The sequence below is a fragment of the Glycine soja genome, chromosome 8 (assembly GCF_004193775.1).
Source record: "Glycine soja cultivar W05 chromosome 8, ASM419377v2, whole genome shotgun sequence".
Classification (NCBI taxonomy): Eukaryota; Viridiplantae; Streptophyta; class Magnoliopsida; order Fabales; family Fabaceae; genus Glycine; species Glycine soja.
In genome coordinates this window covers 40178230-40250318 of record NC_041009.1, presented here as the reverse complement: position 1 = coordinate 40250318, position 72089 = coordinate 40178230, and the positions used below count along the sequence as shown (strand labels likewise).

Here is a 72089-nt window from a genome sequence, read left to right as displayed (position 1 = left end):
TTTAATGGCAATCGATAGTCAATATTGTTCATACTATATGTATATTACGCAAATCAAAAGAAAAAGGTGTTGTATATGCTTCAAGATTTCGTATTCATATTGTTTTCAACGTCCAGGCAATGAATATGCATCAAAAGAATGACAATTGATATGCATCAAGATTTCATATTGCTTTTTTTTTAGTACTGTATATGCAAATCAAAATAAAAAACTCTTTTTTTTTCTGTTTCTTCAACTTGTTTTTTTACAACGTCCATTATTATTATTATTATTTTCTTGTGTTATTATTAAAATGTTAATTATTAATGTGTTATTATTATGTTTTTGACAGCGTGTTATTATTATTATTATTGTGTTTTTGACAATGATCATGAACCCATTGTTCAAACACAAGAGCAGGAACGAGAAGATGCTAATATATGGAGGACTAATATAGGTTCAGATATGTGGATAAATGCTAATAATTAGGCGAACATGAAGTGAGAATCACTTTGTTATTATTTTTTTAGGCAATAATGACTTTGTTATTAAAAGGTTTAAAATTTCTATCGTTTTTATTTTCTTTATTCAAACATTATAATTTATTTATCATCTTTTTCATTCACTTTTGTAACTTCCGTTATTTTTTTGTTTAAAATGTATTAATCTTTCAAAATCTTAAAAATCCATAAAGTACTTTGAAATCTTAAAAATCTGTGTTAGAAATCCATTAAAATCTTGGGTTAAGAATCCTGATTGTAAAAAGTCTTTTAAAAAAAATCTTTTAAAATCCCACAAAATCAATACAATCCCACATAATCTTTTAAAATCTTCAAGATTATTTTTGTCAAAATATTCTCTCAAAATCCCAATCCAATACACCCCCCTAAATGTTTGTGAAAGTACAATAAATCAACTCCCAAAGTGAGGATATAAAAGTTTAGCACAAGTTGCAATAGTTTTGCAAAGCAAAGAATAAGTTAATTTGAGCATTTAGATTAAAAGGTTTGGTCCAAAATATATTTGTTAACTTCTTAATTTGATCTTCTCTTCATGTATGTATATAGGCATTAGAAAAGATGTTTCCGTTATGAGAAAGAGCCCTTGAGTTTCTTCGCTTTTTGAGACTTCATTTAATGCATGGGAAGCTTGACACATTACCTGCTTTTCACATCTATACTTTTGCGGAGGAGAAAGAAGAAGTAGGTGTCCTTTATTTCCTAAAATATGCTCACACTCTCTAAAAGCTTGTTAAGCTTTTTTGCTTACTTTTACTTATGTCATTTCCTTGTACAAATCCTCAACGTGTAGCATGCTTTTGATCAAAGGTTGTACTTACACTAAAAAAACCTTTCTTTTCGTTAAATTATTGAAATTCAAATCTTAGAGAATATTCAAAAACAATATAAGAAGAGTTAACCTTAACATTCAAGCTACATAGGAAATGGGTCTCACCCATTGAATCATCCAAAAATAAAACCTAAAATTGTGAAATTCACAAATGCTGCCTTATCTATTAGGGACAACGAAATGGGTCCGACCCATTGAATCACCCAGTTTAACTTGCTAAATTTGACGGGTTGGATTGCGGATAGAAATATCAACTACCAACCCACTTAACCTCATTTGTTTTTATCCCTTAAAAATGACTCATGGTTGGATGTGATTCAACCACACAAACTAATTGGATCATGGTGAATTAATAAATGCTCTTTCTTGAAAGACACATTTTTAAACTTAGATTTGATTATTATTTTCGATATAATCAAATCTAAGTTTTCTTATATCTACTTTTAGTTTATTCATTACTAGACTGACCTTATAGCTTCACCCGTTCACCACTATTATTTATATTTATATTTATTGGAACATAAAAAAGGGAAGAACGATTCCCAAAATAATTGGGCAGAGCAGGAAGGGGGGGGCTGAAGAAAGAACAGAGGAGACGAGGAGCAAACCACACACAAGTGTGGTGTGTGGTGGTGGCGCGCCACTCACTGCCCCCATTTTCTATCTTCAATTTCTGCACTCAACAATTTCACAAGTAACGTAAAAACCCAACACTTTCAACTCACTCTCCTCTCAAATGCACGATGGAGGAACAACAGCGGCAACAACAAAAACCAAAGAGTCCTCTCCCCATTGACTGGAGCCGGCAGTTCCAAAGTGACTCGCCGCCGCGCGACTACGACATCCTGCCGGCCTCCTCCTCCGCCGATCAGGACGACCTCTCCGCTATTCCCGATCACAAGCTCAGGGAGTCGATTCAGAGCAAGAAGAGAACCCTCGACGTTACCGGCAAGAATTTGCCCGACAAAGGCACCAAGCTTCGCGCTACCATCGACCGCTACCAGCAGGAACTTACCCACCGGGAGCAACAACAGCGTCTTCGCCAGGTTCTGCTTTTCTTTTATTCTTTCTTTCTTTTCTTTTTTTGTGACATTGTGTTTGATTGAGCCATTCATTTTCTAGGTTTTTGAATTTTTTTCGTTGTTGGTGTAATTTGTGTTATTTGTTGCTTTTGGTTTAGTTGCTTATGTTTTGTTTGATTTTTCATTTTCCTTTGTAGAACAGGAAGATGACAAGGACCGGAAGCCGCAACCCGGACAAGCTTCAAGCACAGATGCTGTTACTGAGGGTATGTTTTTTTTTTTTTTTTTAAATTATAATATGTAGTGATTCCTGTTATGGGTCAACATTGGAGTATGTAGGGTTCTATTTGTTTGCATGGTAATGGTAGGATTAGATGGGCAACAAAGGTATGGATGGGTTGAAACTTGAAAGTCAAGCTTCTTGCTAGTAGGGATTCTAGTGATATTTTGTGACTGCTCCAAGAAAGTGGCTATTGAAACTGATCTATAAGTGAATTTTAGTGCCAATGCTCTTGTGGTGTAATGGCAATGGTGTTGCATTTGGGACCTGTTTATTAATGATTTTCTATTGAAAAGATGGGAGAATATCTTGGTTATAGTCTACTAAGTGTCATTTTTGGAAAAAAGTTTTTTTTTGTCCTTACGAGATTATAGATATCATTGGAAACCTGATGTTTTGGAATGGTATATCTGTAAAGCATAGTTTTCAATTGCGTGGTATAGTGTGATTGCATCACAGAGTTGCTCTTTGGTACTATGGAACTCAAATAATGTACTTTACATCTATCCCTGACCTCTGCAGTCATTTCTCACTTTTTAGCTTCTCTTGCTCTCTAACTTGTATCTAAAATTTCACAATAGCGGCCAACCCACTATTCACTATCCAGCTATAGCAGTTTTAAGGTCATCTGCTCCACGCTGTTATCCAGGATTGATACCCATGTTGTAAAGCAGGCCACAAGATATGATTAAAATATGTGTTTGTTGCATACTAAGAAACTGATTGTTTTTGTAGGTGTGTCTAATGACTTGAGAGAAGAGAATTTGTTGTCTCAAGCTCAGTCACAATCCACTTTTACATCTTGCTTTGTTAAACAAATGGAAGATAATGTAAGGTCCTTTGCATCATTTGTAAATTACTCAATTTTTTCCTTTCAAACTTGCCTGATGTATTACCTTATCTGACTTTAACCTTTTAAGCAGACTAATTGTACAGCTTCTGATGCATTTAGAAAAGAGATGTCACTTTTCAAACATAGTGACTACCAGAAAATACAAGACAAGGGTGAGCCTAGAAGAAGAAAGAGACATCGATCATCATCAAGACAACTGCAGTTTCAATGCCCCAGTAAACTTTCCAAACGTAATACTTTTAGTGATGGTAAAACTTGCAGAGCAACTTCCAGTTTTGGTCTGCGGAATAATGGGAGAAATCTGCCAAGATGCTACCCAAAAGTGTAATAGAAAATGTCTTGTGGTTTTTCATTCGAATTCATTTTAGAATGGTAATATTATTGGGTGATTTTGATGTTGACGTATTTAGTCACTTCATTTAGTCATTTTGCCATCGTCAGTTTACTTGAAATGTATATTTTGCCATTCATAAAACCGATGTAGTGCATATTTGACAGTGTCAATTAGATAAGAATATACCAGGGTATTCGTTGTTTCATGAGGTTGTGTATCCTTTTATATTTGGTATGGTGTCTATGGATATTTGAGGGTACACAATAAAAGCTAGTCCATTTCCTCCAAAAGCACAAAGGGGTAGTTATCTCCTTACTTTATTTTTCACTTCCCCCACCTGATTCCAATGAAATTTCCATGGTACTTTGATCGGGGATTTGAATTGTAATCTTTTAATATAAAATATTAGGGGCTGAGAGGAATTCTCTCATGCTATTCCTAGTATTCTATAGAGTTCAAGTGCCATATTGATTTATGAACATTCTAAGTATTTCTGAGATATTTTTCTGTCTTAGAAAGGGATTAATGTATGATGTTTCATGCTTAAATTAGTACATCTATGATTTTCAAAATAAGATAAGAATGTTAAGTGTTCTATGTATTGCAATTATGTTCCACTCCTGTTTGTTATAAGTTTGTGTTCAAAGGTCATCACATCAGCATCGCTTTCTACCGAAAATTAATTATTCATATGATTTTCTCTTCTGCATGACTGCACCCTTTTCTGCTTATGCTGAAGATGGTGGCAGATATAGCTTGTTAGTTTTGGCTCTAGCTATAGGTTTTCTGAATGAATAAATTCATGTTGTTGGATTCTTATTTTCTCTTTACAGGCATGGTAGGAAGGATGCTTTTCAGGCAATTCAATTAGATGGCTCTAGGTCCAGGAAGGTGTGTCTATTTTTTCTTATTTATCCATTCATATTATATTGTTCGCTCATGACATTTAGCATACAGGTCTCAAATCCCAATTTAATCAGTAATTTGTTGATGATCTGACACATCTTTAGCTTCACTGAGTACTTACAAATTACATGTTTTAAACAGGGTCTGCCCATTGTTCTGGATGTTGATGACGATGATGGCGGCAACAACAACGACGAATACGACGACGATGAAGCTCATATTGTGGAGAAAACAGAAAACAAATTTCCTGAATAGTAAGTGAATTTGATTGCTTTTATTTGTTTATTTATTCATTTCATCTTTTGCAATATGCGCACAAAATCCTTTGTATTATTTGATTTGTGTCTGTTTCTTTTCAGCCTGAAAGAAGCTAAGATCTATTTTCCATCAAGGTAATTCTAAAGAATTATACAGTAACATGGTCATTCAACTATAATTTTGTCTTTTTTACTTTGCATGACTTGTTGACTTAACTTTGTGATGGCTCAGAGATGATCCAGAGTGCGTTGAAATTTGTTTCACAGACACAAATTGCCTTGCCCCGGAAGGCTATTTAACATCAACTATTATGAACTTCTACATTCAGTAAGTCAAATTAGCCTTCTCTAGTTTCCCCTTTGCAGGTCCTTTTAAGAATTTTTCTTTTTGTGATGGAGAGAAAAATGCACAAATATACTATCTTTCTTCCTTTGTTACCCTTAGCTCATTGTATTTAATTTGTAAGGAATATAGATGGAAAAAATGTAAATCAATGCATGCTTTATTGGTAAGACATTGAAGAGGATTGAACTTTTTTGGTTCTTTCTTAAAAAATTATAGGGGATCGTCTAAGTTTATTTAATAATTTCTGCATAATTTATTTAGTCTCTTCATGTTTTAATTTTGACAAACACCCATCTTTGTCCTCTAATGAGATAAGAAACTTCGCATTGGCCCTCCATTTATCGAGGACATCAAATTGGTCCTTTGATGATTAATGCCAATAAGTTTTGTCCTTCAAGGACCAATGTGATGGCATTTTAAGGCCCATTCGAATGGGAAAAATATCACATACATTTCACATCTTTTCTTATATTTGGAGATCCAATGTGATCATGCATATTGCAGGACCAACACAGGCTCTTAAATTTCAAATGTTGTGTAAATATATAATATTTAATAGGATGTTAAATAATTTAAATTTTATTAATATGATCGTATATTCCCTTTCTTTTATAACTTTCTGATCTAATGGAACTAACCCCTCTAAGTGGTCGAAACATGGGTTGATGTACTATTCATAACTCAATATTTGTAATAATAATAACCTGGGAATTTGATGTTTTCATGGCTTTTGACCAACCAAATTGGAGTAATGTATACTGATAAGGGCATTGTCAAAGTATCAAGTCAAGCCAAGAAATTAAAGTTGATGCTAGGTTTGCAAAAGTAGAAGATACTAAGTTTTGGTCATTTATTTAAAATGAAGTAAATTTAAAACTTGTACTTAGCTTTTTAAAAATATGAAGCTTGAGTTTGACTTGTTTGGTTCATTTATACATTGATTATTTTCTTTCCCTTAATCAAAACTTGAGTTTGAGCTTGAGTTACTCGTATACACTACTCATATACACTTACACCTAATGGGTCAAGGGTGGGTCGTGTTCAAAGCAATCTTAAAAAACAGGTTTAATCCAATCCAATCCGTTTTTTGGTAGATTGGGTTAGCCCATTTGACATCCGTACTTACTGCAAACCTAGTGAACTTTTGTGTAGGCCTTGACGGTTTTTTGTCTACTTGGATAAAATGTTTAGTAATAGTCCTTGGATATATTTTCCATGTTTAGTTTCTGAATTCTCTACTTATGGCATTTTCAATTGGCTAGATATTTGCAGCAACAAGCATTGTTGACAAATAGATCGTTATCTGCCTACCATTTTTTCAATACATATTTCTACAAGAAGCTTAAAGAAGCTGTTTCCTACAAGGTGCTTAATTGTCTTCCTGCTAATTCATTGCTGTATTTATGTGCATGCACAGAGATTATTTTCCTCAGTAAGCATACTCTTAATCATTATGATATAATGCATCATTGATTGTTCCATTTAAAATATTGAAAAATGTTTTCTGCTTGACTGGTTTAAGTACTGGTTAATCAGTTATTGGTACTTTTTCTTGAGTTATTGAATGTGTTTTTCTTGATAATTTTGAAGGTATATTTTGAGATTTAGGTAACTGATCAGCAATGCATAAAATGTGAATTGCTGACCCAATAACACTCCTTTGGTAACAAAAACTAGTAATTTATACAAATGTGCAATCATTTTGTAGTTTTCTAGAAACTTTCCTCATGTTGCTTTTTTGTGCTGTAGGCAAGGTTGTCAAACTCATGGGTTCCATGCAAAGTAGTGGAGTGTAGACTCGAGTCATAGACTCTTAAGAGTTTACCTAATACAAATAATATTAGAAACCTAATCATAGTATCAAAACATGAAAGTAGTGCCATAAAATAATGAATATTCAACATTGTTAAAGTCAAATTGGTTCATTTTTCACACACAATATGGAAGTTTCTGTTAGAGATTGGTGCCTTGTTTACACACCACTCTGCAGATTGTCCGAGCCGGATCATGCATGCCACTGTGCAGTCATCACAAGTCTTTGCGAGCTTGTTAGAGGCTTGTCACACATCAGTCAGGCTGGTTAGAGTCTCATCACAGTTCACAGTCTTGTTAATTTTGGCTCAGACTTGTAATTTTGTTCAAGTCTGACCGAGTTTACCCTAGTTTATGCAAAAATGGTTTGGTGGCAAACTTTTTACCCTGGGAATCGTATAAGTTTACGAGTCAATTTGTGAGTTTGATAACCATGGCTGTAGGTAGGTACATAGGACAACTGCCCTTCTTATAGATTAAGGCACGTTAAATCGATTAGTACCTATACACTTGGGAAACCCTCCCTTAAAAGCTAGTTGTTAAAGAGGGGAGAGTCAAGCCACTTAAGTACTTCACCGAGCATTCCATACTACTTGATGTGGAACTTAGGCACCCCATAATACCCAAGTCCTTATCGTAGCAGAAAATAATATGAGAATCTGTTAGGGTGATTTTCTATTTGTTTTAAAGATGCTTTTGTTTTTAATGTTAATTTCTATCCTCGCCTTCCTCACTTTCCCGTCACTTTCTACTTTTTTCGGTATATGCTCTAATTTATTATTTATTGTAATATCTAGCAAAGTGATAGAGAGATCTTTGCAAAGTTCCGAAGATGGTGGAAAGGTGTAAATATTTTTCAGAAGGCTTATGTTTTGATTCCAATACACGAGGAGTAAGTTTTCTTGTTAGCATTGAACTATTGTTTGTAAATGATAATTCTTGTAAATGGTGAGAAGTTCTTTTTTGTGCTTTCCTTTGAATTAGGTCATTATCTGAAGAAACTACTATTCACTTGACAAAAGGGACTGTTGTGAAGAATCATTTATCAATGTTTAGATATTTGAGCTAAAATGTTACCTCCTTATTTCATGTGAACTAAATGAGCACACTTGATTATAAGTAGTGGGACTATTATTCAAGAAAGGACAATTATTGTTGGAGGTATACACAATCGGTTGTAGACAGAAGGTTCACCTTAGGATATTGTATGCTTTTTGGGAGGGAAATTTTGGTGACATAGAGGAATAAGATGTAAATTGTAGTTTCTAGGTCAAGTGCCAAGTAGAGTTTTGAGCTATGGTTCATGGAGTTTGAGGTGTTATGGATGGAGGTTATACTCGTTGACCTTAAAGTAAAGGATCCTATGAGGTTATTTTGTGATAATAACTGTACTATTAGTATCACACACAACCCATTACAACATGATAAAACCAAACACAAATAAACTAGCACTTCATCAAGGAGAAATTAGATATTGGACCATAACTATTGCATACATCTTGGGACTTCAATTGGCAAATGTATTCATGAAGCATTGTTGTTAAATAGCGGCCATGGCGGAATGGCATGACGGATTTTCTGCCAACTGCCATAGGCAATTTGTGAAGGGAGGCCTGCCATGGTGGTGCTAGAAGGCACAATGGGGTTCTTTATATGACGTAAACTTGGCCTTCCACTCGACTATCCACCATTGATAACAGTCACGAAGGGACTTCCCATGGTATGGTTTTGAGATCTTACAAGCTAAGAACGATAGATATCCATTCACTAGCTTGAGGGAAGTGTTGGCAAGGATTGTGGGATTCCAATTAGTTACCTTAATTATAGTAATTAGGATTAGGAATTGATTAGCTTTATTTTGTATTTTTGGTTTCCCGATTATTTATTATCACACCTTGATTTAATATCTCTATTTCTGCAATTACTCGCCACTTTAAACATTCAGAAGAAGGTAACTCACTGTCCTATTTGTGTATGTGGATGATATCGTTATATTAGGTGATGAGTTGATTGAGAAACTACACTTAAATTTGAAATAAATGGTATTAGTTAAAGTACTTGCTTGGGATTGAAGTTGCCTACTTCAAGAAAGTTATCCTTATTTCTCTAAGGAAATTATCTTTGATAGCATGTAAGGCTACTGGTGTACTCATTGAGTAAAACCACTGAATGAGGAGTGATGAAGAGAGTGTCAAGGTTGATAGAACTCACCATTAATGGTTAGTAGTGAAATCATTTGCCTGGGACATACCTGACCAGATCTAGCGAATGATATCAGTATTGTTAGCTAATGTTATAAAGCCACACCTGAAAGAGGATTGCTATTTAGGAAGGTGGAAAACTAGAAATCTCTCCATGGAAGTGTACACAAGTGCAAATTATGCATGTTCAATTATTAATAGGTCAGCATTTGATTATTGTATGGTTCTGAGTAGAAACCTAGTAACATGGAGGAGTAAGAGACATAATGTGGTTGCTGGGTCAAGTCCAAAGGCTGAATTCTGAGCCGTGGCACAATGAGTTTGAGTTGTTATGGATGATCATTTTAGATAACCTTAATGTAAAATATGAGGCACCTATGAAACAATTTTGCAACATCAAATTGGTGATTAGCATTTGTACATATCATAACCTAATTTAGCATGTCAAGACAAAACAGGTTTGAGATAGAGTGGCACTTTATCAGGGAGAAATTGGACAGAGAATTCATAACCATAGCATATGATCGATCGGGATATCAATTGGCAGACATGGACTACCCATAGAGTGGTTTTGGGATCTTACTAGCATGGACTGAGAATGATTGATGCCCATTCACTAGCTTGAGGGAGAGTATTAAATATAATTATAAACTGTACTATTTTAGGACATATTATTCCTTTTATTTCGTTTTTTTAACAAATTTGTCTCTTTTTTCTGATACATTTATTTTCTGCATTTTAGCTCTATCCTAGGCAAGTAGTTATTAGCATAAGTGTAGATAATGCAAGTCTGTTTGTATGATTGTTATTCAGAAAATTGATACTGAAAACCTTTCTTTCATTCAGATATTTGATTTTAATTTATCTTTTGGGCAATTCTTTTTCTTTTCTTGTTTGTTTGTTTACTTTTGTGGATGCTCCAAGGGATTTTCATGCTTTATTGGTTTTCTTTGGTATATATATATTCTAAGCATCTCTTCTTATGCCTTAATATTATTTATAAGAAATATTGCTACTGTTATACTCATTTGTCTATGCTTTATTCTAGCATGCACTTCCTGCCCAAATTTTGCATTTGACTGGAGCGTATTGTTAGATATATATCTTACCTGCCCCTCTACTCAGTTCTGGGTTTATTACGCATGTTTCATGTATCCAGCCTTCATTGGAGCTTGATCATTATTTGCATCCCAGACAAAGAAGATGAATCGGGGCCAATCATACTTCATTTGGATTCTTTGGGTCTTCACTCTAGTAAATCAGTTTTTGATAATATTAAAAGGTGAGATTAAAGAAGTGCTTTCATCCATACAATTTCAAACACCACATCTTGCCACTTCACTACTATTTTGTGCTATAATTTTTTTTATGTTGGTTGTGAGGATTGGCAAGATTTATATTTTTTATGCTAAAATTCTGATGAGGTCTTTTTGTAGGCAACAAATATGATTATATGATCAAGTGTTTTTGTAAGCTGCGAAGTTGATGAAATTGTCATATTTGGAGAAAAAATCATGTGTTTTGATTTACCATTTGCTAATGGAAATAAAAGTTTTCACAACACTCTAAATTCTATTTCAAAATCACGTTTATATATTTGTAAACTTACTTTTAGAGTTGGTAATCATAATTTTTATTTTTTTTGCTTATTAACACAACTTGTATGCATCTAATTCTAAATATCTTCAGACTTCAGAATTTTAATTGAAATTCTTTTGATGATTTTTCTACTTATACATATTTTATATGCATTCCCTGCAGCAGCAAAATGAGTTTCATTTTTTGGTTGGGGGGGGAGGGGGAATTTGAAAGACATGTTGCAACGTTCTGGTTGATAAGTGTAGTTTTAATGAAATAAACTTGATAATGTAGCCACTTGTATTCTTATTGATAGTTGGTCTAGTTATGTCTATCTGTTACATAGTTGTAAGAACTGTTCTGAAAAATCACTAACCTAGTCACTTGGCTAGCACATTCAAAGTGCATGATAAATTTTCACTCAAACCAGTTGACCTGAGTAAAATTGATGGTTTCATCAATAAAAGCCTATTTTGTTTGTTTTATCTAGTCGCTGGCCATCTGGCTAGGTTGAATACAACTTTACCTTGTCTGTTCATTGTAATGCTATGTCCTGATTGTATGTTTCTAGGCATTTATCGTAAATTTAAATATCAAACTTATTGATGTGAAATTACGCTTTGTAGCTATTTGATTGAAGAAAAGAACTACATGGATCGAGAAGACATGGCTTCAGATGTTTCAATTGCGGATAGAATATGGAAGTGCCTTCCTCGTAGAATCGAATCTCAAATCATTCAGGTAAACTTGCGTGTTGTAAATCTAGAATAATGTGCTAACATAGTATGATACTATCTATGATATGATAGTTTGAAGACAACATATCTGTCACCATTTGTTCTTAACGAAATTAATATTTGACCTCTAATACACCCATCACATGCCTGTTCTTTTTCTAGCTTGTTGCTATCCATGATGAAACAAATTTGGTGTTGAAGTTGTTGAGACTTTTTTCTGAGTGATTACATTTGAAGGAATGAGGTTCTTCTTTGGAACATTTGAAGACTGAGTCTCTTGACAGATGATAGAAAAAACACTTTTAGCTTTCACGTAAAATGATATTGGAATTTGTTTCAAAATTTCATGTCGTGGGTTCAGCTTATTGAAGTTAGATTCTTAAAATTGATGCTAGAAAACTATTGTGCAGTTTTTCGATAATTATAGTGATGCTTTTTTTCTTTTTTATTAAAAAATCTAAAATTTTGAGATGTCCTCTAATATTTCATCTTGTTGCATTTACACACTGCACCAGGTTCCCCAACAGAAGAATGACTATGACTGTGGTCTTTTTGTATTGTACTTCATTGAACGTTTCATGGAGGAGGCACCGGAAAGACTGAAAATGAAAGATTTAGATATGGTAATAGCTGTCTGCTTCTTTGTTAAGACGATTTCATTTCAAATAATGAGTTTTGTTGACTGATACTTGTCAACTTACAGTTTGGAAGGCGATGGTTCAAACCTCAAGAGGCGTCCAATTTGAGAGTGAAAATCCGTAAGTTGCTTGTAGAAAAATTACAGAATTCAGTCACGGATAATTGTAATTTGGAATCTTCTCCTTCATCATCTGCTGGCCCTGCAACTGATTGTGTTGAGACTGCCAGGGATTCTCTGACTGGCCCTGCAACTGATTGTGTTGAGACCACCGAGGATTCTGTGACTTAACATGGCAGAATTGCAATTGTCATTTCCTTGAACGAACAATCTGTTGATATTCATATGGTTGGTGCCAGTTTTTTTTTTCCTTGTACAGAAGCCAGCTATTCAGCTGGTAATTTTTGGATAGAGTTTTCCTATGACCTGGTAAATAGTCCATCAGTCTTTAATCCAAGCAAGGGTGGCTAACAGTTGGCTGTGCAGAAATAACAAAGAACTCTAGTTCCTAACCTTTCCAAATGTATAGTAGGGGAAACAGTACAAAACTGACAACTAGAGGCAATATAGAGTTCAAATCTACCCGGTATTTTTGGAAGTTGTTTTCATCCCAACTTTACTTTCGTATTTATGATATATAGGAATAAAACGATTCATAGCATTCATTTTACCCAATTTTCTGAATTGCACGATGGTTTGGTTTATAGCTTATGCGCTTAATTTCTTGGTATTGTCAATTGTGTCAAGTAAAACGATGGCTTCAAAAATAACACTTTATATTTGTTTTTTTTTGGGTAAATAATCATTTTGTTCCTTAATGTGTAATTCGTTGATAAATGTGTTTTTGAAAGATGAAAATATAAAATTTAGTTCATGAAAGTGTAAAAAATGGGACAAAAATATTCGGCTATTAACGTCAGACTTAGTCCAAGTGTAAAAGGTGCAATAAATATATCCGGATATTAATAATAGATTGTGATTAATTATTATTACTATTATTATTATGTGTTTGTAATTTATTGTTCCTATTTGTTTAGTACTTATGTAATATATTTTTTAAATTTCCTTTTAATATATATATATATTTTATTATTTTGATTTCCTTGTGAAACATTAATCTTTGGTTAATTTTTTTTATCTTATATCTTATAATTTTATTAAATTTCTACTAAATTTCTCACTTTTAATCTTTAAAATTATTTCATATCCCAATTTCAACTTAAGTGTCCTTATATTTAGATTGAAAATAATATGTTGAGAGTTTTGAGTAGAAAAAACACAACCGGCCGTGAGGTCAAATTTATTTATTTTAAAAAAAGAATTTAATCAACTATTTTTTTTAAAAAAAAAAGTCTCATAAAATTTAAACTAGATAAAACTAAAGTGAAATTATAAGTATTTTTCCTTAATCAATAATATATATATATATATATATATATATCAAATATAAAAGAATCTCTTAGATAAATCTTATGTGTTTTCACTCAAGACAACACTTATTATACATAATATGAATGAAATGAAAACAATTACTAACAAATAAAGAATCCAAATAAATTTAAATAAAAAATACAATAATGTTTAAACTAATACAAAGGTTAACTTCAAAACAAAAAAAAAACTAATACAGAGGTTTATTCTTTGCTTTTAGGACATAGAATTGTATCTCTCGTTGATTCAGGGGTTACAGTGACCTTGCATTTCATTTGGTATATTGTGGCAAAGTACGTAATAAAAATTAATAATTAATTGAAGAAACAAAAAATTTCAAAAAATAAATAGCTTTCATTTTTTTAAATGGTAACTCAATTTTTTATATCATAAAACTAAAGAAATTTATTTTATTTTAAAAAATAAGTAGTTATATTGATTAATTAAAAAATTAATTAACAATTTGATAGATGAATTAATAGATAGATAATCAAAGTATAAGAGTTCAAATCTTGAGTTGTATTTTATTGTTTTTTAATCCCTTTTTCCCTAATTTCTCTCTAATACAATAATTATTAATATCCAAATATATTTGTTACTTTTTATACTTTCGGAGATTAAATTTTGCATTTTCATCTTTTAGGGACACATTTGTCAGTCGTATGGGAAGACTATAAGTCAAAAAAATGTATGACAAATATGTCCCTATGTTGGCAATCCACGTTGGCAATCATTTCAGTGACAAATTTGTCATTCCATGCCACGTAAGCTATTTTATTAACAATGACAGACAAAAGTTAACGGCCGAATATATTTGTCACACTTTTTACACGTTGAGGGACTAAATTTTGTAATTTCATCTTTTAGGAACATATTTGTCAACGAATTACACATTGAGGGACAAAAGTGAATATTTACCTTTGTTTTTTAATTATTAAAGGTGTCTTGTTGCAACGTTAGGGGATTGCTATTGGGCTATCCAAGTGTGTAACCTCCATTGATTGTTACCATCAATTGATTGCTTTTAAGATCAATGATTATTCTCATAAATCAATACAAGATTTTTTAATATGTTTTGGTCTCACTCATATTTTTTGGAAAATTTTGTAGAAGATTATTCATCTCATAATTATTTTAAGTAAAACACACTTAACTTTTTTAAGGGATGAATTGGTAGATATATCTTGTTATTATAGATAGTATCAATTAATTTTTTTAAATTACTATCAATTGTGCAATCTTATACTTGTATAACCTTTGGATTTTCATGGTATTCCCAAACTGTCCCTTGGTAGGATACAAAATAGAAACATGTCCTTTTTGCAAATAAGGGTGAAAAATAATTAACGAAAGCATGATTCTATTTTACAAGAAACTAAATTGTCTACTAAGAAGCTATCTAATATTGGTTTAACTTTAAAACTTGATGAAACCCTTCCTAACAAACTCAATATGTGTTACCAATTGAGTTACATTCCTTGGATATTTATTTTTAGATTAAACATATAAAAATATAATTTTTATAAAATTGGAAATTTATTGAGCTAAATAAGTAGCAAAAAAATTAAAATCTATTATGAAAATTAATTTTAATTCACAATAATTATTTATAAATATAAAACAATCTCTCCGCCAAGTTTCAACAAAAAAATAAATTTATTTGCTCAAAAAGTTAATTTTTTTTTCTTTCTAAAACATTGCTTATCAGCAACCAATCATTTCTTGAAAATATATATATATATATATATATATATATATATATATATATATATATATATATATAAAAGATCTTTCTTGAAGAAGTGTCTGGTGAGGGATTTTTTAGGTTTGTAGTAGTGTCGTGTGAGTGAAGAGGCAATGAATGAAGCATGAAACATTGGATGAGCATGAGGCGCATGGCGGTAGGAGCAGTCTCAAACTCCACTCTTTTTCTACCTTCCTCTCTTCTATCTTCTTCTAAACCTAATCCCTTAACTATCCCATTCTCCTTCTCTCTCACCGAAACGTCACCGTTTTCCATTTCTGTTCTCACTCGCCAACGCCGCTTCCTTTCCGTTTCTTCTTTAACCGCTGACCACCACAACCTCTCTGATTTCGGTCACTACTCTTTACTCTTTTTCTTTTGTTAATGAAATAAATGCATTAATATTCTCTTGCTTTATGTATTTTTTGTTAGTCTCTTTAATTTCGTGATGTTTATTTGGGTGCAGGAGATGGTGACAGCGTTGCAATTTCAAACGAAGGTTTGAAGATGCTTCTCAAAGGGATGACTTACCCTGAACTTGAAGTATGTTTCAATCTATTTAAAAGTTTGTGCATATTTTATAATATTCGGATATGGCTGGGGTTGCTCTTTAGAAAACATATTGCAGTTACGAAGATTAAGATTGTGATAGTGTGTATATGATAATTAATAGGTTTAATTCCTTGTTAGGTCCCTATACTTGCACAATCATTACGTTTTAGTCTCTACACCTAGAAATTATTCGTTGTAGTTCCTTCACAAACACTTTTTAATCTGTTTTCCTACAATTTTGGACGGCAAGGACTAAAACAGATTAAAAAGTGTATGTGTAAGGACTAAAACGAGTAGTTTCTAGGTGTAGGACTAAAAAGTAAAGATTGTGTAGATATAGGGACCAAATGAATAATTAAACCTAATTAATAAATCATGAAGTTGATGAAATTCCAACTGTTAATTTTCTAATCAATGTTTATGTTTATAACTGAATTTTTATCTTTCAAAGTGTACTTCTTCAGTTTACAGGATTGAAATTCTTTTACTTCTGTTTTTTCTAATGGTCAACGGGTGTGCACAGGATAAGTAACATTAAACACATGTTACTAAATATTATTTTCTTTTTAAAAAAATATACTTTTGCCTCCTATGTCCATGGTACACATTGAAAACATTTGTGTTTTAACATCTCAATAAAATGTGACAGTTATAATTTATATATTATGGATGTGTATTAGGTGAGAGATGAGAATATAAGAGAAGTAAATCTTAGCCATGCAATGCTAATAAAATGGATGGTCAAGGTTAGATTTAACTAAAATAATCTTAACCATTCATGTATGGTTGTATGACCAAGATTAGCTCTTCTCACTTCTCGCGCTCTTGCTTTATTAGATACATCCTCTATTGGTTACTTCTTATCTAAGTCACCAGGATTTGACCAATTTGGATTTCACTTGTAGGATTTTCTGTTGTTGGTTCTTCAGTTTCATGTTGAATATCTCACAAACAAAAGGTTTCCACTTGTTGACTTCAAATTTTGTGGCTAATGGTTATTATCATTGTACAGAAATGGGTTCAATCACATGGATACAGGCCTGGGCAGGCTATGATGTTATGGAAGCGAATGTATGGAAACAACATTTGGGCCCATCATATTGATGAGTTGGAAGGTTATTTCTTCTTCATTTCAACACTGCATGTATTTGAGAGAGGGGCAAAAACAAGCGTTTTATAGTGTTGGTACTTAGTTCTTCAGGCAGTCATGTTAGTGAACATATTTCTTTGGATCCTCCTGGTGAAATAATGAAGATTTTCTTATGAACTTTGAGCTGAACAATTCAAATTGACTAGTAATTTGTGTAAGTTTATTTATATGTCAATCCTATGATTTAGGTTTGAATAAAGATTTCAAGAAAATGTTGAATGAAAATGCCGAGTTCAAAGCGCTTACTCAGAAAGAAATTCGCACAGCATCTGATGGAACAAGAAAGGTTAAATTGGTCTTTCTCTGTTCTGTTTTCACATTTTTCATCATTCAATACATCTAGCAAGACAATGATATGTAACCTGGAGATTACTTATATTTAGGCTTATAGCTTCATAATTACTTGTAGAGCTTGTTTGTATTTAGTTGTGTTTCTGGAGTGGAGAGTATTCTTGTTGACTGTTAAACTCACAGGATATTGCAGATTTTATTCACATTGGAAGATGGGCTGGTCATAGAAACAGTTGTCATACCTTGTGACAGAGGTAGGACTACTGTGTGTGTTTCAAGTCAAGTTGGATGTGCTATGAATTGTCAATTTTGCTACACTGGAAGGCAAGCCTTGTTTTTCCTGTTGTTTTTTTTTTACCAGCAAAATTAATTTGTATTATAATAATAAGATTAGTACATGTGGTATTGGTATATATACATTGTTTTCATACTTTCTAAAGACCTATGGAGTCCTAATACAAGCTGTATTGCAAGAATTAAGCATCCATAGGTCTAGATTAAAGTAGACAACCCTCCACAAAAAGAACCTATAGATTAATCCCCCCATGATTACAAAACCCGACCCTTATATTGGTAGCCCATGAGTGAAAAGGGATACCAAATCCTTTTTCCATATTCTTGAGCCATATCCAACAGAAAAATATTGCATCATCCATCTGCTTTTGGCCGTTGAATCTTTCATTTGAGAAAACAATCCTGTTCCTATGATGCCATATGCACCAGGTTAAGGAAATCCACCACGTTTGCCATCGCTGAACTCTAATTCCCTTGAGATATCCGTGAGAATGCGGAAGGAAGTGTTCTCTAGGCGATTTTGGGGAAGCAACAGCTATGTTTAACCATGACAATGCTTCCCACCATAGAGGCCAAATCTTATCACAGCTGTAAAACAGATGAGACGCGTCCTCCTCACAAGATGTACCGAAAGTGCAAGAGACGTCATTCAAATCCACATTCCTCCTCCTCAAATTAATCTTTGTCGGTAGCCTATCCAGTATCAACCTCCAAGCAAAGTGGGACACTTTACTTGGAAGTTTGAGCTTCCATAATTCCTTAAACACCTCGTCATTATTTTCCCGAGAAGTGCCTATTGGGCACTTTGTAAGAGCTGCCCACTGTGTATACCCCACTCAACCCCAACAATCTTGCTGATTAGTTTGCACTACCATGCCCTTGATGTCCTCCATGAAATTTGCAAATATGTCTATCTCCGCTTCCCTAAAATATGTCATCCAGTTCAGTTGCCAATCCCAACCTCCTATTGATGCAACCCCCAACTGCTGGACAAAATGCTGTTGTTGTTGAGATAAGCTGTACAGGTGTGGATATTTCTCATTCAACGGGATCCCTCCAGCCAACCAACCATCTTCGCGAAATTTCACCTTTGACCCACATCCAATTTTCCATTTTATCCCACTCTTGAACCAACTCCCCTCCTCACATACATTACCGACCTTAAATCCCGTCAGCAAATTGAATCTCTACTATTCCTTCTAGATTCATCTAGACTTCTCCAACTTCCATATTTGGAATCCAATACTTTCGCCCACAATTCCCCCTGATGGTGGAAGAGGTTCCACTGCCATTTTCCAAGTAAGGCACTGCTGAATTTTACCAAACCCCGCACACCCAAACCACCTTTCTCCTTTGGGAGACAGACTGTCTCCCACTTTACCCAGGCAATCTTCTGCTGGTCTGAATTTCTCCCCCACTAGAACCACCGTTGCAACCTCTCCAGCCTCTCTTGTTTTTGCCTGTGGATATCAATTTGGTGGTTACACTATGTTTTACTTTTCCTGCTAGTTTATTATGTATGATTATTTTGCAGAATGGGTCTTAGGAGACATCTTACTGCTGCAGAAATAGTAGAGCAGGCTGTTTTTGCCAGACGGCTGCTCACTGATGAAGTTGGTTCCATTACAAATGTTGTCTTTATGGTAGGTCTGCAATTGCATCGATAATTCTAATGCTTACTGTATATCAACAATTTGTGTAGATCAAAATTTCCTACTTTATTCCTTGGCTAATAAGGTGCCACTTCTGTCTGTCTGTCAGATCTTTGTCTGTGTTTAATGTGTATTTTGTTCATTGAAATGCTGACATGTCAATATAATGATAGATATATGTCTTATCCTGGAAACTAAAGCATATTTTTATTTCAACGCTCTAGTGGACTTTTTATATTTATTCATATTATTGTGCATGCCAATGTGCTCCTTTCTTTTTTAGCTGTCTTTGTGTTTCCATGATAATGTTAAGAGTAGTGCCTTCACTTTTCCAAATAAGTATGTCTGTATGGTTTCATGTGTCAGCAATTGAGAGTATGTTTGTGATCCTGTTTGCATCATTGCAAATGAATGTTCACACATGACACATCCCAAAGCATGAAATGTAGAGTTTGTTTCATTGGGGTTGAACGTGGATTTACATTCGTTTGAACTGATAACCAGACTTATGAACCCTGCACTAGAATCCTGTAGTTTCAATCTGAGACTGAGACCTAAGTCCCATACCTTGCCATTGGATCTTAACATCCCAGTGTACTAGTCCTTTGACTGGTCCCGAGTGAACACTGCAATGCTCATCACTACCCATGCTGCTTGTTTGCAGCTGAGACGATGGAAAGCTCTAAAACAAATTAATGTAATTGGTACCCAGAAAAGAACGGAATTTGTGCACATGGTGCGCAGAGAGGTGGAGAGAGGGAAAGGAAATACTATTCTGTATCAACTTATTGAGATTTCAAGAGTTTCAGCATTCTCCACTACAATTAGTTTCCAAAAACAGACTCTTCAGTATCTACACTGTTATTTATAGAAAACTAACTCCTAACTACCTTACTGAACGATGTAACTGCTTAATATTTCTTCTAGAATAACTTAACAATTATCCCGCAGTCTTGCTATTTCAGATAAATGTGAAGGCAAAGATCTCTACTTGTATGTATTTAGCATTATGAGAAAAACACATTTTCTATTTCAATGATGTCTCATTATGGATATCTTCTTCTTGTACCTCCTATCAAATCTGTTGATGCTTCAAATATTTCATGTGCTAGAGATATTCAGAGGAAGACAATGATAAATAGAACTACTGATCTGGTGTCTTCTAATTGGTTGGATGCTAATAACTGCTATACATTTATTTTAGGGCATGGGGGAACCACTTCATAACATTGATAATGTCATTAAAGCTGCAGATATAATGGTGGATGAGCAAGGGCTTCAGTTCAGTCCCCGCAAGGTCACCATATCAACCAGCGGGCTTGTTCCACAGCTTAAACGTTTCCTCCATGAATCAAGCTGTTCATTAGCTGTTAGTTTGAATGCAACTACTGATGAGGTAAATTTCTTATTACTTTACTGTTATTTGTTGGTATATCACCCTTGAAATTAGACATGAAAATGTAAGGATGGGAAGAAAGGGAGGATTGCTCATATTTAAATCTAATGTCAGGTAAGAAACTGGATCATGCCTATAAATCGAAAGTACAAGCTGGAGTTGCTTCTTCAGACACTTCGAGAGGAGCTTTGCTTCAAAAAGAACTACAAAGTTCTATTTGAGTATGTGATGCTTGAAGGAATTAATGACAGGTTGGCAAAATTTTACTTTGTATATTGCTTGTGTTGGAAATATAGTTTTTGATCTTTTCCTTGTGTCTATTTTCATGTCTCCAGACAAAGTAATGTTTCTGTTCAAAGCTTCTTGTTTTTGCACACAAAACATAACAGTGGACTTTTTGTCTTGAGCTGGATCATATGCATACCTGTAACTGACTAACTGTGCATAAATGACTTGGTAGCAATTTATCTTGTCATATGCACATATTTTATAACGATTATAGGAGTTTGAGTTTAAATGATGTAATGAATTTTGGATCGCATGATGTTCTGTACTATAAATATCGGTAGCTATTTCCAGCAAAGTGTTAAAATTGTATTTTTCATATTCAGGGTCATGTTTACCCTTTTTTGTCTAGGTCCTTCTCTAGTCACTGCCCTCATCAGGCTCTTTCTCTTGTCACTCTTGATGCGCTTAACCAGAGTGTCATGCACATGTAATGTTATTAATCAAACTATCACGTTGCATGCATTCTTTAATCTTCATTGATGCCCTTATCTCCCTCTTGCCCCTTTTATTCCTTTTCTTTGTAGCTGTTCATTTTCATTATGAATCATGAAGATAAACGACTATTGTTATAGTCTCGGTTCAAATTTAACCTAGTAGTGGTTGTTCTCATTGTATATACCTTATCTTATATGCATAAAAGTAATTCATTTGCCTAACTAGTACATTTATTCCTGCAGCGATGGAGATGCAGAGAGGCTTATCGAGCTTGTGAAGGGAATTCCTTGCAAGATTAATCTTATCTCATTCAATCCACACAGTGGATCATTCTTCAAACCAACCAAAGATGAAAGAATGATTGAATTCCGGAATACATTGGCTGGTGCAGGATTGGTAGTCATTTTAAGACTTAGTAGAGGTGATGATCAAATGGCTGCCTGTGGTCAATTGGGTAAGCCTGGCACCATTCAAGCTCCATTGCTTCGTGTACCAGAGCAATTCCAAATGGCAATTGGAAGTTCAGCTTGATTCTTTGTGGAGGTTCTGTTGCAAATTGATCTAGGACACTTGTGGTGGAGGTAGCTAGGGATGACTCCATGCTGAGAATGCAAGACAAAGAGCTATATTTGGAGGATATCTGTCTGTTTCCATATTGTACTTTTCCATTTTACAGTTAATTTATATTTATTTTTATAAATGTGAAGGATCGAGATTCCTTGCCGGCTAAGAAGTAAGAAATAAAAATAGTTTAAATGTTTTTATTCTCTCAAATACGTTTGTTCTTTTTTAGTTTTCGAAATTAAAATTTGCATTTTTTAATTACTCATTCATAAAATGTATTTCTTTAGTTTCTCTTGACCCATTTTTGACAATTTGGATGCACAATGTGCAACTATCGTAGCATAATATTTTTTTTTGAAATTTAAAGAGGCCAAAATATGTTTTACCATAACCTTCATGTTATTAAAACCATTATATGTTTTATATTTTATTCAATTTACGTATAATCTTAACTCTGTATGCAAATATGGGTTCTCACAAATAGTTAAGAAAATAAAATCTCTCTTTCCATGAATCCAGATTCAAATTTTGCTTGATAGACACAAATGACATGTTCAAATTTAGTTTTTTTTTTTTTTTTTTAATATCATTGTAATTATGGGGTCTTAGGTTATAGTGGTATGTCAAGTTATCTTTACCCTTTGAATCGGTCCAATTATAAGACTAACATTTAAAGCTCCTTATTCCTTCTAAGAGTATATTTTGAGGGGATTGAAACCAAATCCTCTCCCATAAATTCAGTGGTTATCAACTGAATTATATTCATTAGATTTGTTTAAATTTAATTTAATAGTAATAAGTGAGTAAATATACTTATAAATAATTTAATTTACAAAATATTCTTTCAAGTTAAACTTTTGCTGATCTTTTCCATATGTAATTTTTAACAAGACTGAAGGTGTCATTCTTTCTTTGCTTTTCAATTTAAAAATCAATTCCGTATTATTTTAATACGGACCACATGTATTTTTTTAATAGAAATAATTCTGTTTAAATTAATAAGATTCTTATAAATAGTAAAACTTTCTTTGTTAATATTTAACACTTGCATATGGCCAGACGCATAACTAGCCTGGCATATAACACTGGTGAAAATACTAATGATTATATAAATAAATAGACACTACTACATTCACTGGCTTCTACTACATAATGCACACTTTAATAATTACTTAAAATGAACAAACCCTTACAAAACATTTATTTCTGAAAACCAGGAAAAAAAAAAAAAAAAGGTGACTTAAAATGAAAACACATTGACATTGGGTTGAGCCTGCTTTCAATTTCCATTAGCCAATGGAGTCGCGAACCAACTCTAGTTTCCTAAATCAATCAGCAATAGTCCAGGTCAAGTCATTCTCAAAGATCCAATGGCACACTTCGATCCGACCCGGACCCGACCCGAGCGCTATGAATGCACCGTGGGTGGGGCTCCACGCAGTGGTATCCAAGTGACAAATAGCAACACCGTGGTTAATCTTGGCCTTAGATTCCGGGTCTAATAGATCCGCTTGGTAGACCCGAACCTTGGGAACGGAGTGACAATAGTAAAGCATGTAAGGGAACAAGCTTTGGTGGCACGACACCGATTGGGTCACCTTTCCACCGTTCATCCCTTTGACCCGGCCCACCATCACATTCTTATTGGACCCATTTACATTCTCAGTGGTCCAAACCGCGACATTACGGCCCAATACGGAGGTGGAAAAGTCAATCATATCCTCAATAGAACCCACGCAGCGCTTGGTCTCACCCATGCTTGGCACCCTCTCGCACTCCCCCAAAGAGTCCATTATCATCTTCTCCATGGAGGAGTTATCAGAAACCTTGAAGAGGCGCTTCAACTCGTGAACCTTGGAAGACGAGAAGGGCAATTTGGTCAGAATGGAGCGGGGCAAAAACGACCTTTTGGGCATTTTATCTCTTATATCGGGCATGGGCATAAGAGTCCCATCCTTAAGCATGCTCTCCCGAAAGAACTTACCCGGTTCAACCCACCTTTTTACCAAACTGCCACTAACAGTTTTGGATGCTCTCCCAGGAGAGAAAGATACGTTGTAACTAGCAAAGGATACGCCCTGTTTGGCGTAATCCTTAAACGTAGCATTAGTGTTAGCGCTGTAGGTTGTGAAACCAACCTTGCTATCTTCTGCGCCTTTGGCGTAGCCTTTGAAAGTGTCCGAACCAGGGTTGAAGGAATTCCCGTAGCTTTTGAAATCCGCTTCGGAGCCTGACGTGCTTTTAGCGTAGGATTTGAACGAGTCAGCGCCTACGTTAGCTTGGTCTCTGTAGTTGGAAAAACTCTGCGTTCCCCCAACCGTTCCGTCTGCGTAGCTCTGAAACGTTTCCGTAGGGTTGTTCATGTTAACGCCGTAATTCGTGAACGTGTTGTTGGGGCCCGCACCTCCTTTTCCATAGTTCGTGAAATCCGAAGAGGCGACGTTTGAGCCTGTGCCGTAGGCGCTGAAGTCGTTCGCCGCGCCGGCGGAGTTCTTGCCGTAGGATTGGAAGGTCTGGCCGCCGGCGTTTCCGTTCTCGCTGTAGCTGGAGAACGACTGCGTTCTCCCGCCGGTGCTGTCGGAGTAGGTGGTGAATCGCAAGTCGGGTACGTTGGAGTTGCTGGAATAGTTTTTGAACTCGCCGGAGCCACCGGCGGCGTTGGTGCCGTAGGTGCTGAAGCTCTGGTCGGCGACGTTGGAATCGCTGGCGTAGGCCGAGAATCGCTCTTCGTGGCCGGCGGCGCCGCGGCTGTAGCGGCGGAAGTCGTTCACCGGGGTGGTGGAGATTTCGTTGGAGTAGTTTTTGAAGGTGTCGATTCCGCCGGCGAAGTCGGTGCCGTAGTTGGTGAAGTTCTGGCCGTCGTTGTAGGTTTGGAAACCGGCATCTTCGGTGTGTTTCTCGAGGCTGGGACGGACCTCCGGGAAGCAGAGGAGGTGCGCGGCGGAGCAGAACTCCGGCAGGCGGGTGGAGAGTTTGTTCGCGGCGGCGAGCTTGGCGAACGACGCCGTGTCGGAAGCGCTCATTGGGGATGCTTTTGAGAGAAGAAACGATGGCTTTGGCAAGTTGTTGCGGACGTGTTGGTCCCAGTAACGTGCCACGTAAGCCTTCGGGGTGAACGGGTTTTTATCTCCTAAGTCGCGACCACCGTAACCAACCTGCATTGATAAACACACATTACATTGATGATCATAAAATGAGTGTTGCAGCAGTGAGAGTGAAGAGAAACTGTGCTTACAGTTAGTAGTGTTGAAAGAAGGATGAAGAAAGAGAGAGTGCTCATGTTGTTGTGCATGTTATTTTTATCTTTACTTTCTTTTTTAAATGAATGAACTTTAATTCCTCTTGTTTTGGTTTTCAGAGAAAGAATAGAATAAGGAGAGGGTTGAGAATGTTGGTGGGTACTTGCAGAAATTTATAGTGGTTCGGAGCTAGAGCATATTGCAGTGAACTATGAATAATGTGTTCAACGTGAAAAATATGAAAATAAAATAATGGGGGTGGGGTCTCAAACTTTTTTTAATTATTATGTTATTATTGCATATTAATATGCTAATCGATCGTTTAATTTAGAAGAAGGTATAGTAGAGCTAGGGCTATTTGAAAAAAATGTTTCATGGACAAATTTGCAATAAGAAAAATTATTGCATCACTCGAGAAAAATAAATGTCTTCACAGTAAATAATAACTAACAGATTGTGTTTGATGGAAAATCAAGAGTAATAAACGGACCAAACGACATGCATGTTCGTCCCTATTCGTGCAGATATTCTTTCTGCAATTTAGCATTTTCGTTTATAATTTTATATATGATGCATGGTAAAAACACGTATAGATATTTGATCAAGACAATGGATATACATCGTTTTTTCTTTTACAAATGGATATGCATGCATCGGTTATAAACTACAGGTTTACAGTAATTTCTTTCATAAATTTTAAGATTATTTTTTTTCCTAGAGATTAGAGAGACTATAAATGTTTTCTATCTAAAGATTAATTCTGAGTTTTCTCGTTAGATATTTAGCATTTTTTTATATGTGAACGTAGTGAAATATTATATCACTCTATCAATCCTATGAATTAATTTTTACATTAATCTCTGATAAATTAAACAAATAAAAAAGTAAACATATCAATTTGTAAAATGAAAAACTTGGTGATGGTTTTTTACATGCCAAAAGTGAATTTAATTTTCAACTTTTATGATCATGAATTTCACACGAGTGAGCATTGATTCAATGTAACAATTAAGTGGCTGATACGCGTAGTTAAAATAGGCAGTAAAATGAAATAATGACCATAACCATCAAAATCAATGTTTAAATGTCAAAACTAAACTCAACATTGACTTTTCACACAAAATTCATCTTTTCCTAATGTCAGAATACATGAAATAAGATTTCGACAGTTTTTTTTTCTAAGCAAAATAAATGTATTATTTATTGTCGACCAAACTTACCACAAGGTGCCGTGCCGTAGTTTAGTAACAAGAGTGCATAGATTCAGACTCAGAAATGCAGTTTCTATAGACTCACAATATATATGCTATATGAAACTTACGAAAACACCCACCAACAGCACCTAAATTTTCTGACAGCCAAAAGACTATTACATCCAAACAAGGCCTTGTAACCAACCAAACATATATAGCTAAGCACAATTCAACATTTGAGACGAGGGCATTTGTTTCTTGCATTTTCACTATTAAATCCTATATTTTTTTTATTGTATTTCAGAAAATCTATTTCAAAATATAAATTTACATTCTAAAATACACTGAGAGGTACATGGTTCAAATAAGAGAGTGAAAGATTCAAATGTCTGAGATGAGATAACACTAGGTTAAAAACAAAATGGGAGATACTAAACAACAATGACATGTAGTTATTGTCTTGGATGCAGCCCATTTTCAAGCTCCATGGGAAGATCATCACTTCAACATGAATGCACCCCCCAACAAATATTACAATTGAATCAATGGAATGATCCCTTTTGTAATTCCGCAGGCAAGTTGGTATCCTAGCTAGTAGCAATGGAATGACAATTGAAGGAACCCTTTTGTAATAAACCATCCCTGATCCCTCCGCCTATAAATCTTACAAAGAACATAAGAGTTCAACGGTTATCATTTGATTCATATCTATATATCTAAGCTAGTCACTTAATAATTACGTAGAATAAATGCTTACATGTATTAATTGTGTAACATTTATGATCTTAAAATAAAAAGAAGTGCAGTCAAAAAAATTAAAAATAAAAAGAAGGACCACACTTTACTGATAAAGAGACAAATTACTTTACATCTAGGGTTAGTTTTAGTTCTCAGATAGCTTGTTTTATTTACTCCTAGCTATATTATAAATTAAAATATTCCTTCCACATCTTAACGTTGATATTATCTCTTATCTTCTTTTAAACTTTATTCTTCTTATTTTATATTTCCATCTCTATATCAAAATTGAATTTCAATATCTTTTAAATAATCTGTCAATAAATAAAAGTTTCCTTATATAACAATTTAAGTTATTTATTCAGAAAATAATTTATACTTTTAAAATATTTATTTATTATAAATTTTAATTACATAAAAATACTTATCTTATTTAGTAAACATTTTATTTGAAGAGCTATGTAGTGTACAAACTAAAACACTAGTGGATAAGAGAGAAATGGATCAATAATTTAAGCCTAGCCTCATCAAACTAAAATGGATCAATAAATGCAGGCCTTGTGGGATCGGCCACCAACCCAAAAAAACTCTAACATTGAGTTTGATTAAGAGGATAAAATGAACATAAAGAGAATAAAAATATTTTTTTAAAATTATAGTAGAATATTATAGGAGGTATGAGATTTACATGATATCCATATTAATTCTTTTTTTTTTCTTAATTTTTCTCCCCCTCCCCTCAACCAATAACAGCTTTGCAAATAAGTGACTCTGAAATTACCATTATTTAATAAAATGTGGGTATTATAGGAACCAAGGAAGGGATAGATCTCTTCGGGGGGAAGGGCACATCATCTTTTGTTTCTATTATGAGAAAGGCGACAACTTTGGTGAAGATGACACGGAGTAAAAAAGAATTACACAAATTTGATTAGAACAGTTATTTTTTTTTTTGTTGGTTGAGTTCAATTAATTGATTATTCAACGAGTGGCCACTGGTCAGCAATAACAATACACATCGCATTGAATAAGGGTCGATCTAACAGTATAACTATAAAAGTTTATGTTTTAAATTCACTAAAAAAATATTTACAATTAGTATTTATAAAATAAAACAGACCTCATATTGATAAAAATATCACATTTGTTAGTAAAAAATTCAACGTATTTTAAGTAATTTTTTTTAAGAAAAATTCTTTAAGCATTATTTATCATTGGATCATGTTGCATTGAGTACATAAGATCCTAAAGACCAGGCATGGACGAATTTACTGTGCTCTTCTATAAGAAAAAAGGTCAGCTTGGAGAATTTGTGCTTTCCTTTTTTTTCTTTTATGACTCTATCTGCTTTACCAGAACAAGTAATTCTCGCTTTAGTCATGCTCAATTCTTTTATGCAATGGAAACAAGGAGAATAATTCCTTTTCATAAAAATCACTTTTTTTTATTTATTGTAAGAATTTTGTCGGCAAATCTTTAAATTTTTAATTTATGGCCAAGTTTTAAATTGTGAGTGCTGCAACCAAAAGCTGGCCCCTTGTGGGATTCCAAGTAGATATGATGACTAATGTGACCAGTAATTCATTGCAATGTTTAATTCAAGTAGTTTTTTTTTTTTTTTTTTAACTGCATGAAGATTATAACATTTCATTAAGAGGATGGCATTAATTAATACAATTAAGAATCTGCTTAAAATCCTGAAGACTAACATAAAACCGATAGTTAACGTAGTTAATCTTGAGAATCCAATAATTACCACAACACAGTATCATCATATATATATATATATATATGTGTGTGTGTGTGTATTATCTGTGTGCCAAAAAAAATATAAATATAATCCTAATGAACACAATATAATGAATATCCGTATCATCATAATGATTGAAATTCATTAAATGAATGCAAGGTCCCCAGTTATCTTAGAGCGACCTTAGTAAATGTGAGAAGGTGATCGGAATTGATGAGGTCACCCTTGATAAAGTTGTTCTATCTAAATCATCAAAATCTACCTAATAATAATCTGATAATGATATTAACTATATTTATAGATTAGTATTTTGCTCTCTCTTCAATCATGCATGTACATTTTAAAGCATTATAAAATTTATTTAATGGTTGAAGGGAGCGGTCAGAAGAAAAAAAATCGTGAGTTCAAATTTTTTTCACCAACAAAAAATTAACAAACTAATAATTAACATTTGTTAATAAAAAAAACAAATGATGTATATTTTCATTATGAGTTGCATTCAGAATAAGGATTTGCTTCAATCAAACAATAAGGAACGGTTCAATGTCCACGCTTTCTGGATAAGTTCATTGCAGCTTTTATATGCACGTCATGAACGTGGATCTGCTCCTCCATAAACGATGCATTGTTCTCGAGTGCACAAATTAGGTAATCTTGTGTGGAGGGTGGACCTGGTTAATGGTTATATGATGCATGTTTCTGTGGCCACAATGCACGATCTGTGTTTCACATTATTGATTCTACGGTTTTCATATATCTTTGTGTCTTTACAATATATGGAACACCCTTTTATCAATTTCTCACTTAAAGCAATAGATGGACATTTATACAACTTACTTGATCCATGTCTAAATTGAAAACATCCATAATATGTCTCTTTCTCCACGCTTCATTTTAGACCATAGAAAACCCCACATCGAAAGAGAACTTTGTTTGATCATAATAACATTGCGCAATATTTAAGGGCTTTTGGTGATTTTAGAGAATCACGATGCCAAGTGGCTTTTGGATCATGCTTCTAAAGGAGCGTGTTAGCCTTGGACCACATAAATTAACATGGTTGCACAATATGTGGTCGCGACTTGTAGTAACGGTTTGTATCATTTAATTCAGTAATTTATGATTTTTTTTATAAAAATTAATCATCATTTTTAGCATTTTCAGTTAAAGATACTTTGTATCAATATTATGATTAGAAAAAAAATAAAATGTGGTAACGACTTATTATAAGTTTCCTAGAGTATGACTTATTAGGAAAATTGAAATGGATACTCTTAAAATATTGTTTGCTATTTGCTAACAAATGAAGATCTTAGTAAAACGATTATCTTTTGAACTCCATGATATCATTGATTATTTAGTGAAAGATGAAATGATTTCGTGGGAAGAACCAATGATATATTCTATAAAAAAGTCAACCACAATTAATCACTATTAGAAAATAAACTTTTTCATCGATTATTAACTGATGTTGAAACTATCGACGCTAAAGTATCAATGTTAACATCAACTGTTTAAAAATTGATGTTGTTTTAGCAAAAAACAACATTGATTTTTATAAAAATTGATGTTGTTTTCTTCTCACCAACATCGGTTTTTAGAAAAAATCGATGTTGTTTTTTGGTTTTTTTAATATCCTATTTGTTTTTTTTAATTATTAACCTGTAATTAATTCATATCACAACTTATCATTTAAAGCTGTAAAAAAACACATAAAATTAGTCATGCACAAAAAGTTATAAATAAAGTATATTAATATATCATGCACCAAGAGTAGTTATAAACATTTATAAATAAAATATATCATAAATGTGTTCAACATGTTTCAATATTTCTCACAAAATATATCACGAAGACTTATAAACAAAAATTTATAAATTGATAATAGTAGAGTAGTAATGTACTTTAATTACAAACAAAGTCAAAATAAAACAAAGTTAGAAATTGTATTTGGGAACTCAAATTTCAGTAAGCAAATTTTGTGATTGTGCAAAATTTCTCCATCCATTTTCAATTTTCGCAGTTTTTCTATAATGATTATAAACTATCCTACATTTCGTAGTCTTTTCCTTTAGATGAATGAATCTTGCAGCTTTCATAAATGAGTATATGGTATTTAACACATCTTGAAATTAACATGAAATTCATATTAGATATGTATGTGATTTTAAAATTTGACATACAAAGGAGTGCTTAATTACTCACTAAACAATTACAAGTCACTTTGTACTCCTTATCGCTGCAAAGAGGGCGTGAGAGTGAGAAGGATAGTGCGAGAAGTAAGTGAGCAAGAGAGAGCGAGAGTACTAGAGATGAGTGAGAGTGAGAGATGATTTAGAATGAATAGAATAAAGGAAGAGACAAATTTAATTTAATTAACACAACATCGATTTTCCATGAGTTAATTAACATCGATTTTTAAAAAAATCGATGTTAATATCCGACGTTAACGAACTCACGTTATTGACGAATATACCACCATGTTTTATTAATATTGATTTTCTAAAAAATCGATATTAACATAATGATGTTATATCTATTCTTTCTACTAGTAAATGCTTGGGCATTTCATTATAGTTTAGATAACTACGTAAATATTTGTAAAAATTGTATTGATAATTGAGTTGTAAGCTTATCCAACTTTTGCACATATTTATAAGTGTCTAAAGGTGCTAGTACTGCGTAATTCAAATCAAACCTTAGTTAATACAACTTAAAAATGTCAGCAACAAACTGCGCAGTTGTTTTAATGAGCTAGGGAAATTCTCCATATGGATGTTCACATATAGATTAATAAATATATGTTCATGTGACGTGCGAACTTAATATTCTATTTTTGACCTAAAACATTTCTATTTTTGGTTAAAAGACAATCCTGTTTCTATCAACTTCTAATCAATGTATTATTCTGTTGCTGTTGCAGAGTATCATTCTGTTACATACAAGTGTCGATCGCATCATCCAGGATTTTGATAAGACGGCGGGAAAAAATGAAAGAAAAAATGTGGAGTTATCATTAAAGTTTATTTGAGAAAAATATTGGATTACTTTTTAAAAAGTCTTCTAGATTATAGAGTTTAGAAGTTAATTATGCACAATTATCTTAATTAAATATGTAAATAAATTTAAGTTAAACAAGTTTAAGAGTAAAGGATGAAGACAAAAAATGTCTTTAGATTAAAAAAAACTCTTATAAAGATATTTATATTAACTTTATTCTAAAGAAACAAACTCGAACTAATAATTTGTTAGATGCAAATTCTAACTTACTCTACTAGATGAATTCATTGGATTTTATTCCTCTGAAAATAAATAAAAAATTAATTTAAATGAATTAATAAATATATTTGAAGAGCAAAAAGTAAATTATGAAGATTAATTTTGACTCGACAGTTTAATTCTCACTCTTACAAATCTTCCGGTGTAATAAAAAATTCAAGGCTACATAATTCTTAAAAAAATACTTGTGTAAAGTCACATAGTCATTATTATAATTATAAGGCGTAATTTTATTTTTGGTCTCCAAAGTATCTCAATTGAGCAATTATGATCTCCTAATTTTTCAATTTTGCAAATTCAATCTTCAAAATATTTTAATTATGTAATTTTGATCTCTTCATTAATCTTACATTATAAATTTAACTTTTTTTTTTTCGTTACGCTAAATGATGACGTAATAGTCATGCCTACCACATATGCTTAACATATATCAAAACAAAACTATACCTCGAGAACTAAAAGTGTTATTACGTTGTGATAATATATATATATATATATATATATATATATATATATATATATATATATATATATATATATATATATATATATATATATATATATATATATATATATATATATCCCGGCAACACATTAACTATCATGTTACCGACAAATAACTCGAAACACATGTGAAGACACTAATAACCCAAAACACATACTAATAATGTAATTAGTACTTTAATTAGCCTTTTTCCTCTCTTAATCAATTCAAATCTTCTAAAAAAAAATTCAAACTATTATCTTTTCTTTTCATTACCTAGATTCTTGATATTCGTAATTGTTTATCCCTTTCATTTTATAATCTTTTATCCCTATTTCTAAAATAAATTTTGATAGTTTTTAAAGAAAAATTTAATTAAAAATAATCTTTTGTTTTATAAACTTGAAATACAATTCATATATTAAAAAATATTTATGTTTATTATGGATTTTAATTATAATATAAGCTATATATTAAAAAAATTATTTATTATAAATATAATTATATGAAGATAAACATTTATTTATATTATCTAATACACTAGTTATCATGTAAACAGAAAAACACCGTCTCAATTGAAAGATAGTTGGGTCTCTTAAACTGTCTTTTTTTTTCCCACTATTGCTATGAGTTTGATTCGCCACTATGGAAAAGCTTTTAAAGAGACAAAACAATATCCACAGTACTCAAAATTAAGAATTATTCTTTAACTTGAAAAAGTCCTTGGTGCAATCCAATATTTGTTGGATACGCTGGCATCCATCACATGTCTAATATTTTTTCATCCAAAAAAGCAGTGATGAATTTAAAGTTAAAATTTTAATTTATTTTATATATCTTTTTCTATATTTTTATACTCTTTTATTATTACATTATTTATTATTGCTTTTACTTTTTTATATATAATTTATTTTCTGTTCTACACTCATCTCAAAAGCCAACGATTAGGTGTAAAACTTATTATTATAAATTTAATGCTCACGAAAGCTATGGATGTGGTATAACTATCTGCAGGATATTATGCTACCATATTTCCCGCAAATGGATTGAAAATCATTGAATTTAATAAATGGGATGTATTGAGTGTTAATAGGAGTATATTAATTATTAGCTGTTAAAAAAATATGAGTATATTATTAAATATACTGAATTAATTTAACAATAAATATTCAATATTCTTTTTTTGTATTTTTATCATATAGCCATGCATGTGAATACAAAAGAAGTTAATAAATTAATCACTATCATTATGCTTCACTTGTTTTCCCTCATTTATGCTTTCTAAATTTACTGCATTGTGCAAGTTTATTTTTTTCAAGAGATAATACTTTTTACCGAGATAATTTTGTTCGACTCAAATATTAGAACAATTATAAATTACAAATTTTTCCTTTTAAATATTTAATATGAATGCATATTAAATTCGATAACAATAATTAAGAAGTTACATTCTGTTTGAAAGCAAATATAAGTGAATGGAAATAATTTATCTATGGCATCGGATAAAAAATTCAAATAATCAAGAAATACTTTAGTACGAAGTTATGTGGGCCAGGGAAACTGAATCTCCATTAAATGGATGCTGTAGTGCAAGCCAGGGAGAAGTTAGTGAGAAAAAAAAATCAAACATATATATATATATATATATATATATATATATATATATATATATATATATATATATATATATATATCCCTATAAAACGTAGCCGTGAATTTGTTTAGGAATATTAATAAATCTTTGTACTAACAAAATAAAAATTGTATGAATGATTGCATGAATATTTCTTCAAACTTGTTTTTCTCATTTGTTTTACCACAATTTAATACCAAACCAATCCTTATTTATTTTCACTCGTGCCAGATTATATAGGCATGGACCACAAAAGGTTTTTTTTTGTCTTAGGTGTAGAGATTCGAGGTCTAGGGTTTAGATAATGATCAGAGCATTGCTAATATTTTACAATTTTTATAAATAATCAGAATAAAAGTAGCATAAAGTTTGCGAAGGTTCCCACATTAGTACTTTGAAGCCGATAATGTATAGCTTAGTTCTTAATGTGCAGGCTAATGATCGATCACTGTTTCAACTGAAGAAAAAAATCCGATCCTTTAATACAAGAAAAATGTTAATGAGTAATTTAAAGACATTGATTAAAGAATTTAAAATAAAAATATTTTTATTGAAATATAAAAATTAAAATTGAGTTATTCATGATTTTTTTACACTTTTTTTTATAATTTATATAATAAATATATTTTTTACTTTAATTCTTTAATCAATGTTCAAAGGACACTAACTAACAAGAATCTTAATATAAAATGTGTGCTTCCTTTAGGAAACCAAAACGGTCAAGATCTCATGCATCTTTATCAGATCATCAACTGAATAATCAAAAGACTCATTCTTAAATGTCACTATTTCTCACTAATCACACTCATGATGACCCTACCACCACATGCTAAAGAGTTATCGATCAACTTTTTTTTTTTTTTTTATTCTTTGCTGCAATCAATTTTTTATGTGAGTGTGTTTGGTTTAATGTTGACAATCATATATGATTTTTAATAATATTTTTTGAGTTAATACTTAGTAAAAAATATTTTTAAAAGTTTTTTATAATATTTAAAAAATATCATCAAATTTAAATAAATATTATTACTATATTTTTATGATGTTTTATCGAATATTATATATATAATCCATGTAATGTCTTTCACAACAGAAAGAGAGTCACCGCATGCATAGGGTAAGGATGGTCCATCGTCTTTAAAAACCTTTAGCAACGTGTTTCTTTTCTTTTTTTGGGTTAAATTACTTTTTTCATCCTTTATTTATTATTTTTAATTAATTTAGTTCTCTAATTTTTAAAATCGATTCAATTTAATTTTTTAATTTTTTTTGTTTATTTTGATCTTCTGATATTTAAAATTGATTCACTTTTTTTTCGGAAAATAAAATGTGAATTTTTATAATTTAGATTGAATGATCAAATTTAATCGATTTAAAAAATTAAAGTTACAAATTGAATCAGAAAAACTACAAAATTAAATTAAATCTAAAAAACAAATTAAATGACTAAAAAAACTACTTAATTTAACTTTTTATTCTACAGTATACGGATCATGATATATATCAACAGTAGAAGAATTAACAGCCTCTCTCTCTCTATATATATGCTAAAAGAAATGCAGAAATTTCATGAGGATGCTCCTTAATCCAAACTTTTTCATCTAGCAAATTAAAAGCCAACTGTGCAAGTGTTGTAGTGTGAGCTGTATTTGCACTACGACGAAACAAAAGAAGGTTCTAAGTTCTAACTCTGTATGGCTGTTGTTGTGATTCTACAAACATGAATTAAATCAGCTTTTTTTTTTAAGAGTTTAATTAAATTAGCTAAAAAAGTGAGAAGTGTTCTGTTTCGCAAAAAATTAAAACATGTCAGATCCTCACATTTTTATTTCTTTCCCCCTACCGTTTTTTCTCTACTAAACCGTACATACTATATTCTCTACTAATTCTTCTACTTACCTCTCCCTATTTCCCACCTTTCTCGATAACCAAAGTGAAGATCATTTTTACTTCTTTTTTTTTTTTTTGACAAAATATATTTATAAACTTAATAGACGTTTAAAGTTATCAGCCACATAATTTGAAACTTTACCGAATGCTTTTATTTTTTTCAGCAGATCATGGCAATCCAACATCTGCTACAACGATATATAATGATGAAAACAAAAGAAAATTTCATCCACCACACATAAAGTACGTGCATTATGATTTTGCGGGCACTAATTCGCGCACGAGAAACATAATTGATGAGTGACCATTTCAAAAAGAAAAAAAAAGGAAAAGAAAAAGAAAAAAAGTAGATAGAGACGAGAGGGATTCTTTGCTCCTTGCTAAACTATATCCCGACACCAGGAGATAATATATAATCTGTTATTCAGTTTAACCAAATTGTGTTAACTCTAAAAAAAACACTAAAATGTGTTAATATTTTAAAAGTTATTTTAATTTTATCGATATTTATTTAAATTATCATGTATGATAATATTATTAACTATTATATTATCAATCAATTAAAAGGAATTCAATATTTTAATTAATAACAAAATCAAATGTATTCAGAAGAATTAAGAATATTTTGTTAATATTTCTCTTTATATATAATATAATTGCCATTATCATAAACAAGATAAAAAATTAATAATTACCTTCACTTACATTCAAATTCAAGTTTTGAATTCAAACAATCTGAATAAAAAAAATTATTTAGATGAGAGATTCTATTAATAATAACTAATCAGATTTTCTTTCTAACATATAACATAATTTACAAATAATTTTATTCTGTACTTATCAAAATTAATAGGTAATTTTTGCTTATACCATAATGACGAAAGATATTCAAAATCAAGGTTAGAATATAAAATTCCATTTAAAATTTCTTTTAGTATTAGTGTTTTTTCATTATTTAAAAGTAGTTCATTAAAGTTTTTTCGTGATAAAAAATGTCATTTAAAAGCTTTTTCATTATTTTTCAATGTTAAAATCTCCCTAAATGCCATGTCAGCCATAAATAGTCAACCCTACTGGATGATATTGTTTTATCCTGCTCTCTGATTTGTCAACAATCAAAATTATACGAACATGCATATTTTAAATAATTTGGCTTCTAATTTCTCACCGACATTAATTTCTATTTTTAGTATATACCTTAAATATAATAGTGTTTGATTTTAGTTTCTGTAATTTGCTTTTTGAATTTTGGTCTATACAACTTGTTATAAGTTTCTGTTTTCGATCACTGTAAATTTACTGTTAGCAACATGTTCTACATTCTAAAAAAATATAATATTTTTTTTATATCTTTACAAAATATAGCAATATTTACTTTAAATTAGACCCTATAAGTTTATATATATTTTTATTTTTAGTCCTTAGTTATTATCCCTATAAAATACAATAATCTCCATTTAGTCTCTATATGGTGGTAATCAAAATAAGTATTGATGAATATTACAAAAATAGAAGAAAAAATTAAACTACATTTTTTTACAGGATTAAAACAAAACTTACATATTTTCAAGAAGAAAAAAAATCTATATTTACACCTTTTGACATCATATATATATATATATATATATATATATATAGAGAGAGAGAGAGAGAGAGAGAGAGAGAGAGAGAGAGAGAGAGAGAGAGAGAGAGAGAGAGAGAGAGAGAGAGAGAGAGAGAGAGAGAGAGAGAGAGAGAGAGAGAGAGAGAGAGAGAGAGAGAGAGAGAGAGAGAGAGAGAGAGAGAGAGAGAGAGAGAGAGAGAGAAGAAAAAAAAATCTATATTTACAACCTCCACCAATATTGCTAAACCATAAAGCCATATATATGAAGAGGCACGTGCTACGTATTTTGTTTACGTTGTGGACCTCACATTTTTATTGTCATGAGCTGGTTTAATTTTGGGTTGTTGAAAACTTGAATTCCACTAGGAATATATCACAATGAATCATGAATTATGGGTTGTGACAGTATCAACAGACTACCTACAAAAAGGTAAGTACATTAATGGAACTCTACCCTTCATTCGATCAAACCATGCAATTGATGACATTCTAGTAAATGTCTACTGCTTTCAGTTTTCATTCAAATTTATTCTTATAAAAAGGATTTAGATTCTCTATTATTGTTTCCGAGTAACAAGATATGATCACGTAATTAAAAAGAGATTATATTTTCTCTCTTAACATGATGATCATATCATATTACTCAGTAATAAAATAGCATTCAAATCATTCTATATATAGAAACTTTATTCAGTTATTAAATATATGAAAATGCCTCTGGTTACCAAACTCTTACGCAAGCAGTTAAGTAAACTTTTAATAAGCATAAAAAAGTTAAGTGAAATTTTAATTAATGAAAACACATTTATATATGTAACGTGATTACGTTAATGGAAGTCTACCCTTCATTCAGTTCATTGTCTTAAGAGGTAATCTTAAATCTTTTTTTTTTTTTTGAAAGAATGCTCTTTAATCTATTAAAGATATATTTTGAAACTTACTAATTAAAAGGTGTACCAAGGTAGTCAATAAATTAAACATCTAAAGCACTTCATTAATACTTCTAATTATTTCAATAATAAATATTAATGTGTATATTTTTCGTATAAAAAGTACTACCTCTATCTGTTTCTTTATATTTGTCACTTTAAATTAAAAAAAGATAATTTTCATTTTAAAAATTAATGATAGCATTAATTATTAATTTTTAAACTAATGGAAGATTTTATAATGAGGAAAAAATGAAAAAAAGAAATCAAGAATATATTGAAATGTTTTCAAAATTATTGAGATATAAACTCTTAATTGCTTAATATTTGTGTACGGAAACCTTGAATCACAAATAAAGAAACGAAATTAATTTTTTTTATCAAATAATTTATATTTTTATTTCTTTAAACTCCGTCTTAACGGCATTTATATATATTTAGTTGATTTCAACAACTAAAAACTGTACACTAAATATGCTCATTCTAATTAATGAAAAATGCTGTTCATTTTTCAGAGAATGATATACAGTTTTATTAGTTTAGTTTAATATTAAAAATAAAAAACAAAAATAATGGTTTTTTCATCATTTCACTACTAAAAAATAAGATTTAGCATTGTTAAATTAGCACCGATTTTGACAAAAATCGATATTACAAAATGCGCGATAACATTTTTGATAATAATATGTCATCGTTAACATCGATTTTTTTTTAAAAAAACTGATATTTTCACTACTTATTTAACATTGATTTTTAAAAAATCAATGTTAAGATTCTCATTTCAACATCAATTTTTGATGTTGTGCGTACTCACTCAACATCGATTTTTAAAAAATGATGTTGGTGACATGCTAATCTTTCTCTCTTTTATTTTTTCTTTTTTGTTTCTCACATTGATTGAAGCCACCACTGATTGACCTTCTCTGACTTCTCCTTTCAAACCCACCTCGACAACCATGAGAACCAATTAATGCAGTTGACGTCCTTCATCTCCTCCCCGACCTTTATCGAATGCGACCTTTATTGGTGATGATGTTTGTTTTCCAGAAATGAGATCCACGACAACAACAATGTTTTTTTTCCAGATTTAAGATCCATTCTCGCCTGCGTGCCTCCTCTCCTGCCTCAGCGTTGCCAGCAACTCCAATCGCACCTATGACCATCTGCAACCTTGTTATAAACCCTTCACTCACTCACTCTTCTTTGTAAATGTCTATCACTCTTCATAAATAGAGAAAGAGAAAGAGAGAGGAAAACATTGTTTTCACTGACCAGTTATCTTCATCTCTCTCTCTCGATTCTTCAAAACCCTACTTCGATCAGAAACCTAAACTTTCACTTGCGTTTGTCAATGGAGCTTTGTTCTTGTTGATGCCTCTCCAATCCTTCAGTTTCTGAAACTTGCAATCTTTCTTATTGTCTTTTTTTTTTAAATTTTTCTTTGGATGCAGGCATTTTAAACTCTTGTTTTTGTTCATTAATTGAATCTATTTTGTTTTTTTATTGCATTTTTCTTTTTTTATTTTACATGAAATGTGTGTGTGCGCGTGTGTGTGTGTGTGTTTGTCTTACAACGTTGATAGCCAGAAATTGGCCATGCTTTTCGAACAAGTCAGAACCGTTGAAATTGCTGAGGTCAGAAACAAAGAGAGAGAGACTCTTTACCTTCTCATGTTTCAATTTTAATTTAGTTCCAACTGAATAACCTACGAGTCTATTGGTTGTTGCATTGCATGAGACAAAACAAAGATGGAGGTTGAGGATTCCATACAGAGAGTCACAACACAATCTTTGGGTCAGCGTTAAGCTACATTGCCTTGAGAATTCTTGGAGAAGGGCCTGAAGATGGTGAAGATAGGGCAATGGCTAGAGGCAGAAAATGGATCCTCGACCACGGTGGTTTGGAAGCTATTCCATCCTGGGGAAAGTTCTAGGTCATGGTTTTAAATATTTAAAAATTATATTTATGGTTTTATAGATTTATTTTGGAATTGTTTGTGCTTGTTTGAGAGTGAAAATATGGATTGATGTGACATCATAATTTTATTCTTCAATACAAAATGTTGTTCTCCAGAGGAATATTGTGGGTTTGTTGGAGAAGCCAGTTTTCCCGAATTCTAATACTAGAAAGGTGAGACATGGTTGTTTGGGCTTTAAAATAGGTCTACTAATGTTGAATTTTCTTGTCTTATGATGCTTGGACTTCATTTAATCTTCACTAATTGAATTATCTCATAATTTCTTCTCTCTTGTGGTCAGCTTACTTGTGGCATCTGTTTTGGAACGTATCCTTGTGCACAAGTTGAATCTGTTGCTTGTGATCACCCTTACTGCTATTCATGTTGGGCAGGTATTACTTGTGTGTCATCCTTCTATTCTTTGGTGGCTACAAATACTATCTGGAATCGTTAATAAATCAAGGCTTGCTCTTTTGCTTTTTTTCTTCTTCTTTGGTTATAGTGCCAATACATGCATCATTTAATATTATTTCCTTATTTTGTTAAATCATGTTCTTATGTTCTTATATACTTTGTGACATGCTAGGACATATTGGCACATCAACTAATGATAGTCTGGGATGTTTGGTGTTGAGATGTCCTAATCCCACTTGTGGTGCTGCTAATGGTCAAGATATGATTAACCTTTTAGCATCTGATGAAGATAAAGAGAAGTATGACTATTACCTTCTCAAATCTTATATTGAAGACAACAAGAAGGTATGTGGTAGACGCTATTTTGAAAAATAGTGTTGAATATGAAAACATGAACTGGTACAAAATATATATTGACATTTGTAGATACTATTTTCTTACCTGTATTCCTTTGGGACATTTTATTTAGTGTTTGTTGTGATGTACTGATTGTCCCTTTTTTAGTTGCCATAAGAAATTATAATATTTGATGCCTAATTTATGTCAAGGTCAATGAGTTGCTGACTATTTTTGAATGGCTCTAACTTTGCCTTCTTATATGGTCTATACACCAGAATTTGTCTTCAACTGAATCTTGATAAACAGCTTACACCAAGGCTTATATAACTTAATTACACAACACTAAAGATGAGCAAAATTATACAACACTATTCAAATATACCAATACTCCTGGTGTTTAATTATATAAAGATGTATTTATTCATGTTATGAAACTAAACACAAATTCAATTATGAAATAGGACACAAGAATTAAGGAGGTAAAAATGATTGGGATTTTTTTTTCTATTTCTGCCAATTTGTCCTCAACTGTACTTGAGAACAGAGCATAAGAACAAATTTTGGACATCAAACTTGGACAGCTTGGTTACCTACTGATGTAGCTCCATGTGGAGCATGTAGGCCTTGGATCTTCTTCATCAATGGAGTCTTTTGCTTCTTGAAGATCAATGACAGCGGAATGGAGAAGGAGGAAAGGTTATTGGAGACGTCACTTCAAGGAGAAGATGATTCAAGAACAAGCTCACCACCACAGGAAGCCATGGATAAGAGCTTGAAGGTAGGAGAAGATGAGTGAAAGGAGAAAGAGAGAAGGAGCACGAAATTTTATGCCTCAAATGAGGTCTGAACTTTGAAGTAATTCTCAAATGATTAAAGTTGAAAAATATGCACACACATGACCTCTATTTATAGCCTAAGTGTCACACAAAATTGGAGGGAAATTTGAATTCTATTTAAATTTCACTTGAATTTGAATTTGAATTTGTGGAGCCAAATTTGGAGCCAAAATTTCACTAATTATGATTAGTGAATTTTAGCTATGGTTCAACCCACTAATCCAAGATCAAGTCCAAGATTCTCCACTAAGTGTGACTATATGATGTGGCAATGAGGTGTAGCAAGCAAATGCTCACCTCCCCCTTAGGATGATCCAAAATTTAATTGGATTGGGCTTCTTCCAATTCAATTAAATTTCTCTCTAACACACACACATCAAATAGTGCACTTAATGCATGTAAAATTACAAAATTATCCATAATACAAAAACTAGTCTATGTGCCCTAAAATACAAGGGCTGAAAAATCTTACATTACTAGGATACCCTCCCTACACTATGGAGCCATAAATACAAGGCCTAAAAATAATAAAATCTTAATCTAATATGTACAAAGATAAGTGGGCTCATACTTAGCCCATGGGCCCAAAATCTATCCTAAGACTCATGAGAACCCTAGGGTCTTCTCTTGCATCTCTGGCCCAATCTTCTTGGAGTCTCCTAGCCATGACTCTAGTGATGAGTCCCCTCATTGGAAGGATTGCATCACCTACTATTTGTAAGATAAAAGTATGTGAAAAATATCTCACAATATCAATTCATCTTAGAGTCTTAGACTAGTGTATTGTCAAACAATGCCTACGTGTTAGGTTAGGTGCGTGTGATTTGAGTTGAAAAATGGACACCATATATATAAAGCTAAGTGTACAGTATTGTATCATATTGAATGAGATAACAAATTGAACCTTTTTAAACCCTCTTTCTAAGTTGAGAATAACTTTAAGCCGCAAATTAAGCTCTAGGTATGAAAGGAGAAAAAGGTGCGGATGTTTAGCCAGAAACTTAGTTGAATGATTGAAACTAGCATATATTGTGCATGTTTAGTCAGAAAAGCTATAACTACATTTTGAAGAGTTTAAGATTTGTTGGGTGTGGATGTCTTTTTGTGATGAAACTCTTCAGAATGAAGTTTCCCGTTTCCACATTTCATATGGGTCTTGAAAGGTTGAAGTTCAAATCAATATTAGGGTCAATCCATGCGCCCGCGGGCACCAAAAGAAGCCAATATACACATGGTGATTTTGATTTTGATGAGTGAGCTAGAGAATAAGTCATTCAACGTTTGCCCTACATCAATGATAACATCATATATGTGAAATGTTAAAAATTATTCTATCATAAATTCATAAATAATAATAATAAAAATATTCAATCATAAACTATAGGTGGTGTTAATTTAGAGAACTTTAGCTATTGATTCAATTATGATTGTAAAAATTCTCCTTTGCTGACATCAAAGTCAACTAGTTTATGAATCCATGCTTTTGCATCTTGAACTTGAAGGAAGTGTTTGTGTCAAATAGTTTCAACATGGAAGGATACGTCTTGGCTTTGGGAATCCTGACTAGGCAAGGACTCATCCAGTGGCTACCTCTACTGCTCCAACAACTTTGGCTCTCCTTAGAGTAGGTGCCATTTGTGTTGGTAAAACTGTCATGGATGAAATGACTTACAGGTTTGGTTTTCTTTGCTCATGTTTTTCACTCATTCTAAAGAACCATTGGTTTTTATTATAGTCCTAAGCATTGTTTTTAAGTTGCTAGGCACCATCTCTATGACTAAATGAAATTTCATGTGAATAGAGTGATAATATATTTCTGTGATCATTGTCATGTAAATTGTGGCTTGTTAGGCTAAATCTTAGAGTTAGAAGTAATAATATAACTTTCAGTTAGTCAATAGATTATATAGAAAGAGCAAGGCTACGCTGGAATATGGTGATGACAAAAATACATTTTGTATATTATACATACTCCAAAAAATTTCATTCTCAATGTTTAGTTTCTGGGGATTTGTCCCCTCCCTCTCCCCTAATGTTTTTCATAAACACCAATATTTTTATTGCACAGTAGAATTAAAGGTATATGTTTTATTCTTGTAGAGTCACTACATTGTTTGATCCAACTTAAGAGTACGATGGAAGAAATTAATCAGAGCCATTCTGCAATTATTTTGCTCCCTGGAAGTGGAGATTACCATGATTTGTAAGTTTCAATTTTTTACTTTTCAAAAACCGATGTTGTATACGACTTTCAACATCGGTTTTTTAGAACCGATATAGAAAGCGCTTGAGAAAAAAACAACATCACTTTTTAAAACATGTTGGTTTTTCATGTTTTTACAATTTTTTTTATTTCTTATAATACAACATCGATTTTTAATAAAACTGATGTTGTGTAGTGTATTTTAACATCAATTTTTATAACCGATGTTAATATTGATACCTTTAACGTCGATAGTTTCAACATCGGTTATAAACCAATATTAAAAGTCCTTAATAATGGATGTTAAAAGTTTATTTTCTAATAATATTTCCTTTAATTGGCCAACGAATATTCTTCATTTCTTGCACGATTTGCATGCTTTTTTTTATTGTTATTATAATATCAATATTTTTCTCTTCTTGTTGATGATCTCAAGTCTACTCTCCATGGTTGTTTGGAGTTCAATGATAAATATTATGTCTCTTTGTAATTAAATAGTATATGATAATGTCATAAACTCCATGTGAGTTTTATTAGCTAGGAGGCAAACTAATCAATTGTTCATACACTAGTTAGGGTATCTAAATTTTTTTGCTAGCAACCACATCTTTGATTATATTTTTTTTTATTTCATCTTATTATTGCTGAAATGAATTAACTTTGCTTTCTGTCAAACAAAAATATAAATCTTTTTCTTTAATTTTTTTAGAATGGAGACTAGTATGATAGCTGATTTTTTTTTTTATGTATGTATAAATTAAAATTAATAAAAAGTGTCAATTGATTCTACTAATATTATCGATCTATAGGGCGTATGGATAAAAAAAATGAGTATCCCAATGAATAATATTAGAATTTAATAGACTAAAACCTCACAATTATAATATTTGGAGAATTAAAAATTTAATAAAGTTAATTTTTTTTTTGGTATGTATGCAAAGTTCATATGGTTCATATATATATATATATATATATATATATATATATATATATATATATAATATTATTTGATACCATTTTTTGACCTGTGCGTGAATATTGATTAGCAACAAAAATAATGTGTCTCAAGATATTCTGTCAAATAATATAAAATTAAAGTCATTTCCGACACAAAATTAAACCTGTACTACTAATTAGCATTTGCATTCTTCTTGAAAACAAAGAACCTGTTTTGTACATTTTCTGGGCAAATACATTTACAAATGGTAAAAAAAACTTTATAAAAAAATGGGAAAGAAGATAAACTATTTTTCTTTTAGAAAAAAACTTCTAGTAATTAAATTAAGCTAATTAATGAAATTCGATAACTATTATCTTAACCAGAAAGTTTCTATTAATTATAACACTTACTAATGCATTACAACCATAATTTTTATTTATTAATTCTTTAATATTCTTTTATGTGTTGAGCTTGCCGTTAAGCTAGTTTAGGATAAGAAGTTTAATGAAATATTTAAGTCATAAAACTCTATTACCTAATAAATAAGCGTCCTATTTATTTTTCATAAGCAAAAAATAATAAATAGATAAAAAAGAATAATAATTTTACAAAGTAAAATCATGATATATAAATCAGAGTGATTGTATATTTGGTTTGTATTGGTTTGAGTAAAGACAACAGTAAGCCTAAGACATCACCATGCATGTAGTTAGCTAGCTAAGACTTAGGATTGTGTTCATGTACTTAGTTCAAGGCCACTCATTTAATTGTGACACCAACGTAAGTAAATTAGACAAATTTAACTATGACAGCCTTTTTTGTTGTTTTTGTACTGGTTCAGTGATTGGCCACTGGCATGAACAATTTTTCTGTGGTCATATATAAGAAAAGGTTGCTTGTTATAGAATACTATGTGCTTTCCTTTTCTATCTTTTGTGACTCTCTGCTTTAGCTTTACTACGGAAATTCTTTTTCTGCAACAGCTAACCCTTCTGCTGAGTTAAAAAATGTCGTGATTTATTGCGTTTGTACCATGGAAACAAGGAAAATAATTCCAACTTTCACTTTTTTCATTTTATTTATTGTAATGGCTTTGTCGGTAAAACTTTAATTTTTCAGCTTTTTCTTTCAAGCTTTTAATTCTGAGTGCATCTTCTCATCAATTAACCCAATTGAACTTAGAATCCAATATATACTCAGCAACTAATATTAACGAAAAATTACGACTCTAATTGGGTATGAACATAAAGAAATCTCCTAAATGTATGGTTACAATGAGTTAGTCATTGAGAGTATAAAGTTGACTTCGTAGTGAAAAAAAAAATATAGAAGGTCGTACGTTTGAATTATTGATTCTTACTAATAAAAAATTGACAACTAATAATTAATATTGACAAATAAGAAAATAATGAACTAGCCATTATTTAAGATCTTCCCATACTTATTCCAACAATAAAACATCAACAAGGTCCTCAGTTAGTTTATAGCAACCTTAGTAAATGTAAGGAAGGTGATTGAAATTGAGGTCACCCTCAATAGAGAAACAGTTGTTCAACCTAACTCTATATACTTTCTGAGCAGCATTCCCTTCCAAGCTTTCTTCAATTATGTTGATACATTCAGATAAAGAATACGAAGAAACAAATCAAGTTGGCCCTGCTTTGTGAACGGACAAGTTACATTCAGTTCAACCAACTTGTTCAAAGTTCTATCTTTTCTTTTACTTTCAAACATTTTTCATGATTTTATATGAACTTGTAGCTTTCAAGTAACGTGGGACATATAATAATGCACACCATTGGCCTCAATTGGTTCCACCCAAAGGGAAAACAAAAGGATTATTCTCAAGTACTGCACCACTTTAAAATTAAGTTATTTGTGCGTACTGTGGACCTGATCATTATGATATATATCAGTTTCTGTGGCCAGTAGTCACAATATTTAGTTTCGCATTACTAATCCCCCATATTTCATATATCTTCACCATATATATATGAATTGCTATTTTTTTCACATTTGGACTCAATCCTTTTACTTACATAGTGTGTTTTTTTATAGAAAAAACCGTTAACATCAGATTTGTGTTTTCAACATAAAAAGTAACCAGGAAGAATGTAAAATAATCCGTTAGCGGAGTTTCATTTTTTATTTCATTTGATACAGAAAAGTTTGGATAAGTTGAATTTTCGAAATTCACCAAAGTCAAGATATATGTCTTGAAGTTCAACGATCACTTGTAAATACTTATATAAATGATTCACTTACAAATCTTTACATGAATATCAAGTTTTAAACTCACCTTTTTTTTTAGATATGAATTCAATTCTTATCGATTAGATTAATTATTATTAAAAATAGAGTTTTAATTCAAACAAATTATTTTTTAATTAAAAATAATTACTTTGATTACTAATTTGGTTCTTACACAAGCTAGCACAATCTTTACATTTTAATTTTATTCTTAAAAGACTATTTATTTTAGTTCCTACAGTTTTATACGTTAGGGTCTAAAACAGATTATAAAAATAAACGTGTAGAAACTAAAATGAATAATTTTAAGTGTATAGACTAAAATATGAAAATTGTTTCAAATCGATCTTTATTTAATGTATTAAACTCGTGAGCCTCTTATATATATATATATTTCTCCTTTACAAACGTGAAACATATTCTTAAAACTTCGATGAATAACACATATTAATGCATGCAACTAACTTACCTAAATTGAAAATCTTGCCTACCCGCCATAATATCTCCGTCTCTTTCTTCCTACAGCATTTGAAACAATGGAAAACCCAACGTCGAAAGAGAACTTGATTTTATCTTAACATTGTGCATTATTTACAGGATTTGAGTGAATCTGAGAATAACAGTGTAAAATGGCTTTTGGGTCATGCAGCTAAAGGCATGTGTCATTTTCGCATTGGACCACTTAACATGCCTGAACAAAGATCTTTTTACTTTTTAGGATAACGCAACACGTAAGTTAGTTTTCCATGACAAAAAGGGGATATAGAATTTAATTTCTTAAAAATCTTAATTGAATGCTTAGCTAGCAGTTATTATTATTTTTTTCTTTCAAAGAAACTATTATTGATCGATTCCCACTTTCCTCCAGCGCCACTAAGACCTTTGTCTTCCGTTCCCACATGCTATCATCCAGAACATAGTGAAAAAGAAAATCATGTTGTTTTAGGCATGCATGATCAATGATTATTGATATATATCCTGTATATCATGGCCAACAATAATTGTTTGGGCATGCTTTACGTAAGTACTATATATGATATTGATACTACAATAAGCGTCTTAATTAAGCTTATCCAGATTTTTGGTCATGGTTTAATCTGAGTGTTTAGACAAATTAAGTCGCGTGGAAAAGAATGATAAATGATATAATTCAGAGTTTCAAACCATGATAAGTACAACTTAAAAACGGATGCAGCGACCAGCCAAGTTATCTTCAATGTGGGGAATTCTCTATGTGGTCCTTCAAAATATATACCTGCTCATGTGGCGTACAAACACTTTCTTTTCTTGGTTAAAAGACAACCCATTGCTATCAACGTCATTAACAGTTGTGCGTCGGTGCCTGCTCACTAATGATATGCTTTAGTTTATGCATTTTTTTTTCCCTTGGATAAGAGATATGAGTGTCTCCCAATTCACAGGGGTCACAAATTAATTTCACTCACGATATGTGACTACCGTTAATCTAAGAGAATTTTGCATATAGAAAAATTTGACACTACTAAAAAAACAAGCTTCAACAATGGTGTGATTCGATGACAATTTTATCAAAATCGTCATCATTAAAAATCTATTGATACTTTTGTAAATATTAGTAAAATTACGATGACAGTTTTTTAAAAAACGACGTTGAAGTTGGAAATCAAAGATGTTTCTTGGGAGAACCGATGTTGAAATCACTCATTCAAACCGTCTTTGATAGCCAAGTGTTTTGACTGTGTTTACTCACTTATACTCATTAGGACCTTTCCTTTTCCCATTTCTTTGTGTGTCATCTGGGAGGTGGGGGAGCACGGGATCAATTCCATGAGGAGGTACTAGGGGGACAATGAGTTGCAACTCTTGCGAGTCAGCGTCTACTACAATTAAGTGAGTTGCGGAAGGTTTGTGCCGAGGGTGATGCTCATGGATTTGGAGCCAATGACCATGGATAATGATAGATCTAGTCCCATGGTAAGATTTTCTAGCCTGATAACTTTGTCTTCCTCCAATCCGGTGCCAGAAACAACTAGGCCAAAGGTCACTACACCAAAGGTGCTGAGTTGATTGGCTCTATTCTCGATCTTGCGTTTCTGCTATTATTATTTTAATATGTGTGGTTATAATGGAAAATGCTTCAGTTATCCTAGTTTGTGATTTATGCTCTTATTGTTATATATTTGAGACATATAATTTCATTTTCACCACTCCAAGGATTAGTTGCTATATGTGTTTTTTGATTGACAAGGCACATGCTCTCAAGGTGTTTGAAGTATAATATTCCCTAGGATTATAATTTGGGAGTGAACTATGTAGACTTATTGTTTGTGATGAGTTGCATCCTTATTATTTGTTGGGTAGTATTACTATTGCCTATGCTCATTTCAATTGAAATGGAGTTTGTAATTTGATGCCCCCTAATCCACATATAGCCATAACATAGTTTCAATTTGAGAAATAAATAGGAAATTCTTTCTTTCCATATGAACAACTAGTATTTAAATGTGGAGGAGCTAAAATTTTAATTTTCAATTTGTACATTATTGACAGGGAGAGTGTTGAAGCTGGCAAGTAATGTGGACCTTACTGATGAATCTCAATCCACCTTGGTTGATCCTTTGAAGTAATCTTCTACTTCCTTTTCAATCTATGGTTTCATAATTTTCTTAGAACTTGCTTGATTTATGTTTGCAAGACCATTTGAGTGGACAATGGATTTAAAAAAAACAAGGTTGTGGAAGCCCCCTAGATACACATACACACAGGTTGATGAAGTATTTGCTGCAAAAAAGCCTAGGTTCAAAATTTCATCTTGAAAGTAAAATGCAAAGGTTATTATGTTTTTGCCCAATTTATGACTCATTTAGTTTATTGAGTTGGAAAACTAGTAATCTGAAGAATCTATCAATTTTTTCAACATTGGAGGCTACATGACAACAACGAAATTCATGGTTTGCTTCATAGTCTATATGTTTGCTTAATCCTATAGTTAAGTTTTCCCAATGTTGATCTTGTTCATTTGTTGCCAACTTGGAGAATTTTGTTGCTTCCTGTTAGGTCTGCAAAGATAGTGTATTACAATCTTGCCAAACATTTGAAAAGTGCAGTCAAGGAAAATTTCGTAGTGTTTCTGAGCTTTCATCAACTGCTGATACATCTTGTGGCATAGTTGTTATTGACCTGGTATACAATGATAGTGTCAGAACATTAATAATAATAATAAATTATAGGGAAAAGAATTAAGAGGACTAGCTACACTTGAGCCATCTAATGCTAATGACACGGTTGTTGATTTGGCTGAAGGACACAAAGATTTGATAACTGTTATAGAAAATTTCTTATCTAAATTTTTTTTACCTAGAAAGAAGGTCCCTTTGAATCTTACTCTAATGGACTAATGCTTTTATAGTTTTTATGAAAATCATTTGATTTTATGCTCAATGTTAATATAGAGTATTACACTACTAAAAAATGACATTTAAGAATGGTTTTTAAGGTCTTTTAACGATAATTTTTAAGGTCTTTTAACAACGGTTTATGACCATCATTGTAGCAGACATCATGGAATTCAATATATTCTACGACGGTTTCTAAACTGTCTTAGAAATGTACAATTTCTAAGACGGTTTTGTTTCAGAACCTTCTTAGAAATTGTTATTTTTAAAAAACTAAAAAAATGGATGCTTCTAAGACGATTCCTGAGAAAAATAGTCTTAGAAGCATAACTTTCTAAAACAATTTTTACGTGAAAACAGTTTTAGAATGTATTTTTTTAAAAAAATTTAAAAAATGATAATTTCATATGGATTCAAATGTTTATAAGAAAATGGGAACTTTATATGGATTCAAATGTTTCACGTGGAACAATGATCAATTTATATGGTTCATGTTCCTACATGATTTAGTTATCAATAGCATCTATAAGTATATGTAGTTAGGTAGTAAAGGTTAAAAATTAAAGAGATGCAAAAGGATCAATTCTTTGATAGTAACATGATGTGCGACTTCAATTTTACCATAAAAATTGCTAGATAACCATACTACCCAACTAAAAAAATTCCATTGAATAATTCAAATTTAAATGAAATGCATACCTTATTTGCTCCAGCTATTATACTCTTAACTACTAGAATGATCTTTCATAAAAAAAAAAAAATCCAAGCTTGAAGCTGAGTGTTAAGCCTATAGAATCATATAATTGCTAGAGGCATAAATAAATAACCTAACTAACTAAATCTTGACCAAGAAACGTTCAGACCTAACACACAATTACAAAGAGACATGTTATTGATGTCTATAGCAAGTTGATTGGCATTGACAACCACTTATCTAACATATATATATCAAGTTGAAGAATCTCAATTTTTAGACATATTAATCAGCAAAGAAATTCAGGAGAAGGAAAATTAAATAAATGGCAGGTCTAGTTATTCCTTGAATTTTGGTTTCCTTGAAAAAATTCATCTTCATGGTTTCACTGAAACTTAAACAAATGGGTTGAGAAGGAAAGAAATTCAGTTAATGCCCTTTCTCTACATTCTTAAATTTTCTAGTAATGTAAATAAATGAATGCTCACTAATGAACCATGAGTAAAGTGATGAATTTCTTTCTCCTTTGTTTGTACTTACATTGAGAAGTAAGTTGTGGTCATGATTTTGTAACATAGGAGTTACCAGAAAAGTATCCAATAAAAAAGTATAAAGGTTTTGTTGCAATTGACACGATGAAGGATTTGATCGAAGCCTAAGGGGCCGCACCGGCGAGGCCAACATCAGCGACGGAAGTGAAGTTTTGGAGGCCGAGGATTTGTTCAAGGAAGTCATCGGCAAGAGCGTCCAAAGGGTTATTCGTCATGAGCACAGGTTTGAGTGTGGACTCGGGCGAGTTAGGGTTGAGTCGGGAGAACGAGTTGGGAACGCAAAAATTACATGAAGCAGAGAGTGAAATTCATGAGTTTTTGCTCGATTTCGTTTGGTTTTGGTTTTTTCTTTCTTCGGTTTTGCACTTACTACAGGGTAGTTAGGCTAGCTTCCGACTTTGTAGAAGGAGTGCGAATAGCTTTATCCTAATTACAAAAAAAGCTTCTTCTTTTGCTTAAGGGGCTTCATTTTTTGTGTGAAGGGGGAGAAAAATTGGGAACCCTAGTGCAAGAGAGTGAGAGGAAGAGTGTAGTGCAAGAGAGTAGATGGAGACATTTAAAAATTAAAAATACATTCACTTTTAAGATAGTTTTTACAATAAAAACTGTCTTAGAATGATAGTCTTTTAAGACAATCTTCGAGAAGTCATCTTGGAATGGCAGTTCCCAATACGATTTTCGTAAAACCGTCTTTGTTGAAAAATCTCGTATTTACAAAATTGTCACCGTCTTATATACTAAGACGGTTCTTGAGGAACTGTCGTCGATTCGACGTTGTGGAAAACATTTTTTTTCTAGAAGTGTTATGAATTATTTACCAAATGTTGCTAAGCCAATTTAATTGGATTGTTGTTAGTATTAGATGCACTGGCTGGTAAAACATTTTTATCATATTGATCAGTTTGAGCTACATGATGGGAGTCCAGTTTCGTGTTATTTTAGAAATTCAGAATAAAAATATTGACATTTGATGTAATAATATAGGAGTTGATGGAACTAACGTATTTACCATGCATGTTATATAGTATGACTGACAAATATTTTTCAAGCTCTCAATATTTTCTTTATTTGGATGAACTAGCTAACATATTGCATATATAATTCCTTTTTCTATCTTAGTAAGTAGTAACCATGTTAATTTTTCATGTTTCAATTGTAAAATATGTTTTCTCTGTACATAGTTTATTTTGCATAGATGTTGATACCTTGAATGGGTAACCAGTCTCTTCGGTTTATCTACATCTTATGTAGTTGCAACACCTATTTATGAGATTTGTTTGGATTTTTCATTTCTTGCTTACTTTGGTGTCAAATCCTTGTTGTCCATTGTTATCTTTTTTAGAAGGTTATTTTGACTTTTGAATTTCATGATACACAAGTCACTTATGCATGGTACCATGCCTTAACTAACCTTCCAACATAGTTGTTTCACGAATCAAAATATGAGAGGTTTCGAGGGCTCTACAGTTTTACATTCATGGATGCATCCTCAATCCAATCTACCACCTTTAATTTTTGTCGTGAGCTCATCAACATAAGATGGAGGTTGTTAAGCAGTTTTTAGCATTCCCATTTATGGTTTCTTCTTTGTACTTTTCCTTTCTCTATTTTCCTTAAGCACTTTTCCCCATCTTTTCATGCAATAGAATTGGAGTTCCTAAGGAAAAGACAAGTTGCTTGGGAAGAATCCTTACAAGATCCCTATTACATGCTTTGAAAGAACATTTGTGGCCTTTTTTATGGTAATTACACAATACCTTCATTTCCTTGTTGTCCATATGTGTATGATGCCTTTTTTGTATTGCATTTTCTATTCTTTTGGATTTTTATGTGTATTGTTGTGAGATGCAATTTAATTTGTTTCTGCATAAAGATATCATGATAAAAAATACACTTGTTTCTTGCATTGATGTAGGTTTTTGTGGTATTATTGATGTAGACTTAATTTTAATTAAATTCTTCCTTTTATTTTCTAGTTAGCACTGCCCAGTTTGTGGTGATGTTCACTGGTGGCGACAGCTCTAGCAAATCCAAATGTTCATGCAATGCTAATATCTCTCACTCAACCTAAGGATTAAGATCATTGTTAAGAAAGCATGTAAGTTGTACTCATGTATTATGTGTAGCTTATTTATAGGTTACTAATAGTCTATTGTGAAATGTCAACAACAAAAAATTGCCCCTTTTATGTGTGTTGGGGGGTAGGGGAGGTGGTGATGTTTGCCTAAGGTTAAGAATGATATTTCATTTATGGTATATTTCTAGTTTCTAGAAAATTGTCAATGAAAGTGTAGTAGGTATAAGACATTTTATTTGTTTTCTCTTATTAGGTTTTTGTCAAAGAGTAGTAGACTCATTGTATTTGTCACTTGCGAACAATTTGTGTTCTTCAAGTAGATCATGTCAAGGAGTATAATGAGTAACAACTCAACAAGGTCTATACTTATTCGAAGACTCTGACTGCTGACATTTTTAACTTAACAAAATGTAATTTTCCATACAAGTACTCAGGTTTTACTCTAGCCTGCTTGTTTTGCTAATCTTCTTTATATTGTTTTTGTTATTATAATATTTGTCTTGTAGATTATCTCTGAACTTTATTTTCGGTTATATACCCTTTATTAGAATCTCTGTTACTCTATGTCTCTTTGTCATTCAAAAGTGGAACAAGTTTCAATTAAGGTTCTAGTTGAGTTGTCAGATATAAAGAAGCAAAATTGGTGTTAGTTCCTATATTTTAAATGATTTTTTAAAATAATTATTATAAAAATTAACAACTTTCAATTATGTGACAAATAAGCCTTAAAAAACAACATCGATTTCAAAAAATCATCTTAAAATATATATATTCTAAGACGGTTTAGAAAGTATACATTCTAAGATGGTTATCTGAAAAACCATCTTAAAATCCTCATTTTTTTTACTTTTTAAAACAAAAAAAGATATTCTAAGATGATTTCTACGTAAATCATTTTTAAATAAGAATCATTTTAGAATAATATATTTTTCTAAGACGATTTTTTAAAAATCATCACCGAAAGTAAAGTTAAGACTTTCAATGACGTTAACTTCAAAGACGATTTTGAACCGTCTTTGAATGTGCTTAAAAACCATCGTCATATGTCATTTTTGCAGTAGTGTACTTAAATATTTTTTGTATCTTCTTTTTTTTATTATGTTTGTTTCTTGAACACTACTTCTATGTATTCACATAGTGAATTAAATAGATACTAAATCTATTTGTCATGTATCACGGACACATCCAAAGAGATAAGCAAAGACCTTGATCCTCATTTACAGAAGAAAAAAATTAAAATTTTAAAATACTAATAAATACAAACTAATAAGAAAATTATGATTGAGTTAATATTTTCTAAGAATATATTTAGTAATACATTATATCTCTAATTTTATCCATAAAATCAATAATAAATATTTTTGAAAACTTATTATTTATTCAATAATTATTTATTAGAACTTAAATATTTAAATAATTAAAAATTTTAAATAATATCAACACCACCACTAAAAACAATTTTTTATAAAATACATAGATTAAATTAAATGATATAAAATTACAGGATGTAAAAACAAATTTCATGAAAATATATGGACTAAAATATTTTTTCTTTAAAAAAAATATAAATAAGAATATGCCGGCTCAACTGTTTGAGCCATAGAAAAATGTTGGCTCAATATAACTAATATTTTTGTTATCTATTGAGAAGTGTCCAACGTAAGAACGTATATCAAAAAGTGTCATAAAGGTATTGTTTTAGACATGGTCTTGAGTCTTGACGCTCCAACTCAAGCGTAAAAAAAGTAAGTGTTCGTACTTCATACGACACATAAAAGCAAAGGGTAAAACACAAATGAAGCATAAAGCTAGTGATTAATTTATTAAGAGAACAACTTTCAATCCATTTGCGAAAATGATGGTAGCATAGCTACCATAGAAATTATTAGGTGGTTCATATTGTCTATAATTTCGACCAATATTTATATAATAGATAAATAATTTAAGATATATTTATTAAATTAAAAATATATTCAATAATTATCTAATTAAAAATTAATTATATTATTATTTCTTATTTTAAGAAATTTTAATTAATTTAAATATTAAATTGCCTACCTATTACATAATTGATATTTATCACTAAGTTTTTATTAGTGAAATTGTTAGAACAAAGGATGAAAGTTTGAAAAAAAAAGAAAGGAAAAAAAAGAAAAAAAAAAGACTTCAAGTCTCATATCGCTCAGGATAAACACTTGAATAGTGTTTCACTCCCTATATATAGAGACTTCATTTCTTCATCTATTTTTGTCCCATTTGAAAAACATTTCCTCAACTTTTCTTTCTCCCTCCCATTTTTCAGCCGATGCATTTCCGGCAAGCTTCTCCCTCTTTCTTTCTGTCGCTCTATAATTTTGGTTGGCTATAAAAGTGAATTTTTAAGTCATAATTTCGGTTGTCTATAAGAGTGACTTTTTAAGTCATATTTTCGATTGGCTATAAGAGTGACTTTTTAAGTCATATTTTCGGTTGACTATAATAGTGACTTTTCAAGTCATATTTTTGGGTGGCTTTAGAGTGACTTTTCAAGTCATACAAGAGGGTGTAATTCTAGAAAGGTTCCCTCAGTGCAGTGAGAATCTTATACAGTGATTTGAGCTGTTTTATCCTGGGGACTTCGTGGTTGATAGTTTGCTTGCACAATTTTTGGCAGTGCCACGAAACGTCTTAAAGAAAGCGACATTGTCCGCGACTCAACCAGTAATTTTTTTGGTTTGCCATAAACTATTGTTACAACAATTTTAAGACGGTTTCGGTTCTACTATGGCTACCGTAGATATTATTGGCTCGAACAACAATGACCTCAACAAACCTTTTAGGTTTGAAGGGTATCATTTCAAACGTTGGCAACAAAAGGTGATGTTTTCTTTAACTATGAGAAAAGTTGCCTATGTTTTGAACACTGATATTCCGGTGGTACCTGAGGATGCTGAGAAGGAAGTGAAGGATAAAATGACTATGGAATTAGCTCTCTGGAATGAAAATGATTACCTATGCAAGAATTTCATTCTGAATGGGTTAGCTAATGATCTCTATAATTATTATAGCCCATATAAGTCTGCCAAATTAGTTTGGCTGGCTTTAGAAAAGAAGTATGATACTGAGGAAGCTGGGACTAAAAAGTATGTTGTTAGCCGCTACCTCAAGTATCAAATGACTGATGATAAATCAGTAGAGTCTCAATCCCATGAGATACAGAAAATTGTTCATGATATCATATCAGAGGGTATGGCATTAGATGAGCAATTTCAGGTTGCTGTCATCATAAACAAACTGCCTCCTGGCTGGAAGGATTTCAAAAACCTTCTCAGACACAAGACCAAATAATTCTCTTTGGAGTCTCTGATCACACGTCTGCGCATTGAGGAAGAGGCACACAGACAAGATCAGAAAGATGAAGTGTTGGTTGTGTCTCACAACAACACTAAAAGGAAGAACACAAATGTAGTTCTGAAGCCTATTGGCAAAAACTTTAAGAATCAGAACCGCAATGTGAGCAATACCTCCAACCGCAACAAGAACCCCCCAACAGTCCAACATGCTAGACAACATCCACCTGCCAAGAATAATCCCGGTGAGCCATTCCTCTACTACAATTGTGGAAAACCGGGACATATGGCACGTAAATACAGAAATCCTTCAATGACAAGTGCTCCCCAGGCTAACATGACTCAAGAGCCATACATAGTTGTGATAACTGAGATCAATATGATTGGATGATCAAATGGATGGTGGGTAGACACTGGCGCCTCTCGCCATGTCTGCTATGATCGTGCTATGTTTAAAACATACACGAATGTTGAAAATAAGAAAGTGTTGCTGGGTGATTCCCACACCACTACTGTTGCTGGAACTAGAGATGTTGAACTGAAGTTTACCTCTGGAAAGACTTTGATTCTCAAAGATGTGATGCATACTCCAGAGATGAGAAAGAATCTGGTTTCTATTAACTCGTTGGCAAGTGTACCAAATCGTTACAAGTAGTAAAGTGCTCGGAAGTCCGAGTGTCGAATCCACAAGGACTTTGTTTGTACTTAGACTAATGAAAACCCAATTTACAAGCAAGAGATAATAAATTTAAAATAAAAAAATAGAAAAAGATAGAAGATAAGAAAAGATAAAATTAGAAGATAAAGGAAAAGATAAAAGAATTAAAGATAAAATTAAAAGATAAAGAAAAAGGAAGAAGATTAGAAAAATGAAAAATAAGAAAGATAAAAGATTTAGATAAAAAAAAGATAAATTCAAGATAAGATAATGTTGGGAACTGACTTGCCTAGCCTGCCTAGGATGTATGAGTTTATGATTTTTTCTTTACCAATTCAGGTGATTTTATCCCACCCACATCTATTCATTTACTTGCCCCTGATGCTTCACGATGACAAACCTATTTTACCTATTTATCCCCCAAATGCCTTTGCAAAGACTCAATAGATAAAATGCATGAAGTTATTATGATATCTTTTCTTCTTGTTCTATTAGAAGTTATCCTCTCTCGAGCGTCTAACCCCTAAAACTAATGCATGCATATCTTCCTTAAATCTTATTTAGAAGTTACCCTCTCCCGAGCATCTAACCCCTAACAGAATATAAAGATGAGTATGCAAGGTAAAAACAGAAAAGAAAATAGGAAAGAAAAACCTGGTATTGCATTGATAAATAGTGAAGAGTACATCATACATCACATTGACTTCTAGGCCTGCCAGACCCTAACTAAGGGTTTAGCCACTCATGGCCATTGAGGGCTTTACAATGAGAAGGGGTGAAAGAAAGAAAGGGAGTAAGTGAAACCCCTAGGAGTGGGGGTTCTGTCGTGGTGTGTGTTTTCCTTTGGACTGACTCTCTATTTATAGCTGTTGAAGTGGGCTTTGGGCCTTCGTAGGCGCGCTCAGCGCGACACCCCCTCGCTCAGCGCGTGTAGATCGCGCGCTTAGCGCGCATGTTGCAGGCTTAGCGCGTGCTTCTGTTAGATCGCGGGCTTAGCGCGCGTGTTGTAGGCTTAGCGCGTGCTTCTGTTAGATCGCGGGCTTAGCGCGTATTGGACTGGGCCTGTTTCAGATTTTCTTCTTTTCTTCAATTTTTCTGGCCTTTTTGCTTGTTACACCTCTAGTTTTTATATCTGCAATCAAAATTCAACAAAACATCAATTCTTTAATATTTAAGCGCAAATAACTGCTAAATAATTATTTTTAAAGACAATTTTGCCTTATTTTCTATTATCAAAATACAATTATTTAGCAGTTATCAGTTTCTGATTTCTTTTAAACAAGGCTGGATTTACTCAGACCATAGGTGTAGATTTATTTACTTTAACCAAGAATGGGGTATTTGTAGGGAAAGGGTTCGCCACTGATGGCATGTTCAAATTGAATATTGATATTAATAAAGTTTCTTCTTATGCTTACATACTGTGTGATTTTAATATCTGGCATTCTAGACTTTGTCATATAAATAGTCGTTGCATATCTAACATGAGTAACTTAGGTTTTATTCTAAAGTTATCTTCAAATCACTTTGAAAAATGTGTTTTTTTGCAATCAATCTAAAATAACTAAGAAATCACATAAATCAGTAGTTAAAGAATCTGAGCCATTGGATTTAATACATTCTGATATGTGTGAATTTGATGGAACGTTGACCAGAAATGGAAAACGATATTTTATCACTTTTATTGATGATTGCTCTGATTATACATATGTATATCTTATGAAAAATAAAAGTGAAGCGCTTGACATGTTTAAATTATTTGTAACAGAAATTGAAAATCAATTCAATAAGAAAATTAAGTAACTTCGAAGTGATAGAGGCATAGAGTATGATTCCAGTTTGTTTAATGAGTTTTATAATTTGCATGGAGTCATACATGAGACGACTGCTCCATATTCACTTGAAATGAACGGTAAAGCTAAAAGAAAGAACATAACTTTTACAGAATTAGTTATAGCTACTATGTTGAGTTCTAGTGCAACATCTTTTTGGTGGGTCAAAATTTTGTTAACTATTTTTTATGTTCTAAATAGAATCCCCAAATCAAAAAGCAAGACATCTCCCTATGAGATATTAAAGAAAAGACAACCAAAATTGTCTTATTTGAGAACTTGGGGATGTCTGGCCTATGTAAGGATCCCAGACCCTAAGAGGGTTAAACTTGCAAGTAGAGCCTATGAATGTGTGTTCATTGGTTATGCTATTAATAGCAAAGCGTATAGGTTTTATGACCTAAACGCAAAAGTGATCATAGAGTCAAATGATGCTGATTTTTATGAAAATAAATTTCCTTTTAAATTAAGGGATAGTGGGGATACTTCATCCAATTATCTTCCTGCTATTAGTAGTGAAAATCTTGCACAACCAGAACTAGATATAGAGCCTCGAAGAGGTAAGAGAGCAAGAATTGCTAAAGATTATGGGCCCGATTATATGGCCTATACATTAGAGGAGGATCCATCAAACCTCCAAGAAGCTTTGTCTTCTTTGGATGCTGACTTGTGGCAAGAAGCCATTAATGATGAGATGGATTCTTTAGAATCTAACAAGACATGGCATTTAGTAGACTTGCCTCCTGGTTGCAAACCAATTGGTTGTAAATGGATCTTGAAAAAGAAACTAAAACCTGATGGTATTGTGGATAAATACAAGGCTCGCCTTGTAGCCAAGGGTTTTAGGCAAAGAGAGAATGTGGATTTCTTCGACACCTTTTCACCAGTCACTAGAATAACCTCTATTCGGGTGCTAATATCTCTTGCTGCTATTCACAGTCTAGTGGTACACCAAATGGATGTTAAAACTGCTTTTTTAAATGGTGAATTGGAAGAGGAAATCTATATGGAACAACCTGAAGGGTTTGTGATTCATGGACAAGAAGATAAAGTCTGCAAGTTAGATAAATCTTTGTATGGTCTAAAACAAGCACCTAAGCAGTGGCATGAAAAGTTTGATAACTTAATAGTCTCGAATGGGTTTAAGGTGAATGAAAGTGACAAATGCATTTACAACAAATCTGTAAATAATATTTGCACTATCATATGTGTATATGTCGATGACCTTCTCATATTTGGTTCAAATATTCATGTAGTGAACGATGTGAAATCATTGTTGTGTAACAACTTTGATATGAAAGACCTCGGAGAAGCAAGTGTAATCCTTGGTATTAAGATTACTAGGTCAAAAGAGGGAATTTATCTGGATCAATCTCAATACATTGAGAAGATCTTAAAGAAATATGACTACTTTGACTGTAAACATGCTAGTACACCATATGATCCAAGTGTAAAACTGTTTAAGAACACTGGTGAAGGTATACGACAAACTGAGTACGCAAGTATCATTGGCAGCCTTAGGTATGCCACTAATTGTACTAGACCCGACATAGCCTATGTTGTGGGATTATTATATAGGTTTACCAGTAGACCTAGTATGGAGCACTAGCACACTATTGAAAGGGTAATGAGGTACCTTAAAAGAACCATAAACCTTGGATAACATTATAAAAGGTTTCCTGCTGTACTTGAAGGATACAACGATGCAGATTGGAACACTCTTTCAGATGATTCCAAAGCAACCAGCGGCTATATATTTAGCATAGCTGGTGGGGCTATTTCTTGGAAGTCAAAGAAACAGACTATCTTAGCTCAGTCCACTATGGAATCTGAGATGATAGCACTAGCAACTGCTAGTGAGGAAGCAAGTTGGCTGAGAAGCTTACTTGTAGAGATTCCTTTATGGGAAAGACCGATACCAGCTGTGTTGATCCATTGCGATAATACCACGGCTATTGCAAAAATTGAGAACCGTTATTACAATGGTAAGAAACGACAGATACGTCGTAAGCACAACACTGTTAGAGAATTACTCTCAACAGGAGCTATTAGAGTGGATCATGTACGCACTGATGATAATTTAGCAGATCCTTTGACGAAAGGATTAGCTAGAGAGAAATTCCATAACACTTCTAAAAGAATGAGACTATTGCCCTTACTGTGATGATCATTCATGATGGTAACCCGACCTAAATGACTGGAGATCCCAAGAACTAAGTTCAATGGGTAATAACAAGTTATGAAGTGATATGAGATGAATATGTTGTTATAAGTGAAAGCAGCATGATTCCTGAAGTAACAAGGGGATGAGTTATGAAAAAAAAAATTCATAATTCTTAATGAGATCTATACTCTATGTTGAGTGGAGTACCTAGGCTACAGGAGTACTCTTGATAGACTCACCTATGTGAATGTTGAAGTGGGGGCCGCTTCATATGAAATTTTGGGCAAAAATTTCTAGAGCGTTCACTCTACCGGGATAGACGTGCATGGCCTTTAATGCACGGGCTTTATAGAATACACCTATGAAAAGGTTGTGTGTGGTTTGATGTCGGAGATAGAGTTCAAGACTTCGAGTCACTCTAGTAAAATCTGAATCTTACTCACTATGCAAATGTTCAAGTTGTATGACACCTTTGTTTATGCACAATTTTATGAAATCCTCAAAAATCTTCTTTTCAAATTTCAAGTGGAGGATTGTTAGAACAAAGGATGAAAGTTTGAAAAAAGAAGAAAGGAAAAAAAAGAAAAAAAAGGCTTCAAGTCCAACATCGCTCAAGATAAATACTTGAATAGTGTTTCACTCCCTATATAGAGAGAGCTCATTTCTTCATTTTTCCTTGTCCCAGTTGAGAAACATTTCTTCAACTTTTCTTTCTCCCTCCCATTTTTCAACCGATGCATTTCCGGCAAACTTCTCCATCTTTCTTTCTGTCACTCTATAATTTCAGTTGGATATAAGAATGACTTTTTAAGTCATAATTTCGATTGGCTATAAGAGTGACTTTTTAAGTCATATTTTCGGTTGGCTATAAGAGTGACTTTTTAAGTCATATTTTCGGTTGGCTATAATAGTGACTTTTCAAGTCATATTTTCGGGTGGCTTTAGAGTGACTTTTCAAGTCATACAAGAGGCTGTAATTCTAGAAAGGTTCCCTCAGTGCAATGAGAATCTTATCTTTTATATTAACATTTATATTGTTTTAAAACATTTATATTATTTTAAAACTATCTTTTATCTAGAAGGGTGTAATTTATTTCAAATTATACCTTTTAAATATATAAATGTTTTCAATACATTTATATTGTAGTTACAAAATTTTATTTATAACAATAAAAATGTTAATAAAAGGTATAATTTGAAATAAAGACTTTGTTTTAATTGATACAATTAAATTTAAAGATAAATGTTCATTTTGATATTTAAAAGTGCGATACACTAACAAATTACTTTCTAAAAGATAAAAAATTTGAATATAATCCTCAAATGTGTAAAAAGTACAATAAATTATATATGCCATTAATTGATGTGACATTGGTGATTGTCATGTGTCATTCACCTGTCTAAAAATTGTATACTTAATTTAGTCTTCAAGCTTAATAGATTACTTAGTGAAAAATTTTGGTCTCCAAACTTTATCACATACTATCATTTTGACCCCTGAAAGCACTTTTAAATTTTCTACCAAGTATCATATTATATGTGAATTATTAGTATAGACATTATCATATTCTTTGACTTGTATTATTTGCCCCTCTTATTTTTTACGTTCCTCCTACAAATTATGTCTGTTGGATCAAGTGGCATCGGAATAATTAAGAAGGGGGGGTTGAATTAATTATGAACGTGTCTTGACTAATTAAAAATCTATCTTTCTTAATGTTACTAGATTCAATTAGGCTTTTACTACAAAGTTAAGAAAGTAAAAAACAGAAATAGAAACTTAACCAAAAGTAAAAGCGATAATTAAAAGTACACAGCAAAAATTAAAGAGTGCGTAGGGAAGAAGAAGACAAACACAAGATTTATACTGGTTCGGCCACAAACCGTGCCTACATTTAGTCCCCAAGCAACCTGCGGTTCTTGAGATTTCTTTCAACCTTGTAAAATCCTTTACAAGCCAAAGATCCGCAAGGGATGTACCCTCCCTTGTTCTCTTTGAAAAACCAAGTGGATGTACCCTCCACTTGAACTGATCCATAAGAGATGTACCCTCTCTTGTTCTCAGTATAAAAATCCCCAAGTATATGTACACTCTACTTGTACCACAAAGGATGTACCCTCCAATGTGCTGGGACAAAGAATTCTCAGATGGTTAGTCCTTTGAATCTTTGTAAGGGGAAATAAAAGATATCTCAGGCAGTTAGTCCTTTGAAATCTTTTGCTTAAGGGGAAGGGAAGAATCAAAAGAATTCTCAGGCGGTTAGTCCTTTGAATCTTTTGTAAGGGAGAAGAGAGACACTAAAGAATTCATGCGGTTAGTCCTTTTTGTTCTTTTGGCAAAGGGAGAAGAGAATGAAAAAGATGAATAACACAAGTTTTTGAACAAAGAACTTTTCTTGGAAGAGAAAGTGTCGATCAAAAACTTTTAGAAAGATGAAGAGAAATGAATTAGAAAATTCTGTAGAAAGTGTTGAAAGATCTCAAAAGATTGATTGTTAATGAAACTCATGCCATGGTCACATATTTATAATCTCTTGATGACTCAAGTCAAAGCTTGTGACTCTTGGCAATTTCTTTAAAACTAGTCACTTAAAAAGTTGTGACTTTTGAAAGAATCTTCAGAAACAAGTCACTTGAAGTGTTGTGACTTTTGGAAATGTATTTTTCGAAATCAGTAACTGGTAATCATTACCATTAAGGTGTAATCGATTACACATCAACAGATATGACTCTTCATTTTGAATTTTGAAAATTAAAATGTTTAGAAGCTCTGGTAATCGATTACAAGTATTGTGTAATCGATTACTCAAGTTTAAAATACTTTAAAACTGTTTAAACATAAGTTATAACTCTTGAAATTTGAAATCTTAACGTTTTAAAACACTAGTAATCGATTACTACCTTCTGGTAATCGATTACCAGAGAGTAAAACTCTTTGGTAATGATTTTGTGAAAACTTCTTGTGTTACTCAATATTTTGAAAAACGTTTTTTGTACCTATCTTGATTGAGTCTTCTCTTGATTCTTGAATCTTGAGCCTTGAATCTTGATCTTGATTATTCTTGAATCTTGATTCTTGAATCTTGAATCTTGATTCTTTGGATTTTGCTTGACTCTTGATTCTTTGACATCATCAAAATAACCTTGGAAGACATTGCTTCCACAATGTCATTTAACAAAATTGTTAAATATGACATTACTAACATTATTCTATAAGATTCCAAACCCGATCTTCTACCAAATGAAATTATTATCTCATATGCTATTAACTAGAGTAGATGACCCAAGTCATGCATGGGTAAATATTATTTTATGAATATTTTATAAAATAATATAAATATATTAATATTTTCTTACCTAATAAATGTTATTGATGATGAGGGTGTTGTGTCATGATGAAGAGAGATGTTGTGCCAATACCGTGTGGTGATGCCAGTGAGGGAGAGAGAGGAATGCGAGGATGAAGGTGATGGAGTAAGGAAAAATGTCGTTGGGGAGGGAGGGAGTCACAATGAGGTTGTGAGGGAGAGCGTTGCGGGTTTGTGTAAGATTGAAAGAGAGGAGCAAATAGGGTAGAGTTTTCTTTATCTTTCTTAAGTGTTATATATGTTAAGTCGAAAGACATTTATATCTTAAAAACAAATCAAGACTCCTAATTATTTTGATTAGACGCAAATAAATACAAATGGTAAAAGTTGTGTCTGACATGCTATCAGATTTTGATCTGTATCACTGAGTCTGTATTTTTAGACAATACATTCATAAGACGTCTAGCATAGTATTTAAGTAGTACATTTAAAACTTTCGTTTAATAATCTGTATGAGATTCTTTCATGCAAAAAACATTCTCCTAGAAAATGTGTAGAAGCAAATAACACAAGAAGGGGGTTTGAATAGTGTTGTTATAAATTTAAAAACTTTTCTTTAAAAAATAGCACGTTTATTGTCTAATGTAAAAAGACCTAAAACACTTAGAGACTAGCCTAAGTCAAACGATGATAAAAACAATTTTCTTTGTAAAACAAAATAGGATATAAAATCTAAAAATAAATCCAAACCCTTTGTCAGTTAAAGCAAAAGAGAAAAACACACAAAGAATTATATTGGTTCGTCTCAAACCCAAGACTACGTCCAATTCTTGACAACTATCAAGATTTCCCTAACTTGTCAAAGTTACAAGTATTGTTCACTGCCTCTTTTGGGTCTTACACTTGCAAGCTTTATCCCAAGCTTGACTTAAATCCAGTATTCTTTGTCCTACCAAGTTACTATTGGCTCTAAACAAATCAACAAGATTTATTAGAAGATTCCATACCGACTAAAATATATGATCGTCTTACAGAAGAATATATCACTATGCACTTTTAGTCTTTTCTCTCAAGATATACAAGATATTTTGAGAGCTTTGTATCTTGACAAGAATTTATAGAAATCTTTACTAGAAAGAATGAAAAAATAATTCTCGCAAATTGTTTATGTCTTGTTTCTTCATAGTTTCTTCTATATATAGCTTTCATCTCCAAGTATTCGTTATCTAACAACGGTTGGATTTTTCACTTTGTTCTTAGTCTAAAGTCTAGAGTCCGTTGGAACGTTTAATGTTTGCATCAAATGTGTGTTCCTTCTTCATGCAAAATCCATACTAATAGTATAACATGTCCTTTACTTCAGCAAAGAAGTCACTTTTTTCATTAGAGCAAGTCCACAACAACAAAATGCACCTTTTAGTGAGGATCAACTTCTTCCAGACTATAGATTTTATTTATCTTGATAGGACTTTGACACATCCTAGGAGAATTTTTTCTACATGAAAGAATCTCATGCACAAAGTATTAAATGAAAGTCTTAAATGCACTACTTATATGTTATATCAAATCGTCTTATGAGTGCATTGTTTGAACCTTCAAACGCACAGAGATAGATCATGATCTAATAGCATATTAGACACAACTTTTACCATTTATATTTATTTTCATCTAATCAAAATAATTAGGAGTCCTAATTCATCTTTAAGACATAAATGTCTTATGACTTAACAATTTGTTAAAGTCATATGAAAAATAAATGGAGTCCACAGTCTGGAAGTGCTAATCCTCATCAAAAGATGTTATCTATTGGTGCAGACCTACTGGGATGAAAGAAATGACTTTTCTACTAAAGTACAAGACACACTAGCCTACCAGCATAGACTTTGCATGAATAAAGGACATGCATTTAATGCTTCATTTAATACAGACATTAAGTGCTCTAATGGGCTTAAGACTTTAAACGAAGAACAAAGTGAAAAATTCAACCATTGTGAGACAATAGATAGTTGGAGATGAAAGATATATACAGAAGAAGCTTTAAAGAAACAAGACACGAACAATCTACTAGAATTATTCTTTAATTCTTTCTTGTAAAGCTTTCTATAAATTCTTGTAAAGATACAAAGCTCTCAAAACACCTTGTATACATTTAGAGAAAAGACTAAATGTCTTTAGTGATATATTTTTCTATAAGATGATCATATATTTCAACCAGTAGACAATCTTCCAACAAATCCTATTAATTTGATTAGAGCCATCAGTGACTAGGACAAAGAATTCTAGGTTAAAGTCAAGCTTATGGTAGAGCTTACATGTGTAAAAGCCAGAAGTGACAGTGAACACACTACTACACAATATGCATTTTGCAATATTTAAGATGTAACACTTGTAAAAATGTCATTGCTAGTTAAATTTGATTTTTTCTAACATTTATTAAAACAAGTGTTACTATTGATTATTAAATAAAATTTTGGTACCATTTTAAAATAAATGTTACCCAAGCAGTCTTTCCTTCAGATCTCATAATCTCTACCTCCCTCACATTTTGGTAACATTTTTGTAACACTTGTAATTTTAGTAACATTCATTTATTAAAATAATAGTTTCCTGCACAAATTTACACTCTTAACCCTCTGCCTCACTCAAATTTTGCCTATGTTCACACATTTCTCAGTCGCAAGAACTTGAACTCAAGCCTCAGTCTCCGTTAACCTCCATATTGCCCCTGATGTCACTCTCTCTAGTGAAATCCCTGTTGGAATATTTGAGAACCTGATCCAACTCCACACCCTCAGTCTTTGTCAACCTTCACATTCAAATTTGGCATTAACCTCTACAACCTGAGTCTCCATCAACCTTCGCAACCTCAGTCTCCATCAACCTCTGCATTCACGATCTTCAAACATGTATGTTCTTGATCTTGCCCTCAACTCTCACTAAAACCCTTGTGATTCATGATCTAACTTACATTCTCACTCTTGAAGTTTCAAATCCCTAATCTCTAACCATCATGAGTGTGGTTTTAAATCTGATTAGGTTTGTGTGTGTCAAAATATTTTAGCAATTAGCATGGTATTTAAGAAAAAAATCAATTAAGTTTTACATCTAAGGTTTGAATGCTCTGTTGAATGCAAGGTCACTTCGTGTTTTGAATGCTTTGTTGTAGACGTGTTATTTGTTTTAATTGCATTTGGCATAAGATCGAATTGAATGCTTTGTTTCCTATATGGCTTGTTAATTGTGTTAGAACTAGGAGGAGTAATAAGCACATTTGTTTGCTCTCTTGAGGTATTGAATGCTTATGAGTTATGACATAAGCTGTATAGCAAATGATTGATGATTGATTGGTAGGTCTCTTGGTAGAGAAATTATTACATGGTCTGGGATTACCATTAGCTCAGACAATCTGCATATGTGATGGACAACTGATTATTAACTCTTTTTCGTAAATTGAAAAGTTTGGTTATGTGAGTGTCACAAGAGAAACTAGTTGAGACTAAGAACACATGGTCTTGGATCATGTAATAATTTCTCCATTACGTGGTTCACAAGTTTTCCATCTATCTCAAATTCGGTGAAATTAATGATGAACTAGTTTTATGTTGTTTGAAGTGATTTTTTGGGGTAGTAATATTAGGTTAGATATCTAAATCTTTGTTTGAATTCATATTTTCAATTGATTGTGTTTTTAATGCCACCAAATTTACTTCTATGGCTATGAAAAGATACTAATGCATTTTCTTTTGTAGATTCAAAGGCTTGATTACTAGTAATGTAACTTTCTAAGAAGGGAGGAGCTACATTGATGATTACCCTGTAATTCACACAAGTACCTTGTGATAGAAGGGAGGAGCTACATTGATGATTACCCTGTAATTCACACAAGTACCTTCTAAGAAGGGAGGAGCTACATTGATGATTAAGGAAGTATATGGAGCTAGATTACAATCTAAGTCAGTAGTGTGTACCTTGTGGGAGATTTACAAACATTGGAGGATTCTAATAAATGTTTGTGCAGAAAGGAGACATCCAAGTACAAGGAACTTGATCTGTTAGATCGTTTACTATTGCTAAAAGCACTTTGTGAAGTTAGAGCATTGAAGTCTTGAAACTTATACCTCTTTTCTTGAATCGTCTCATGTTCAAAAAAGGAGTCAATCATGTGGCTAATTGTGTTTTCTTATGTATGTTTGTTCATTTCAAATTCTCCTAAGTGTCTTATATGATATTACCCAACTCCAAATAGTGTGTCATTCACATTCTATTGTCGTTGAGACGTTATCCTTGTGATAGAACTTGACTTACGAAATACTATCTTTGAGGAAGTGAGAATTGATGAGAATCATGAAACTGACCAAATACAGGCTAAAGGCCCAAGTGGAGAAGGACGAAGGCCTAAGTGGAGAAGGACAAAGCCCCCGAGTGGAGAAGGATGAAGGCCCAAGTGGAGAAGGATGAAGGCCCAGAGGCAGAGACACTATCAAGACAATTAATTGTTGCTGAAGGCCCAAACTAATTTGAAGGCTCAAGTTAAATATGTTTTTAGTTATAATTTTTATTTATTGTAATTTTGGCCCAACCTGTTTAGAAGGCCCATGTCTATTTTTATCTTTTTGTTCAGATACACTATAAGTATTGGTTTTTATTTTCAATAAAGAAACTTTTGGCATTTGATAAAATTTGGTGAGAGTTTCTCTCTGGGTTCCTTGTTGAACCAATTATCAGACTTATCAAGGTAATCCTAGTAGCGTCTACCTTGACTTATCTTCCTTCACTGGAAGTGGCGTCATCCAAATCTTCATAGCCTGTATCAAGTGATCCGTTCCTAGTTAGGTTCACATCATCTGGTATCAGAGCTTCGGCTCTTGATACAGGTTCTATCCTATCCTATTATTTTTCTTTGTAATTTGTTCAGGTTCGTGTTTTGTCCTTGTTCTGTTATTTGCGTTTTTGTTTACATCTTGTTTCGTTCTTGTTTGCGTCTTGTGTTCTGTTATTTGCGTTTTTGTTTAAATCTTGTTTCGTTCTTGTTTGTGTCTTGTGTTCTGTTATTTGCGTTCTTGTTTACTTACATCTTGTTTCGTTCTTGTCACGTTCTTGTTCTTGTTTCTTGTGTCTTTCACACTTTGTGTAAAAAAAAAAGATGCAAAATTTTTTAAAACAAAAAGTGTGTTTGATCTTTGAACACGAAATTGAGGCATTTAGAGGTGTTTTTTTTTGGGAAAGAAAATCGTGGAACAAATCCCCTTATCTAGATTCTCCTCTGAATTCTGAGCGTTTTGATATATAGTGGGCCCCAAACAGACGACCGTAGCAAAATTTATGAGCATTTGAAGTTTACTTGTCATATCTGTTATCTTATTTGTTATCCTATCTGTTATCTTATTTGTTATCATATCTGTTATCCAAATTAAATCTAATTTGTTATCCAAATCTGATCTATTATCCAAATCAAATCAAATCAAAATTTTTTATCCAAATCAAATCAAATCTAATTTGTTATCCAAATCAAATCCAATCTACTATCTAAATCAAGTCCAAGTTGTTATCCCAAATCAAATATGTTACTCTGATAATTATATTGTCTTTCCTTTTATTTTATATTACCTTGTGTGTCTAATTCGATCCATCTAGGAACTTAAGAGGAAACACGAGTGGTAAAAGGCAAGAGGGAATACATTACACAAAAGCCTATATTGAGAGCATCAAACACGAGTGAACTACCATCAAAGAGAGAAACACGTGAGTAGAGTGTGGTGAGGTCCTGAATTGTTTTTTTAATTTACTGCAAAATTCTTTGTTCCTTAATCATGGCAAGAGCTAGTGACAATGGTGGTGTATATCATCAACTGGACGGATCTCAGCGCTTATTTCTGGACGCGTGGACTACACAAATGCAACGTTTGTTGAACCGTAACAAAGAAGAGCCCTACATACGAATAGCCAAATCTTCCTCGTTTACTCTTAAACCTCTATCCCCTAGAGAAGTGTGTGATGACCAAATCAGAATGAGAGAAAAGAGAGAACAAGAGAGAAAATAGTGAGGCACAACAAAGGAATATGAAAAAGAAGAGTGATACGCCCGAGGAAAAGAGTCATACACATAAAAGAGAGAGTGATACACATGAGAGAAAATTTAATTATTTTGCAGAGGCGAGTGAAGTGAGGAAAGTGTTACCTGCTCATGAACCACTCAATCTACAGTATTGCAAAGACAGTAAAATTTCTACTGATAATTCTAATGAGTTTACTATTTCTATTTCTCCTAGTGTTCAACCCTTATTGCAGGAATTTAAAAATGTCTTTCCTAAGGAGATTCCTCATGGACTGCCACC

At 32.3% G+C, this 72089-nt stretch overlaps 4 protein-coding genes across 7 annotated transcripts; 3 read left to right on the top strand and 1 right to left on the bottom strand.

Moving 5' to 3' along the window:
• Positions 1–1837: 1837 nt before the first annotated feature.
• Positions 1838–12967, top strand: LOC114423165 (ubiquitin-like-specific protease 1D). Of its 3 annotated transcripts, XM_028389799.1 has the most exons (15): positions 1838–2375; positions 2554–2617; positions 3367–3461; positions 3555–3808; positions 4652–4709; positions 4866–4978; positions 5084–5116; positions 5214–5309; positions 6590–6692; positions 7937–8031; positions 10500–10622; positions 11545–11659; positions 12171–12278; positions 12359–12413; positions 12523–12967. In XM_028389799.1, the coding sequence occupies exons 1-15, from the start codon at positions 2073–2075 to the stop codon at positions 12531–12533; spliced, it is 1626 nt and encodes a 541-aa protein (XP_028245600.1). In that variant the 5' UTR covers positions 1838–2072; the 3' UTR covers positions 12534–12967. The 3 variants fall into 3 exon arrangements, with proteins under 3 accessions (XP_028245600.1, XP_028245599.1, XP_028245601.1); XM_028389798.1 differs by having other exon boundaries at positions 1839–2375; positions 12359–12967; XM_028389800.1 differs by having other exon boundaries at positions 2243–2375; positions 2549–2617; positions 12359–12967.
• A 2560-nt stretch (positions 12968–15527) lies between these two features.
• Positions 15528–22299, top strand: LOC114423164 (dual-specificity RNA methyltransferase RlmN). Of its 2 annotated transcripts, none has more exons than XM_028389797.1 (9): positions 15528–15624; positions 15934–16010; positions 17032–17134; positions 17358–17455; positions 17654–17784; positions 19289–19397; positions 20611–20802; positions 20917–21053; positions 21768–22299. In XM_028389797.1, the coding sequence occupies exons 1-9, from the start codon at positions 15585–15587 to the stop codon at positions 22054–22056; spliced, it is 1176 nt and encodes a 391-aa protein (XP_028245598.1). In that variant the 5' UTR covers positions 15528–15584; the 3' UTR covers positions 22057–22299. The 2 variants fall into 2 exon arrangements, with proteins under 2 accessions (XP_028245598.1, XP_028245597.1); XM_028389796.1 differs by having other exon boundaries at positions 15528–15820.
• Positions 22300–23169: 870 nt separating this feature from the next.
• LOC114423163 (polygalacturonase 1 beta-like protein 3) lies at positions 23170–25484 on the bottom strand. Its single transcript, XM_028389795.1, has 2 exons — positions 25325–25484; positions 23170–25244 (listed from the first exon to the last, which is right to left on the bottom strand). Exons 1-2 carry the CDS (start codon positions 25379–25381, stop codon positions 23418–23420), a joined length of 1884 nt encoding a protein of 627 aa, XP_028245596.1. The 5' UTR covers positions 25382–25484; the 3' UTR covers positions 23170–23417.
• A 14939-nt stretch (positions 25485–40423) lies between these two features.
• On the top strand, positions 40424–50373 carry LOC114424178 (probable E3 ubiquitin-protein ligase ARI7). The gene is made up of 6 exons (XM_028391033.1): positions 40424–40462; positions 40902–40958; positions 41087–41177; positions 41372–41544; positions 48365–48422; positions 50297–50373. The coding sequence occupies exons 1-6, from the start codon at positions 40424–40426 to the stop codon at positions 50371–50373; spliced, it is 495 nt and encodes a 164-aa protein (XP_028246834.1).
• Positions 50374–72089: the final 21716 nt, after the last annotated feature.

Coding starts and splice junctions, on each gene's coding strand:
- LOC114424178 (XM_028391033.1), top strand. CDS start 40,424: ATGCTTTTCGAACAAGTCAGAACCGTTGAAATTGCTGAG. Junction 41,545..48,364: donor ATATTGAAGACAACAAGAAG/GTATGTGGTAGA, acceptor CATTATTTACAG/GATTTGAGTGAATCTGAGAA. Junction 48,423..50,296: donor TTTGGGTCATGCAGCTAAAG/GCATGTGTCATT, acceptor CATTATTGACAG/GGAGAGTGTTGAAGCTGGCA.
- LOC114423165 (XM_028389798.1), top strand. CDS start 2,073: ATGGAGGAACAACAGCGGCAACAACAAAAACCAAAGAGTCCTCTCCCC. Junction 2,618..3,366: donor CACAGATGCTGTTACTGAGG/GTATGTTTTTTT, acceptor TTGTTTTTGTAG/GTGTGTCTAATGACTTGAGA. Junction 8,032..10,499: donor TTGATTCCAATACACGAGGA/GTAAGTTTTCTT, acceptor TCATGTATCCAG/CCTTCATTGGAGCTTGATCA.
- LOC114423163 (XM_028389795.1), bottom strand. CDS start 25,381: ATGCACAACAACATGAGCACTCTCTCTTTCTTCATCCTTCTTTCAACA. Junction 25,245..25,324: donor TTCTTTCAACACTACTAACT/GTAAGCACAGTT, acceptor TTATCAATGCAG/GTTGGTTACGGTGGTCGCGA.
- LOC114423164 (XM_028389796.1), top strand. CDS start 15,592: ATGAAACATTGGATGAGCATGAGGCGCATGGCGGTAGGAGCAGTCTCA. Junction 15,821..15,933: donor CCACAACCTCTCTGATTTCG/GTCACTACTCTT, acceptor ATTTGGGTGCAG/GAGATGGTGACAGCGTTGCA. Junction 21,054..21,767: donor CTTGAAGGAATTAATGACAG/GTTGGCAAAATT, acceptor TTATTCCTGCAG/CGATGGAGATGCAGAGAGGC.